Source organism: Schistocerca serialis, chromosome 6 (assembly GCF_023864345.2).
Source record: "Schistocerca serialis cubense isolate TAMUIC-IGC-003099 chromosome 6, iqSchSeri2.2, whole genome shotgun sequence".
Classification (NCBI taxonomy): domain Eukaryota; kingdom Metazoa; phylum Arthropoda; class Insecta; order Orthoptera; family Acrididae; genus Schistocerca; species Schistocerca serialis.
Window position 1 is genome coordinate 329,807,459 of NC_064643.1, and position 72,089 is coordinate 329,879,547.

The following is a 72,089-nucleotide window of genomic DNA, read 5'->3' on the forward strand; positions in this document are numbered from 1 at the left end:
AATTGTAGAAATGATGGAAAGGAGGAAATTGGACATCTTGGGACTTGCTGAGACTAGGTGGAGAGGAGTTGGTGAAAAACCACTAAGTAAAGGGTGTAAACTGTACTGGATAGGGAATGAGAGGGGAAGAAATGGAGTGGCAATAGTGGTCAGAGAGGGTCTGCAGGAGGAGGTGGAAGGTATCAATGATCGAATGATAAAAGCCAGAGTACGAGTGAAAGGAAAAAGCACTGAAATCATCCAAGCATATGCCCCACAGGTGGGGTGTACAAAACAGGAGAAGGAGGAATTTGAAGATGACATGCAAAAGCAGCTAAATGGAGGTAATCAGATTATAATAGGGGACCTCAATGCACATGTTGGCACAGACAGGAAAGGATTCGAGGAGATAATGGGACCAGAGGGCTGGGGGAACCGAAATAGAGAAGGAAAATTGTTGCTGGAATTCTGCAAGAGGAATGGGCTGGCAATCGCAAATTCCTGGTACAAGAAGAGAAGTAGCCACAAAATAACTTGGTACAGTGGAGACTGGTCCCAAACTTCAGTAGTAGACTATGTACTAGTGGATAGGCAGATGATGAGCAGCCTCACAGATGTTAAGGTCATTCCATCTGAGGCCTTAGACAGTGATCATCGGCTGTTGGTAGCCACCCTGAGAGAGAAAAAAGATAGGAGGGCAACAGACATACAGGAGAAAAGGTTGAAGACATGGATGCTGAAAGAGGATGAACGGAGGACCCAGTACCAGACACTGATCAGGAAGAAGCTGCCAAAGGAACAGTGGAAGAAGAATGGGGAGATTTTAAGAGGGCTCTAGTTGAGGCAGCTGAGACTGTGTGCGGAAGAACTAGCACAAAGAGGAGAAGTAAGGAAACCCCATGGTGGAACAACATATGTAAAGAGGCAGTACTTCGAAAGAACAAAGCCTTCAGAGAATGGTTCCAGACCCGAACAGAGGAAGCTAGGGTAAAATATAAGGGAAGCAAGAAAGCGGCACAGACCATAGTAAGGGCGGAGAAGAAGTGGATGGAAAAATGGACAAGAATGTTAGAAGAGGACAGTGAAGGGAACAAAAAAGTACTTTACACCATGGTAAGAAATAAGAGGAACAACAGAAGCGAGTGCCTGAGGATCATGGATAATAATGGAAGAGTTGTGGAGGAAATGCATGAGCTCAAAAAGATTTGGAAGGAGTACTTTGAAGATCTGTTGAATGCCGTCAAGCGGGTAACTAACAGCGATGGAGAACCTAAGGCAGCAGACGATTATAATAGTGGGGAAATTGATGATCTAACTTGGAATGAAGTGGAAGAAGCCATAAAGAGGATGAAAGGGGGCAAGGCACCAGGTTGGGACGAAGTAACAGTGGATATGATACGAGCAGCAGGAGAAGTAGGAACCCAGTGGCTATACAGAGTGCTGAGGGTGGTGTGGAAGGAGAACAGAATTCCTGAGGATTGGAAGAAAGGAATTATAGTCCCGATCTTCAAGAAAGGGGATAAAAGGAGATGTGAGAACTACAGAGGAATCACCCTGCTATGCCACTGTGGAAAAATCTATGAAAAGATCCTGGAGAAGAGAATAAGAAGCAGTATTGAAAGTAGACTGCAAGAGGAGCAGTATGGTTTCAGACCGGGAAGATCAACAACGGACCTCATATTTGCAGTAAGGCAACTGCAGGAAAGGCACTATGAGTACGGGAAGGACTTAATCATGGCCTTTTTAGATATTGAGAAGGCGTATGACAGTATCTATAGGGACAAGCTCTGGGATGTGCTGAACGCAAAAGGGATAGATGAAGAGATAACACGAAAAGTCAGAAAAATGTATGAGGGAAGTGAGAGTTGTGTGAAAGTGGGGAGGGAACGTACTGCATGGTTCAAGCTGGAAAATGGGCTGCGACAGGAAAGTGCACTTTCGCCTTTATTGTTTATTATTGTTATGGATGAAATCCTACAGCAAGTATCAGATGCAATTGGAGATCATAAAATGAAAGCAGTGCTTTTTGCCGATGACCTGATGTTATGGGGAAATTGCGAGAAGGAGGTGCAAGAGCAGTTAGATGTATGGGAGGCAATGGCAGCACAATATGGAATGCATTTCTCTGCAAAGAAAAGTGAAATAATTGTCACAACAAGGAAGAAGAATAGGCCAAATGTGGATATAACTTGTGGAGGGGAAAAACTACAAGTGGTAGAGAACTTCAAGTACCTGGGAAGCATGATTGAAAGTAAGGGGGGAAACGCAATGGAAATAAATGAAAGGTGCAGAAAAGCAGGGCAGTTCTTCAAATGCATTAGGGGGCTTATTTGGAGCAAGGAGGTGCCACAGAAATCCAAGGGAATTATATACCGAACCTACTTTGTCCCCATATTGGCATACGGAAGTGAGACATGGGTAATGCACAAAAGCGACAAAAGTAGAATACAAGGTAGTGAAATGAAGTTCCAGAGGAGCAGGTTGAGTGTAACAAGACGAGACAGATTGCGAAATGTGTATGTGAGGGAAAGACTAAAGGAGGAACCAGTACAGGACAGGATAGAAAAATCAAGACTGCAGTGGTATGGACACATGAAGAGAATGGATGAGGGAAGAATTCCAAAGAGGATGTTTGATCTGCAACTGGAGGGGAAGAGGCCCAGGGGAAGACCAAGAGATAGATGGGTGAAGGGAGTGAAGGAATGTGTGACGAGAAGAGGAGAGAACTGGACGAAGGTGGAAGAGGGGGAATGGTGGAAAGACAGAACACGATGGAGAGGCTTGTGTTCCCGACAGACCCAGCCAGTGGCTGGAAACTGTCCAAGATGATGATGATGATGATGATGATGATGATGATGATGAAGAGGACGTGGATGAAGATGAAATGGGAGATGTGATACTGTGTGAAGAATTTGACAGAGCACTGAAAGACCCAAGTCGAAACAAGGCCCTGGGAGTAGACAACATTCCATTAGAACTACTGATAGCTTTGGCAGAGCCAGCCATTACAAAACTCTTCCATCTGGTGAGCAAGATGTATGAGACAGGTGAAATACATTCAGAATTGAAGAAGAATATAATAATCTCAAAGAACGCAGGTGTTGACAGGTGTGAAAATTACCGAACTGTCAGTTTAATAAGTCATGGTTGCAAGATACTAACATGATTTTTTACAAATAAAAGGAAAAACTGATAGAAGCTGACCTCGTGGAACATCAGCTTGGATTCCGTAGAAATATTGGAACATTCGGGCAATACTGACCTTATGATTTATCTTAGAAGCTAGGATAGGGAAAGGCAATCCTACGCATCCGGAATTTGTAGACTTAGAGAAAGCTTTTGACAATGTCAACTGGAATACTCTCTTTCAAATTCTGAAGGTGGCAGGTGTACAATACAGGGAGCAGAAGGCTATTTAAAATTTGTACAGAAACAAGATGGCGGTTATAAGAGTCGAGGAGCATGAAAGGGGAGCAGTGGTTGAGAATGGAGTGAGACAGGCTTGTAGCCTATCCCTGATCTTATTCAATCTGTATATTGAGCAAGCAATAAAGGAAACAAAAGAAAATTTTGGAGTGGGAATTAAAATCCACGGAAAACAAATAAAAAGTTTGAAGTTTCCTGATGAGTTTGTAATTCTGTCAGAGACAGCAAAGACCTGGAAGAGAGCTGAATGGAATGGACAGTGTCTTGAAAGGAGGGTATAAGATGAACATCAACAAAAGCAAAACGAGGATAATGGAATATAGTCTAATTAAATCAGGAGATGCTGAGGGAATTAGATGAGGAAATGAGACACTGAAAGTAGCAGATGAGTTTTACTATTTGGGGAGCTAAATAACTGATGATGGTCAAGTCGAGAGGATATAAAATGTAGACTGGCTATAGCAAGGAAAGCATTTCTGAAGAAGAGAAATTTGTTAACATTGAGTATAGATTTAAGTGTCAGGAAGACTCTTCTGAAAGTATTTGTATGGAGTGTAGCCATGTATGGATATGAAAACTGGACGATAACTTGTCTAGACAAGAAGAGAATAGAAGCTTTCGAAATGTGGTGCTACAGAAGAATGCTGAAGATTAGATGGGTTGACCATGTAAGTAAAGATGCAGTACTGAATAAAATTGGAGAGAAGAGGATTCTGTTGCACAACTAGACTAGGAGGGAGGATTGGTTGGTAGGACACATTGTGAGGCATCAAGAGACCACCAATTTAGTATTGGAGGGAAGCGTGGAGGGTAAAAATCGTAGAGGCAGACCAAGAGATGAATACACTCAGCAGATTCAGAAGGATGTAGACTGCAGTAGTTCTTCAGAGATGAAGAAGCTTGCACATGATAGAGTAGCATGGAGAGCTGCATCAAACCAGTTTCTGGACTGAAGACCACAACATTATTAAATTAGTAGCAAATTCCAGTAATAGCAAGTCTAGACAACTGCGTCAGAGGAACTATCAATGGAAACTGAAATTTGTTTTACAAGTTACGATAGCTTTGTGCCTCGTTATCTGTTTCCTGATGTACTGTCAACCAAGGATTTGTGCCCACCATGTTGCACATGCACTGTCAGCTACAGCAGGGGTGTGCTTTCTCCAGCTCCCTGATGGGCTGCAAATTTCTACCCTTTTTTTAAAAAAATACTTGCAGTGTATCTTAGCAGCTAGAATTCTGATATTGTATTTCTCTAGATTTATTCTTCCTGTACAAAAATTTTAAGGGCAGGTTTTGACATGCTGGATTCGATAGCTCCCTTGTTACTTTTTCTGAATTTGGTAGGTAGCTGGTACCTCTTTACATCAATGGGCAACAGTTACGTTTTCGCGAGCGCTTCATCCAGGACATGGTGTGGGCTTCTTCCCATAGTGTCCTTTCAGTCTTCTGCAGTGACACATTTCAATAAAATCTTCTCGGTTTACGCGCCACATCACTTTGAAACACATACGAGGTGTGATTGGAAAGTTTGAAGAATGGATCCGCTACTACTTACTGGTTCGGCGGGCAGGTACACGGGTGGTGGGTAGTGAGTCAATGTCTTGTCCTTGAACGCCCTTTGACAGGGAACTGTGTTTACTTTATTCAGTTCGTTGTGGCAGCTGGTTGAGTGCGCGTCTTTTAGGGCTTGTTGCTGGATTCTGTCTGCATGAAAACTGACATAAGAACGGAGCAACAAGTTTGTGTGAAATTTTGTTTTAAAACCAGAAAATCAGCTTCTGAGACTTATGAACTATTAAAAACAGCTATGAAGATAATTGTATGACCCAGTCATATGTTTTTGTCTGGTTCAACAGATTTAAAAATGGCCCCGAATCATTTGAAGATGAACCATAGTCCAGCCGTCCTTCCACGTCAAAAACGAAAGAAAACATTGTGAAAGTTCGTATCTTAGTGTGCTCTTATCATAGACTTAACAATCGGGGAGATGGCTGATGAACTAAATTTAAGCTTCTATGACGTTCAGTCAATTTTAAATGAAGATCTGAACATGCGTCAAGTGTCTGCAAAATTCATTCCAGAAGTGTTGTCAAGTGACCAGAGACAATACTGACTTGAAGTGTGCCAAGAACTGATTAAGCAGACTAAAAATGACCCAGATTTGTTAAATAGGGTAATTAGAGGTGACAAATCATGAGTACATGGATATGATCCTGAAACCAAAGTGCAATCTTCGCAACGGAAGACTCCAGGATCACCATGACTGAAAAAAGCACGGCAAAGTCGGTCGAAGGAGAAGACAATGTTGGTGATTTTGTTCAATTCTATCGTTATTGTACATCATGAATTTACCCCTGGGGGACAAACAATTAACCAAGAATACTACAAATGTGTCCTTGAGCGTTTGTGCTAAAGGGTGTGGAAGAAAAGGCCTGGATTGCGGAAAGACAGGAGTTGTGTGCTACACCATGAAAGTGCTCCAGCTCATCGTGCCTTCTCCATTGTTGAATTTTTGACCAAATTCAAAATTCCTGTGCTTCTACAACTGCCATAATCCCCACATTTGGCCCCTGTGGACTTCTACCAGTTTCCTAAACACAAATTTTCACTGAAAGGGAAACAATTTGACTCAATTGAAGGCATCCAGGCAAATACGGAAAGCGTCCTTAACACACTTCAGGGTGTCCCAAGTTGATTCCATATTTCTAGATATCCAGAAGGCTTTTTATGCTGTTTTTCACAAGCAGCTTCTAAGCAAATTGCTCACCTATGGAGCCTCATCTCAGTTATGCAACTTTATTCGTAATTTCTAGTCTGCAAGGTTTATAGTAACTGACATGAAGTCATCAAACAGAAATGATATCTCTGTTTTCAAAGAAGTGTTACAGGCCCACTACTGTTTATAATCTACACAAATTATGTAGTACATGTATTATACAAAAGTGGCAATTGCTCTTAAGGAATGGGAAGTGTGAGGTCATCCATATGACAAGCACCAAAAGGAATCCCTTAAATTTCAGTTACATGACAAATTAGCAATCTAAAGTCTGTCAATTCAACTAAGTACCTAGGGATAAAATTTATGAGCAATCTAAACTGCAACCATGACATAGATAATGTTGTGGGAAAGGCGAACTCAAGACTGCATTTTGGTTGCAGAACTCTTATAAAATGCAACAAATCCATTAAAGAGACAGCCAACACTATGCTCGACCTTGCTCTGCTAGAGTATTGCAGTGATGTATGGGATATTTGCCAGATAGGCTTGATGGAGGTTACTGAAAAAGTTCAAAGAAGGCCAGCCCATTTTGTATCATCTCGAAATAGGGAAGAGAAGGCTTCATTTCTGTACTGCGGCTCCCAATGTATCACAGAATTGCTGTCACCATGTGCAAGGATTTCACTTTGTTGAGGCACGCTTTTACCTTCAGCTAGCAGAAGTCCCCACTTCTTCCAGAAGTTATTCCTGAAAACTGCTTTCTACAACAAAGAGACAGGTGCTTTACGAACTCCCAAATTAATTGTTGCTCATATCATGATAAGAAAGTTGGGCTTTGTTTTAAAACCAAACGTATAGAGCTCCCTCACTTTACGGTATCCACTCATGTGAAAATTTTTCTGAGTCATCATCTACAGTTTTTACAAATTATTCTATTTTACTCCTATTTTTTCCTATTTCGTAAATGATACGTTGCTGATATCAAAAGCTTTAGAGATGGAAGTTGAAGGTTCAACATGGTCATAGCTTTTAATAAGTTCCTATTTATCAGTAAGAGTTAACGTTTTATGCTTATGTTTAGCATTTCCACTTGTGCTTGTAATCACACAACTCTTTTCAACACAAAAATTAAAACAGGACAATTAAGCCACATAGCAGAATTTAAATTCACTAACATGAAAGGAGCACTCTCAATAGCACATTTGTATTGGTGTGAGGCATGAGGCAGATGGGAGGAGCTGACTGTCGTGATAAATGTGTGCCTGTCTGTGTATGGAGCAAGTGCAGTGCCCAGCTCCAGCGTAGCATTGGACTACCGAGCACGTCAAACTGTCAAATGTCAGATTATTGCAAGCCTACTGTATTTTGTTTTGTCCTGACTTAAAATATCAGTCATTATGTAATTTATAATCAATATATATATGATGATAATTTTAATAATAATAATAATAATAATGCAGCTGGTAGGTACTTCATTGTTTTGCACCATGTGAAAATTTTATTTATCAAATGAAAATGTGTCAAGTGATATAAAACAGAGTTAAAAAGATTGCATGTAATAAATAATTATTACTTTCTACTTGAAAACATTTTGTAAACTAAGATAAGAAGGAAATAACAAACAGTATGTATATAATATGAAAATGATTGCACATTAGTTTTGCAAATAAATTTTGTAAAATAATTATAAGTCAGTGAATTTAATAAACATAATTGAATCTCTAGTCTTATATAATGACTGTAAATTTAAAATTTACAACAGCATACGATTCATTGTCATTAAACTCATATTTAAAGATTATAAATAGGATGGCAGCTGTAACCACACAGCTTATTATCTATGTCTCAGTTTTGACTCAGTCATGATATATTACTATCGCAGGGGGTTCGGTGGCTGTATAGCATAATATATAATATTCAGTTTTCAGTATTTTTACATGACTTTCTAATAAACTCCAGAATTCACGTGAAGCAGGAATGTTTTTATTTGCATCTTTACTCATGTACAAAAAGCCCTACACAAGTGCTCAAGCTTAATATGAAAATTTAATTAGGGCAGAGAATCATTGTATATCTTTTGACTGAGCCAAGTGTAGGATCATAGACATCTGTGTGTGTGTGTGTGTGTGTGTGTGTGTGTGTGTGTGTGTGTGTCTGGGCACGCACGTGCACATATACATATGTATATATTTCTGTAAGATATAATAAAAAATATATTTTAATAGCCTTTAAATATAAGTCTCCTTTGTGTCACCTACAATGGTTTAACTAGAAAATTGCTTCACTAGCATTTGGCATTTTTCTTAGTGTTTCTTATCTCTGTGACGTTTGAATTGATTTCGGACACACACCAAGAATCCTTGTATATCATTTGACTGAGCCAAATGTTCTTGTAATTTCTTTTCTATTGGCAGATGTGTGTTCATAGAAACCACTGTGAACAAAAAAAATACATAACATTTAAAAATCGCAAACTTATGTGTATATATTTACGTAAAGTATAATATAAATTTTATGTATTGCACGAACATATTTTAATAGCATTTAACTATTTAAGTTTCCTTTGTGTTACCTATAATGGTTTAACCACAAAATAAGTTTCACACAACATTTTCCATTTTTACATGTCAAAAGTTAATACAAAGTAGTGAAACTCTGCACCATTAAATTCTGTTGTACGTAAATAATAGTTGCATTACAGGACAACAACCTTCAAGTGTAATCTCCCTCTGTTTTAGTATGACAGTATGATCTTGAGATGGAGTCCATGTTCCAAACCTGAAAGGGTGAGTGCTCATAGGAGCAATTATCCATTTTGGATTTTAACTGGGGCAATAATTACATGCTTATCTGAGTCTGATCTGATTAACATAGCTATCAGAGAAACAAAAGATAACATCTGTCAGAGTTACCAGGAGGAATGTTTTTGGGCCCTATAAATTACCTGCTCAATTTCACTGGAAACCAAGAAATGATAGGTTGGATTTCCATAATCCACAAGCTTTCGAGCTTTATAGCATCTAATATGAGCACTGATGATGTACAAGGGTTGCCCAGACAGTAATGCACCACATTTTTTTTTCCTTCAACAATTCTTTATTGAACATAACGGGAATTACGCACATCAAAGAATGGTGTTTTATCTACAAATAAATCATTTTTCCACATAATCTCAATCCCATTCTACGGCCTTCCTCCAGTGCGAAAAAGGGCCGTGTACGCCCTGTCGGTACCAATCCTTGTCTTGGTGGTGGAGCCAGTGCTTCACTGTGTGAATCGCCTCCTCAGCGTCCTGAAAATATCTTCCATGAATTGCATCCTTTAATGGCCCACACGTGTGGAAGTCCGAGGGGGCTGGGTCAGGTGTGACAGCTGTGGACGGTCTCCCCGACCGCTGCAAATCGGGCAGCTCCGCCGAACCGCCTTCTGATGACCTCACCCTAGATGCCCAGCAACTAACTGTACTTTTGTCAACGGCAGATGCTCCAATAGACTTTGCACAAGGGTTTGTGGAGAGAGAGAGAGAGACAGAGAGAGAGAGAGAGAGAGAGAGAGAGAGAGTGTGTGTGTGTGTGTGTGTGTGTGTGTGTGTGTGTGTGTGCGCGCGCGCGCGCGTAGATCTGTCCAATGGCGAGGTCATTACGAAAAACAAATGTGGAGATGAACTAAAAGATTTGTACATGCATGCACTCGAAATGACCACACAGTCACTCTGTATCACATGCACTAAACCCAATTAGGAGGGAAGAGAGCTAATCAAGAAATTAAAACACAGAGAAAACAAAACACAGAAGAACTAAAAGAAAAGTACAGGGACATGCGACTGGCTGACCACTTACAAAAAAAACGAGGGTGAGCCAGCCACCCTTTGACACATTAAGAACATCTCCCTAAAATCTTGTTTAACACATTGGACATTTCACAAAAGTTAAAAACTCTAACCACATTAGTTTAATCATTACATAAAATAGACGGCAGATCCGCAAGCAAATCCACCGCAGTCCACTTGTCAGTAAATAAAATGCAGTCCAATAAAATGCCATGCATCATGATCTGCACACCATAAGCACCACACATTGGAGTGTCCTCTCGCTGGAGAAAGAATCCACGCGTCATAGGGCTGTAGCCTATGCAAAGACAAGTAAGAAGGACCTTGTCTCACCGGCGTGGCTGGAAGGAAGTACTCCACAGCCGAGTTAAGGGCTTGATGACATGGAGCTTGTTATCTATCACTGTCAGCCACTTGTCTTTCCATCAACACACGACTTTGTTCCTCAACAGCAAGGTGATAGCATGAGGGGGATAGCACACTGAAATACCAGAGGATCGCGACATGCCTTCTTGGCTGCTCGACCCGCCCTTTCATTCCCCGCAATTCTAATGTGCCCAGGTACCCAGCAGAAAGACACCTCCTTCTCCACTCGTCGTAGCTGTAGGAGGACATCCTGTATATTAGGGATTACTGTATCTGATGGGTACAAACGTTGGAGAGTGTACAGTGCGCTCAGAGAATCTGAGCAGACGAGAAATCTAACACTGGGAGAATGTCTCATCTGCTCCAGTGCTCACGAGATCGCATATAATTCTGCTCGAAGACGGTAAATTCTGGAGGCAGTCTGACCTTGAGGACATGATCCGGGAAAACAACAGAGCAACCACTAGGGTCCCCCTGCTTAGACCCACCCGTAAAAAGAGCTACATGGTCGTGGTACTCAGATAAAACATCAGAGAATATCGCATTAAAAACAGAAGCAGGAATGCTATCTCTCCTACACAATACCAAATCTAAAACCACTCTGCATCTCTCCAGCAACCAGGGCAGCAGATAGTTAAAACCCTGGATTTGGGGTTGTACTGGCTCCACAATGAGTGACTTCAGCACACACACTACGCAGATCCCAAATGGCATCGTGGCTCATGGACAGTTGGAAAAAAGGCATTCCAGAGGTTGACGAGCAACAGTACCAGGTGTACTGGTATGAAATGAGTGTTTTTTTTTTTTTTTTTTTTTTTTTTTTTTTTTTTTTTTTTTTTTTTTTTTTTTTGTTTTTTGTGAAAATGAAACACTAATTTTGAATTGAAAAGTAAAAACATTTTATTCAAAGCACTGACCATGGCTTTCTATACATTTTGACCACCTTTCTGGCAATTTGTGGACACCACGCCAATAGAAATGTTCATCTTTTGAAGCAAACCAATCGGACACCCAATTTTCGACTTCTTCATAGGAATCAAAGTGTTCCTCAGCCAATACATGTCCCACTGATGAAAACAAATGGTAGTCGGAAGGGGCCAAGTCTGGTGAATACGGCGGGTGGGGTAGCAGCTTTATTGATGAGACAGACAATCTAACATCTGTGCTCTGCTCATTCTTGTATATTCGAAGAATTTGTATGGTGATCTCTGTAGTTGATGATACAAATATGAAATTCTCCATGAAGATACCTCCCCTCATGAACTTCATGCACAGCGTTCCTATACCATTTCATTTTCGTAAGTAAAGCTAATTTTGCTGTCTTACTCTTGGGCTACAGCATTCTGCAGTTTAAGGACACTGTTTTATAGTAACAGCTGGTCAGCTCTAGTGGCCACATTGTAGCTGGAGATTGTCGCTTGCACACAGGGTTCCCAAGCATATTGCCCAAAGCTGCCACTTGCTGCTAGAGTGTCACTTATCCAGATATCATTCACTGTCAGTTGGTTTTGATGCTTCTGTAGAATGCGGCCTTAAAAAATAAAAGACTCCGATTCCCTCGAACATGTACTACAAACCACAATTTTAATTCACGAGCTGTTCATACAATACATCTTAAATACTGTGAACTGGAGAACACTTTCCAAAATATCACCACAGATGATGAAGATTTGGATGAACAGACATTCATCAGTGCTTCTGGCTTGCTTAGCAGTCTCAATAAAACTCAATTCCTTTTCCTGCTTTGCCTTTACAAAGAAATCTTTACCTATATTAACCATCTCTGTGCACTGCTTCAATACAAAACTGCAAATGTGACATGCGGCAAAGTCTTACACACCCCAGTGTAATGCATGCAGCAACTGGAGTTTCCAAGGATGCAACACTGGATAGATGACCACTCAACAACTTTGCTTGTCTGTGGCAAGCATGAGGACCTCCTGGACAACTAGGAAGCAATCCCCTAGCAGAAAAAAATGTACACCACACACAAGCTGCTACCGAAGGAGTGCACTCGGGCCAACATGTCTGGACAGTGGAAATGGTTTTCTGAAAAAGTGAGTCGGCAGCAGTGGCAGCTACAACCTCCAGCACAATCAAAGGAAAAACCAAGCAATGTTTGCTGAAAGGTACCATCCAAACCAAGAACTAGAGCCCTCTGTCAATTTAACTCCGAATGGGGGCAACCCACAACTGTAGTAGTGCATTTGCATTAGCATGCTGGGCAGTGGACAGGCAACAAATGTCCTAACAGTAATTGCAACCTACCCCTGCGACCAGTGGGCAGTCCAATCCAGTAACCCACAGCGATAGCTGAATAAGGAAACTAGGGTATTGTGGTCGTTGATGAATATCAACTACGCTCCATGCTAGCACCTCCTTTTCCATTTGTGAGTAGTTATGTTGCACCGCAAGAAGTATCTCAAATGCTTGAGTGATGGGCTGCTTGGTGCCACCTGACTTCCGAAGGGACAGAACCACATCAACACCAGACTGTGTTTCATCAACAGTTTACCTGGCATAAAGGAAGCCAAACAGAAAGCAGAACACAAACAGCTTGAGAGAGTGAAATTCCTGTTGCCAATCCAGACCACACGAACTTTGCGGAAGGGCATCAAGCACATGATCCAAACAATGCACCAGCTTGCAACAAAGGCCATTTTCCAGAAGGTATTGGAAAACTGCCTGAAGATTTCGTAAATGCTCCTCTCGTGTATAGACTGATGCTCAGGTGATGTGGTAGTTTACACAACAGGGATTGTCCTGAATCAACTCCTCGAAGTATTGTTGATAAATTCCCAGCACAGATGAGATTCCGAAAGACAAGAATTTGAGTGGTAAAGCTCAAAGCAAGTGTTGTGCACAAAGAAATTCCGAGAAGATGCTTCAAACAGCAGCCACAGATATGCATCGCGCAAGTTGATGTGTGAACAATACTGACCTCCTTACAACTTTGCTAGCAACTCCTCTGGCCACAGAACTTGATATGAATCTGCAACACAATGTGAGCTCGCTGGCTGACTGTTTAAAATCATCGAAAAATTGCACGATGCTGTCTGGTTTCTGGATCACCATTAAACGGGTGGCCCACCAATTCGACAAAACAGGAGAAGCCCACTGACTCGATAAAATAGGAGAAACAACGCTGAGGGCCTGCCAATGTTGAGACTCAGTCTTGACTGTCACACACGGCAAAGGGTATAGGGTAGGGACTACAAAAGTTAGGTATCAACAATTACTTAAAAGTGAGATGTCTGTCTCGAAATTTTCTGCCCGAGCCACGGCATTCACAAATAGCAGGTCTTATGACAATACCATGGAATCCAAATCTGGAAAGGGGACCACGGAGACTTATCAACTACCCTGAAGCCACAATGGAAAAAGAGTCTAACTGAAAAACATTTTGCACAAACTGTGAATTTACTGCTAACAATATAAGTTGCCATTCCACATTTTTATAACAAGCAAGGATGCAGAACCGCTACCTCAAAGGAATTCACTGTTCACTGTAAGACACGACTTGATGTAGTGGCTGTCGCAGCACAGGGCAGCCCAAGAGTGTGTAGGTACCTACGTTAATAAGGCTGACCTTTGCTGCTGTGTTAACCTGCCAAACAGTCGACTATCCTCTACCAATGACAGCATAATATGCTGGAGCGATGCTTAGGGGGATCTGAGACGGCCTCCGAGTCAAGGGGAAACACTGGAGACTTTGACATCTGTCCCACAGCTTGCTGTCACAAAATGACATATTTTGCAGCAGACCTCACAAAAAGTCGGCATTCCTGTCGAAAATGCGCTAAATGACAATCAGGACACAAACACCGGTGTGCCCATTGAGTGGGAATCGGTACAAAAGGAAAGTGGCAAAGAACCTGACAAATGTTCTCAGTGCGGATCATGACATTTTGATTAACAGGTACTCACCAAGCTTGGCATAGGCAACGACAGGCAGTGCTGTGAAACCTCTGCACTCTAATCGTCAATGGCATCAACACACAGCATTCAAGTGGAAGGCAAGGACACTGAGCTCACCAAATGGTGCACTATTAGATCACTACAAAGCACATCTAACTTTGCCATCTGCCAACTGCAAAAAGTATGTCCCACACCACTCCCATAAGTTCATGTGATTCAGCACTCTTAGTGACTTTGGCTATAGAAGGATCGAAAAAGGCAATCTCAGGGGGAGGAGAGGGACTGGTCTGAGATAGCTGAAATCAGCATAAGAACTGCCGGGAAAGACTTATCACCGCCAACAACTAAACACCTAAGTCAGTGCCTCTCCCCATGCCATGCTTCACGTGCTCCCTCTGTAACAGCATTCTGTACTGTTCCGTTTTGATAACTACGCCTGCTGATCTGAATGCATCTCTACATCCACTGACAGACATACTAAAAGAAGCCCAAACGCTACCCTGTGAGGAATCTGTTTGGAAAGTATAAGAATTTTTTGAAGTTCAGATTCATGCAGCTGTTGTATGTTTCAAACTTTTTGAAACACATCGTCATAGTAATCAGTCTTACAAAAAAATGGATCGCTGAACCCCAGGGCATGACTAGAAACAGTACATTCAACTGCACTTGTGGAGCTTCTTTTCAAGATGAAATGCTTCATGATGTCGTTATTCAGAATCTTGTAGACCACAGAATACGTGTTGAGATTCTAAAGTGGCACAATACCTGTCCCAATGATGTAACCAAAGGTAGGAAGTACAATAGGCTGCAGAATTTGTGCCTGTTGGCAAAACACTCACTGCAACTAGTTCTACACAGTCACCCCCCGCATAGCTCATGCTGACGACAGCTGCAAGCCAATTAACCAAGTCTCCTCGCATGCACAAAAAGTGAAAGGCTCTGTCTCTCACACAATAGATTCTTCTGAAAGTCATGAATGACAGCCATATTCACAGAACAAACCATAAACTATTCATATCTTTACAGATCTGCAATCAAACTGTACCATTTCAGTTATATAGTGGTGCTTCAATCACACTGATTAATCACACTGCTTACAGGCAACTGGAACACACTCAGCTCATGTGTGCACCTCACAGCCTACAACAGACACAGTAATTTTTCTTGGAACATGCATTTTGCAAGGAAAACAATGAGATAATACAACTACATCAGTGCCATTCACAGTAGTTCAATCATGCTCGAGTCCCAATATTTCAGGCAGGGATGCAGTTGATTTGTTTGGATTAGATATTCAGTACTACATGCACGCTATTGATGTACACGTTTCCCATGCAAGCATTCATTAATGTGGACATTTGTTCAGTGGCACATTGGGGCATGCAAAGGATAATTTTCAAGCAGACATTGCACTCAAATACTTGACCCAAGTTCTACCAGCACATCTGGTGCCTCCCGCCATTTACAATGAAGCTGCTTCCGAACTCAAAAGGTTGGAACAAATTTGTGTGTTTAAACATATTCCTGCTCGTCAATGGGCACCTCATCTGGTTATCACCAAAACACCTCTGGTGTAAAAATCCCCCTTCTAATCGACAGGAGAATGCAAACAATCATTTCATAAGTTGAAAAATGCATTGCCTAGTCACCCATGGATTATTCGTTTCAACCTGCAACAGCCACTAGTGCTTGCAGTTGATGCAATAGGGGTGGTTTTATCTCAAAAGATTGGAAACAGTGAATGATCCACAAAATTTGCATCTAAGTTGTTGACCATGGCCCAAATCAACTACAGTCAGCTGGAAAAGGAAATCTTAGCATGGCGCGGATGTCTGGTGGAGACATGGGGCTGTTTCACATCACCTCCATGTTAACAAATTAAGCAAATCGCATAGTGATGGCATGGCAGGAATGCACCTCATCATGGTCTGCGCCATGTCTGTTTGTCACCACATGTAGTATACCAAAGGGACATGTGGCGGAGATGTTCAAGTGGTGCACTGCTGTTCTCATTATCCCTCTCATGCACGAATTATCAACCCAACATTGAAAATAATTTCTAATACATTATTTGGTTCCTTAAGATCCACCTTACACAGACTTCATCATAATTTATCTAAAAAAAAAAAAAAAATAATAATAATAATTCCATAGACCAACAGCAAGGCGTCCTCAAATGAGGACAAAGAGCACAAAAACTACAACGTTTTACACAGAACATTTATTAGTAATATCAAAGAATACATGAACAGTGTGCACTATTTTGTATTTTGTCGACAATGAAATTGTTTGATGCTCTCAGGGCACACAGCAACTTTACACTTTTCACAAATGTAATGGGTTTTCCAACGGCAGTCCCGATCGTGACACCTGTTGGTATTGGAACCACCTGACTTCGCTGGCCAGTGTGATCCACCATCGAAGCGTAATTCGTTGGGTACTGCATTACAGGCTCTCTATTTTGATTGTACAGACAGCAATGGGCTTTCATCTGAAGGCCTGCCTCTACTCTTTCTTGTAATCTCTGCTTTCACTTTGTATATTAGCCCAGAGGCAACTACTTTTGAATGCTAACAAATCCATATTTTCTTTTTCACTCATCCTTCACAGTATCCATGCATTTAGTACAGTCACATTTAGCATGTGGTAGAAAATCCTCACGCACCACCTAAGATTTCTGGTGTCATTTCTATAGAGGGCCACCAAAGAATCCATTAGGTCAACTCCTCCAATCCAGTTGGGTCTTTTGATCTCTATAAACTTCTTTTCCTTTCGAGAAAATCGGGTTGAACACCTTCAGGTTCTCTTCCAGCATATGACGATACAACAGTTACAGGTGAATTGTCAATCCATCTCGTGACAGTAACGCCTTCTGTTGATGTCACTACTGAGGAACTGCCACGTCCCTTCTTCTGTAATTCTTTTGCCAACTTCAGTTTTTTATCTGCTCCCTCCAGTCTGTTATCGCGAATGGTACCAACATACCATATGTTTAGCTCTTTTAGTTTTAGCACCAAGGGAATGCTACTGAAAAGAGTGTCAGCATAGACTTTGTGGTTCTTTTCATGAATGTCATGACACATGGAGCACAAAATCTCCTGCTGCCCCAAATTCTGAGATATTACTGCGTCCTCCTCCAGTGCACTGAAACAGTTCGAAGCAATAAACATAACCAGACACACCTGCACGCACCCACATTTTGTAGCCCCATTTCTTCAGCTTTTTGGGAAAGTACTGCTTCAATGATGATGTCCCTATGAACAAAATCACCATCTCAACAACACTGTGAAATTCTTCAGGTTTGAGAGCCCTGTGATAGTTATCATGCAGGGCTTCCAAAATTGATTATAATCAGATAGCTTTGTCAGGATTGTCAGGAGGAATTGTAGAAACATCTTTGAAATGTAGGAAACGGCACAGTTCTTCGTATCTCCAGCGCGGCATAGCATCAGCAATCAAGTTCATGCGTAAGCCAGTTTCCTCAGACCAATACTGTCGTATTCTTGGATATCTCAAGTAAGTCATTACGAGTGTTATTCCAAAATATATCTTCAGTTGCGAAATAGAAATAGAGAAAAATTCTTTTCCTTTCAGATGCACATATAAGTTGGTCTGCTCAACTACTGCAGCTATGAGTTTCTCTGGAAATAGCTCCATAAAGAAATCAAGGGGACTTTCTCCAGTAACGCACACTTTTGCTTTTCCAGTAAATGGAGGCACAATAACTGACTTGTCCAATTCACTGAACCAAATCACATGCCTTTTAGGACATTTTGTTGATATTCCTGGTTCAGAAGGATCTCTTCAAATTTAACTTTCAACCTCAGTACAATTTGTTGCACTTGTTTCATTGTTGGGAAAATTTTCATTGTCAGTGTCACTTGTTTCTGAAGATAAATTACAAGTATCAGTGATGAGGTCCACTTCAAATGATGGGTCGATGTCAGAGTCATCACTACAACCCAAATCATCTTCTGAGTCAGCTTCCAAAACTTGAAGAATTTCCGCATCACTTATAATCTGGCGAAAGTTCTTACTTCGTTCTTTATTTGAACGACTTCTATCGTCCTCAAATATCTTGGCTGATGAATGCAGCCTGTCTGTCATCCTAAAGGAATAATATAGATTTACTCACTTTTTGGAAAATAACTATAAAATCATGTACGCATATCAAACTAATTTTCTGATGTTTGGCTACAGCCACTATCTATGTTAGTATATATCAAAACTGACTACGTGACAGAGAGCTACATACAGTAAAATTAGGTACTACAAAACAGAGGAGAAAAAAGACAATATTCTGTATGTACTGAAGACAGTAGTGTAAAGTCATCCTGGCAGATAAAGTCCTCAAATGCGGACACAAGTAATTTTTATGAAAAACATTTATACGATTCAGATATCTGCAAAAAGTGTCAAATAATTTGTAATAAGTATTGCCAAACTTATTATAACACACAGCTTTCTAGAGAGAGCAGTACTTTTCTCACAGAACAATGTCAAACTTTCACAACACAGCTCCGTGATTATACCAAAAATGGAGTGACAAATCTAAGGTTTCCACGTGCCAACCACCAACACTGCCATCTAGGAGACATTCTTGCAACTATTGTAAGTCCTCATATGAGGTGCCTGTGCTTTTACAATCACCTCAGATGTGAATGATGACAGAAATGACCCGAACTGTAAGTGTCCTCATTTGAGGACACGACGCACAAGATGGTTAATTTGGAGTCATCCTATGTGCCTCAAAAATAAATAAATAAGAAACTATGTACATGAAGCAAAGCTACGTCGACTTGTGTACATTGTTTCTCAGTAAAATTTTTATCACATAAAAATTTAAAAACCACCGTTTTGGAATTTGTTCATGTTCTCTACAATGCAGTCTCCCTCATTCAATTTTGAAGAAACTATTCAAAAAGTTTTTTTGACATCATAGAGTCTGACATCACAACTTGATAGTGCACTGGATTTATTTTCATTATTGTCAGTCATTATTTTGTAACTTCCCGAATATGTAAACTATTGGGCAGATTTGGAAAAGTTTGCAGTGAAGAACATAGTCGCTGGCCAGTTTATGTTTGGTGGGTCTTAGAACATAGCAATTAACATATTAAAATTGTTTTTAAGTGGAGACGAAGAGTGATACCACTATCCAGTTCTGAGTAAAAAAGTGGCTTTTTGACATTTGGCCGCTACATGGTACAACATACAACACTTGATGTTATGACCACACACTATGCGGATTTGTGGCTCGTCTACCTTTCATGTTCAGTTTGTGAAGGCACTTACAATCACATTTCAAGTTAACATTGCATTAAGAGTTATTTTCATTTTAAAACTAGAGGTAGACAATCATAAATCCAGCAGCAGAGCTGGCTATATACTGTATACGCAACTTTTTCTTGCCTATGCTACCAGTTTCATTCACGATACATTCAATAACTATTTTTGCTCACATACTGTCGAAAAAAAGGCATGTGTTCCAGCAAGCAATGAATGAAAAATGGCTTTTGCTACTGATATATCTTATTGACATATCTAAAGCATTCTGTGTTCTACTATTTCATGCATACCTTTTTGGGCCTTCTTAATGCAGGCAGTGCACACGAGATAAAATGCCATTTTACGTATTTTTGTAACAGTTATTGCACAATTACTTATGTTATCTAAAAAAAAAAAAAAAAAGCACTATATTTTATTTTCCCGAACAAATGATGCCGAATCTGTGCAGTTACAATATTGTGCAGCTCAAACACTTAAGTTTTTCTGTGCTACTTATCGCAGATATAGAATCCTTATTTCGAGAAAGTACAACAACACTGGTCAAAATACATAATATTTATTTGAATACACATCTGCACAAACAGCAACAGAAGATAAGGAAAAATTTAAGACTATTCCTGTTGCAGCTGCACTAAATACGTACAGTCAGCATTACTTTTTCTGTCCTCAATCACTGGGTTCCGACAGATGTGCAAATCTACTATTCACTTTTTCCTTGCTCATTAAAAATTCATTTTATCAACTGGGGTAACCTGGCACTTCTCAAGTATGGCTTTCTTCTCACGACTTAACTGGCAGAATAGGGTATTTTGACTGTTTTCTGGAAATTGTCTTAAATGATTAATTATGTCATTTTATACCCCTACCACACTTTTTCCCCCTCTCAAATTTGAATATTCTTCTATAAAAATGGAAATGAAATTCAAATAATTTTAAAGCCCACTAAAACACTCCAATCAACTCGTGTCTGTGATGTCACTGGCAAGCTCACTGCTCCTGCTGCCATAATGCTAATTCAGTGATGTCTTGTTTTGTGATTTGCATTTCAGAAAATGGGTTACAAATGGTGTGTGGTACCATACTGTACAAATACATTTTTAAAAACTTCTAAAAAGTTGTTTTTTGAGTGTTCCAGATAATAAGATGCGTAAAATGTGGTTCCACTGTACCAGCAAATTGCCACCACGATGACACACAAGTCCAGTTAGTGAACTAAAAATATGTTGCACAGTGAAGTTAACATTAACTTGCCTCCGATATATGCTCTCCCACTGTTACAATGAAAGATTGCGTGATTCAACGAAATTAAACACGTAGTGAAAATTGTCATTTTACCCAACTACTTTTAATAACTTTACTTATGCCTTGACCACACTTATTTTTCAACACAAGTTAAGTGTGTTCAAGACATGAGTAAAGTTATTAAAAGTGCATCCAGATGGCCACGTCGTCTCATAGAATTTTCACGCAGATTGCACCTGTTATCCAACGACACATCAGTTGTTCAGTAGTTCAGTTGTTAGAGGAGTAGACCATCAAATTTTATAGGACATTGTCCATAGATTGCAGGAGTGAATCTAACCTGAAAGAATATTCTTAACTTATTTGTGAAACGACGCGACAGTCCTCTGATATGAAAACCAAACCACACTTACAAAACATCACACTGATCAGAAACAGAACAGTGTTGTGTTTTCTTTGCTGTTTACATGCACTTACATTTGCAATTGCCATTAACACACATCACTTTCAAAAAGATATTTTCTAGCTAATGTGATCACACAATCTATGCTTTATTAGAAACAACGTTTTTTATCTTCGAACTGTCCAGTTAGGATCCTTATTGTTTAAGCTTTTGCAGTGTCATCATCTTACACAACGATGAAGTAAGTCTGCTTCAGATGTTAACATCAGTTTACACTCACTAACATCACACCCCTTATGTTTGTGTCATCTGCATGTTGTATACACTTTACATCTCTCATGTTGTAAACACTTTATATCTCTCCGTATAACCTCATCGTTCTACATCTATATGTACTCTGGGAGTGTGGTTATATCTTCAGTATTGGAAATGTTTTCCAAAACCATCAACTGTCTGTCTGCAAAGTAAATGCACATATCTTCTTTTGTCCATTTCTCAGACTGAAACTAATGTCAAATTATATATTTAAAAAATCGCACAATCGAAACAATTGCTACATTTGCTTTTGCTAATGCTATTTTCATATTTCATGTAAAACTTTTAAAAATGTATAGTGCTTCCAGGATTTGATCATATGACCTATTTAGCTGCAGTCTGATGCACAATTCGTTACACCACCGAACACCTGCTATAGGTTGTCTCGCTGCTGAGTTTCTTCAACATAGGAATTCAGCAATATGTTTTGCTAAGAATAATTTTATTGTGCTTTGGGTCATAGATCATGACTGACAGTTGACAATCTAGTTACAATACACCCATTTGCCAAAGTTCTACAATTCTTTTGTTATGAGCAAGTTTAATGATGCAGGGAGCAGAGAACATAATGTCTGTCACTGCACATTTCGCCACTCAAAATGGGTGGGGCATAAATACACAAAGTTTCGCTAGGCTTCCATTATCAGCGTTCATAGAATTCCTTTCCATTGTTACTTAAAAATTATAATTGCACTTTCCATCACTAAACAGTTAAACTGTTCGCAGAAACATTACGTAAAACCATAGCAACTTCGGCTAACACTCGTTAACAAACGTATAGCTTCGTCTTACTCATAGCCTGTGACGCCACCAGAACATCAGGTAATAACAGAGCATTTTCGATCATGTAACCAGATCTTCATATTTAATGATTTTTGAGCTTTAATAACGTAAAAACAACAAGATATTTTGTGAGAATATTGACTATAAATGCTATTTATATGTTATTATCAATTAGAATAACAACAATCAGAACCATATTTTTGACACAGGAAAATAGCCTGTTTTATCACATAAGATATAGAAAACTTAACATTATTTTTGCTGGACATTATGAGTTTCCTATCTCCTTAGTGTAGCAGGTCTATCATATGAAAAGTGTAGCCAGACATATTCTGTTAGTTTGAATGAGGCTGTGTGCCACCCTTGGTCTAGTGCACTAAGATACATGAAATTCTCTGGTCCTATCTTGCATGGGAGGGATTTGTTGTCCTTGACACTGACTGGAATCTAGTTGTCTGGCAAAGGGGACATTTTGTTAATCACTATAAGGGCTAAATCTCTATAATGTGGTAGGAAACTACACCCTGTAACGAAGATTTCTCGTCTACTGCTGTGAGATATTTATGAGCGATCAGATTTTGGGAAAGACTCCTAATACTCTGAATATCTCACAAAATATTCAAGTGAACATTCAAATGAAAATCACACAAAAAAAACATTCTAGTTTCATTACTCTTCTCTGTATGCTGTGATCACTTTTTTCAATACAATACACTTTTGGGACATTCTGATGGAAATGTTCAGAATACACGTTCAGTTTTTCCATTATGTTGAATGTGCCATACTTCTTTTCCTTTCTTGAACCATTATCAATGCACCGAAGATGATCTTCGTTGCTCAACATTTACGAGTTACGGAAGATCTCGTGCATCAATAGCTTTGTGTTATGAAGACTGCATATTCTGATCTACTCTTAGCACAATGGTCCCTTCTGTCTGACAGTGTCTCTTCAATGTTGAGTGCTCACGTCCCGTCTGTGTCACATCCCTGACTTACCACTACCAAGCCTCTGTGCCCCACCATTTCTGTGTGAATTGAGGCTTAGCCATCATCTGCGGCATCAAGAAACTTCGTCAGTATCTGCACGGTAGAAAATTTTTTTCTCGTGATGGGTCACAAGCCACTGGCTGCTCTTTTTCACATGACAAAAGATGTGCCTGACTGTTCAGCACAGAAGCTACATCATATAAATTACCAGTATAAAATTCTGTATCACTCTATGGCACAGATTTCAAATGCAGACAACCTGCCATGCAACAGGCACTGCTGCATCAGGAATTTTTTAATTGGTCTCAAACTAACAGTCCTTGGCAATGCATCCACACCAGTTTTGCTCGTCCCTTCTGGAAGGCATTGTGGCCGATTATCACTGATGCGTGCTGTAGGTACCCATTCATAATTCACTGAATTCGACAACTAGGACTAGCACTATAAAAGCTCTTTCATTTAGAATGTGTTTTGTTTAGAATGTTTGGCACGAACAAGAGTTTCGGGCACTGGTCATCAGTTTTCTTTATAGAAATTTCAACATTTTTGCCAACAAAAACGGATGGAAAACACTTCGTTGTTGCTGTTTCTCAGCATCTAGTGCACTCTGCCATTTCACAATGCTTCACCGGCAGAATTATCACATGTTCGTTATCTCTGCTGCATCTATTTTGCCCTCAACAGCATGCTTCAGATGCCAACTTCGCAACAAAGTTCCACACAAAGGACTAAGTTTTCTATCATGTCATTATCAAACTTCAAAACTGGGAATCCGTCATAGTCACTTCATTATACCACTCGTGGCTAAACAGGCACCCACTGATGGCATCAAAATCAACTATGTTTTTGTGATTACTGTGATCCAGTTGTAGATTTTCATTTTCAGACACGCTCTCTGCAACCCAGCCTGCTGTGCCCAAGCAGCTCTCGCCGGTTCTGACATTTGGGTGCATAGGCCATCAGACGATACTGCCATGGAAGTTAATCACTCCCTGCCTACACAGCCACTACTGCAGTATTGGCAATCACAGTTCACAGCGACGACATCAGTGATGAATATTGAGTCTGTATCAGCAATATAAACTTTGGTGTCCACAACAGTAACCCTACTGCACCCACCTGCACCACTGGTTGGACATCCTACCTTCAGCTTCTTGACAGACGTTCTCGGTGGTTCAGGAAGGTTGAAATATGGGTTGGTTGGCACCATCTGCCATCACACCACAACCAACTCCATCAATAGCACCATTGCACAGCCCTCCTCCACACCTTCACCCATACCCACACTATGGAACAATGGTACATTATTCTGGGAGGGAACCAGGGTAGGGGGTGAGTGGGTGGTAATGATATTTACGATGTCCTTGTCGACTGAAATATGTCTTGATGAGTCTTGATGAAATACACCCCTTTTTTTAAGTTTTTTTGAGTTATTCAGACTTTATCTCACTTCCTAGTCATCAAGACTTTTGATATCTTCCCAAGGGAATAATGAACAATTGTAAAACATAATAAACTGTGTCAGATTTGAGTACCAGCATAATATGGGCCCCATTTTCAATGCACATCCATCTTGTCATTCTTTTTTTAGGGCCCTATAGGCTCGCATTGCAAAACCAAAAATAGTTTTTAGGTGGTTTGGAACATGGTTTTTCTAATGTAAACAGTTTAAAAGAATTTGTAGAAGACTTGTAAAAGTCAGTGAAATAGCCAGTTCTGGTGTTTTTATAATAATCGTCAACTTTTCCCTCAATTACTGGAAAGTAATAAGGAAATAAATTATTGATCATGAAAGCATACCAATGTTCTTTGAAAACATGTGCAATTGTTCATACAAAATTACATCAAAATCCATGATGCCCATGTGGGGACTTCCACAACCTTGTTGTGGTGTAATATGTCACCAGCCAATAAGAAGTCACCAGACAGAAATGGCCGATGTTTCCTTGATTCTGACCGAACATTTTCTTTGAGACTCAGTGTCTGAAATTAAAATGTTGACAGTTGGTATTGTTGCTGAAATACATCAGAAATATATGCAAAAAGATGAGACTGAGTTATAAGTTGGACATGAAAAGGTGGCTTAGTCCAGAAAACTTCGGATTGACTGTCCTATTTTTTCCATTGCTGCCACAACCCAGCTGCAGCTGTATCAAAACTTTGCAGTGAAGCTAAATCTTGCAAGTTTTGTTGGCATCACCGATCGTGGATTACGTCAGTATTTCTCTCACGTCTCCCCTCTCTCCACAATGGCCTAAAATATTCCCTTAATTCTGCCACCACCCTTGATGCAAACTGACTGTCTTTTGTGCCACTTACAACTTGTTCACACACATCAAATGTCAATAGGAAGAAAACGGGCTGAAGTCAAGCGAGATTTCGAGTAAAAATGTAGAATCGAAGTAAACATTAGTAGCAAGAAACAAAAGCTGGGAAACTTTTAGCACCGATTGTATGTGTATCTCACAAGGGGCTACGAATTTACAGTGTAGAATCACAAAAAACGTAAAATCAAAGTTCCTCTGTAATGATATAGGCTTCAGAGAAGTATCTGTCCGAACTCACTTTTCAAAGGGATCACCGCATAAGAGTATCAGTGGATTTTAAATGCGGTATTGATGGGTAACTGTCACTAAGGACAAGCCAATGTATCATAGGTGTGAGAGTAGAACTACAGAGCATTGAGTTGATTGCAGAAAAGATGGCACGAGTAGCACTAAAAGGAAATGGGGATTCATGTATTCCTCAGGTGCTGAAATCTGGGAGAAGTCATTCGAGTCATTGACCTTTAGAATTTGTAATCTTGTGTCCAATAGATGATTGCGAGTGCTGAAAACACTCGGCAATGTAAAGGGGAGGAGTGATAAATGAAATATTTCTCCCATCTCCTGATAAAATATGCCTCTACTGGAGGGAGGTATAAGCTGCAAATCATTACACAGGCATACTGCTGGATTCTAAAGGCAACTTCCTTGAGTACGGTATCGGGTACTACAAGCTCGCTAAAAGTGGACGACTGTACTAACACCTACATCTATATCCATACTCCGCAAGCCACCCAACATTGCGTGGCGGAGACTACCCTGAGTACCTCAATTGGTTCTCCCTTCTATTCCAGTCTTGTATTGTTCGTGGAAAGTGTGGTGTCACCGCCAGACACCACACTTGCTAGGTGGTAGCCTTTAAATCGGCCGCGGTCCGGTAGTATACGTCGGACCCGCGTGTCGCCACTATCAGTGATTGCAGACCGAGCGCCGCCACACGGCAGGTCTAGACAGACGTCCTAGCACTCGCCCCAGTTGGACAGCCGACTCTGCTAGCGATGGTTCACTGACAAAATACGCTCTCATTTGCCGAGACGATAGTTAGCATAGCCTTCAGCTACGTCATTTGCTACAACCTAGCAAGGCGCCATTATCAATTGCTATTTATCTTGTGATGCATGTACCGTCAGACCGATGTTCACCAATTATGGATTAAAGTTAAGTATTTCAGAAGCTACGTACTATTTTTACTACTATAAATTGTTTTTTCTATCCCTCTGTCATCTATTTCAATATCTGCCATTTTGTCACCTGTGCGACAATCTAGAGAAGGAACTCAGTGCAGTTTTCCTCTGTGAAACAGCTTTGGAAAAAGACATTTAGTATTTTGGCCTTTAGTCTGCCATCCTCTGTCTCAGTACCATTTTGGTCACAGAGTGTCTGGACATTTTGTTTTGATCCACCTACCGCTTTGACACAAGACCAAAATTTCTTAGGATTTTCTGCCAAGTCAGTACATAGAACTTTACTTTCGAATTCACTGAACGCCTCTCGCATAGCCCTCCTCACACTACATTTCGCTTCATGTAATTTTTGTTTGTCTGCAAGGCTTTGGCTATGTTTATGTTTGCTGTAAAGTTCCCTTTGCTTCCGTAGCAGTTTTCCAACTCGGTTGTACCATGGTGACTCTTTTCCTTCTATTACAATCTTGCTTGATACATACTCATCTAATGCATATTGTACCCTGGTTTTGAACTTTGTCCACTGATCCTCAACACTATCTGTACTTGAGATAAAACTTTTGTGTTGAGCCATCAAGTACTCTGAAATCTGCTTTTTGTCATTTTTGCCAAACAGAAAAATCTTCCTACCTTTTTTAATATTTCTATTTATGGCCGGAATCATCGATGCTGTAACTGCTTTATGATCACTGATTCCCTGTTCTGCGTTAACTGTTTCAAATAGTTCGGGTCTGTTTGTCACCAGAAGGTCTAATATGTTATCGCCACGAGTCGGTTCTCTGTTCAGCTGTTCAAGATAGTTTTCGGATAATGCACTTAAAAAAAAATTTCACTGGATTCTTTGTCCCTGCCAACCATTATAAATGTTGGAGTCTCCCAGTCTATATCTGTAAATTAAAATCTCCACCCAGAACTATAACATTTGTTGGGAAATCCACTCAACATATTTTCCAAATTTTCCTTCAGGTGTTCTGCCACAACAGCTGCTGAGCCAGGGGGCCTATAGAGACATCCAATTACCATGTTTGAGCCTGCTTTAACCATGACCTTCACCCAAATTATTTCACATTTCGGATCTCAGTTAATTTCCTTTGATACTATTGCACTTTTTATCGCTATAAACACGCGTCCCCCTTCACTGTCCAGCCTGTCTCTGCGGTATACATTCCAATCTGAGTTTAGAATTTCATTACTGTTTCCATCTGGTTTCAGCCAACTTTCCGTCCCTAGTACTATGTGTGGGTATTGTGACGGTTTATTAATGAAAGCAGTTCTGGAACCTATCTATAGACGCTCCTGCAGTTTACTATTACCACAGTAATATTGTCATTCCCTGTTGCGTTTTGCCTACTGCTACCTTGTCGCGTCTCAGGAGGCGTCTTGTCGGGCCTAGGGAGGGAATTCTCTAACCTAAAAAACCCACATGTGCACTCCACACATACTCTGCTACCCTTGTAGCTGCTTCCTGTGTGTAGTGCACACCTGACCTATGCAGGGGGACCCTACATTTCGCCACCCGATAGCAGAGGTTGAGAAATTTGCACCCCAGATATCCACAGAATCGTCTGAGCCTCTGGTTTAAGCCTTCCACTTGGCTCCAAACCAGAGGACCGCAATTGGTTCTGGGAACAACACTACAAATAGTTAGCTGAAATTCCACCCCACGAGCAAGGCTTTCTGCCTTCACCAACTCCGCTAACTGCCTGTATGAACTGGGGATGACCTCTGAACCCAGACGGGAGGAGTCATTGGTGCTGACATGAGCAACAATTTGCAGTCGGGTGCACCCAGTGCTATCGACGCTGGCAGGGCCTCTTCCACATCTCGGATGAGACCCCCGGCAAACATACAGAGTGAACACTGGCCTTCTTCCCCGACCTTTCCACTACTTCCCTAAGGGGCTCCATCACCCGCCTAACATTGGAGCTCCCAATCACTAAAAATTTGTATTCGTGTAAACTTATCACAGACATGCAAAAGTCACAACGTTGGGATCACGGATTTACTTCAAATGCCGTACACCTTTAGTAAGCCATTAAAGCAACATAATGTACAAGTAGTAAGGAACAGTAACCTGGCAATTCCGAGAAAATCACAAGAGAAGTTTTACATGTTTATTATGTAACTGATTTATCTGTACGAAGGTACTGGCCATGAGAAGTCATTGTAGTCAAGTGGTTAGCATTCGCATGTTGCAAGTCGGTCATAGCCGAGGCAGTGGTTCGAGTCCTGCTAACACTTATTTTTAATCTATTTTTTTTTCATCACTGGTTACATTATTTAATTTATATGACATGTAAGATGTAATAAAGTGGAAAAAAACCACGTGCATTTTCATGAAGTTGTAGTGAATTTCATATGTTGTTTGGCTATTTACTCTTTGTAATTAAATTTTCAAGGACAAGGGACAGGCTTGGGTAGCCCAAGTCAAATCTTGATAAATAATTATGCAAATGATGTTATTCACAATCAGTAAGTCACAATGTGAAAGATCACAAGAGTAATGTACAACTACTTATCACATGTGCTTGCGATATCACACGTGGTAGGATGGTATTTGTCATGCAGACATGGGAAACATAAATTGAAACTCCATGCAAATATGCATGGCCTTTTTTTCATCACATTACCTCTCAAACGTTATATAAATTAAATATGACAAGTGATGAAAAAATAGATTAATAATTAAGTTTGAGCAGGAGTTGAAGCGTCGCCTCATACATGTTTGCCTTATAAAGCTCGACCGCTAATTACCTGATCACAATGAGCTCTAACATAAGGCACCTACACACATACATAAGCCACATAACAGACGCGCCCAACTTCTCTTGCAGTTTTCTCGGAACTGCCATAGTGCATCTTACCACTTGCACATTATGTTGTTTTAATGGCCTACTAAAGATGTACAAAATAAATCTGTGATCCCAACATCGTGGCCTCCCCTTGTGAGTAAATTGTTTGGATTCTCATTGCCTAGCCTGTTCATCGTCCAAATGGTGGGTGGCTATGGAAGGTCCAAAGTCGGAAGGGATTATGGGTTTCTACACAGCTGTCATTGCTGCAAGTTTAATTCTCTTTTCATTTGCATGGTGCCTAGTCCATTTGAGAGCTGTCCCCATGGATGCCACAAGGGCAAAGTCTGGCTTGACAGTCACTGCTCAGAATTCTGATGCTCCAAAATGGCATGCGTTTACCCTCTGGCGTATGTGGTAAGGTAGCAGCTCATGTATCAACCATGCAAGCTGTGGGCTGTAAATGGGCAACAGTTGAGAGTGTAGGTGGCGATGACCCCTATCACTTTGATTTTTTGGCAATAGTACTAATTCACATTGTGAGAATGTGCAGATGACCATCGACTGCCATAGTTTGCATGTGATCTGAGGAGTCTTTTCTTATATGCTCCAGACAAGTTAAAATTTCAGAAAAAAGGATAAAAAGACAAGTCACATTTGAAAAGAGGGTCAATAGTTTATTTTGCCAAAAGGGTGAAAGAAGAAAGCAAGCAGAGTAGTCCGAGTCAGAACCAAAGGAACAGCCACACCGGCATTGAGGCAACAGTGTCCAAGGAGAATCTGAGAATGGTGGAATTTCAGCATAGGATGGGGAAAGAAATATGCTGCAATGGCATATAGCCTCAAGCCAACCATGCACACACCCACAAAAAAGCCATGGACCCTACTAACAGTAGGAAGGAGGGGCCTTGGGGTGTAACAATAAAAAAAATCTTATCATCATTTTGCCTGTTCTTTCAGACATACATGTTTACCGATATGAACTCAATGAGAGATGTGTAAACATAGCTGGCATAGGAACAACATTTCACAGGATTTACATCACAGTTGCAGTGGAAATGAAATATGGGTAATAAGTATTTTAACTACACGAGGTCTGTGGGATATTCTGCAGTAAGAGCACATTTATTCAAAGAGTCTTATGAAGGAGTATTTGGGCTGTCTAAAGATCAGTTGGATACAGTTGACATTTCTACATTCCAGCGGCAACATGTTAACCTTGTCTGCTACTGACAAATCTTTTACAATTACTATAGTCTGTAGTAAGTAAGGATAAATAATTTATCGCTTTTCAAAAGTGATTAAGTTGAGACACCTTTGACAAGTCAGGGCTTTTTACAACATAGCTCTAAACATCACTTCTGCCAGAGATAGGAGTAAGTGACTATGCTGGTAACGTCCAATTACCGTAAATAGTCATATCTAAGAAATACAACTAAATACTAACAGAGAATTACTGAAACAAAATATCTAATGACAGAACATAAACTGAGCAGATTCAGGTTGAACCACTACAGCGAAAGAAATCTTATACTTAACTGAACAGCACTAAACTATGTAGGTTTTAGCTGGATAAGAATCAAAAATTGGTAACTATACCAACTAAAGAAGATGCTTTGTTTGACTTGTTTTTGATATGCATTGATTTCTTTTTAATATTTTTGCTTCCCTTTATGGGCAATGCAGATATAGTAAAAGTAGTATGGTCTCGCCCAAGCAAGCACTACAAATACTGGGTTAAGTAGTCAACTGAACAACCCGCAGAGGTCCTTTCAGACATCTTAAATTTTTTACATTTATCTTAGAATACATTTACTCCTAAATAGTATTTGATTGGTAAAAAAGTTTAGCTGAATTGTGATTCACACAATTGGAGTACATTATAGGAAAATAATATCTGCACAGAATTTCCGATAAACAGTAACATAAGCCTCTTAAAGCCTATTGCTTTTACTGTATTTGGCATAGGAACAAATACATTTTACATGGGAGCAACAGACTGCACAGTTTTAGGGTCCATATATAGGCTAGTGGAGTTGGAAATGGAGATGAATGCAACTGTCTGGTTGTCAACTCTGGCAAAAAATGAAGACTAAATAGAACTGAAGTCACTATGCTTTTTCATAGAGGAACAGAGCAAGGATATAGTGCAGGTGTACACTCCATAGGAAAAAAGATTGTGAGTATTGAAGACATCTCAGACAAAACAGTAAGATATGTTTGAAAACTAAATAACATAATATTTCATGGATTCATTCAAGGCCAAGAGTCTGATAAATAACAGCATTACAGAGAAATTTTATAGCCAAAGCAGAACAAAAATCCATCAACAATCCTTCAATAGGAAACTTTGTGTATGATGAGAAATAACAGATCACATATTAGAAGAACTGGCTAAAAGCCAACATGCTCGTGCTAACTATTTTCTAATGGAAAAGAATAGAACAAAATTGATAGAAAGCAAAATCACTTGGCAAGGACCCTTCATCAAAAATAAAATGAACTGTACATGGTATGATAGCCCTAAATCATTAGACTCATGAAGAGCAAAAATATGTTCAAAGCTGGAAAGAAACAGACTTATTTGGCATGATGTCTGACATACAGATTGAGAATTTATGTAAGAGAAGGAAGGTACATCAGATTACATATGACAACAAATTCAGAGACTTAGAAACAATATTGAGAATACACTACAACATGAAACAAGGCACTAGCTGTCAAGGCTGGGGATGTGAGATAAGTGGAATAGATGTGGTTTTACAAATACTAAAAATTTCTATTTCAGTAAGATTTCTTCTGAATTATGCTTTGCTTATCTTTATACTCTCCTTATCGGTACAGAAGATGTGTATACTTACTTTCCCAAAGATCCTCTTTTCGTTGTAATTTAACACTGTACTCACTGCCAGATTCTTTGTCAGTTTTAAAAAAGTATACCGTAAAAATTTTGCTGTCCTCATCATTGATGTCAACATATATGTTCAGATTTTTCTTGTAGCGGTGCATAGCCTGGCAATGTGCTTCCCATACTTCTTTCATCTCACTAACTTTTTTGTCCCTTTCTACAAAAAAAGAAATATGTCAGTGTGGGTGTAAATAGATGTATGCAACAATAGTTTCAAATGTTATATTGTTTCCATTATTTCAGTCAAGTAAGGTTCTTATTCCAGTAAATCATACATGCTATTCAATTCTTGAAGCTCCTATACTGAGAATTCACTTGTAGGAACTATTCTCTTTAAAGTTATAAAGATACTTATAACATTTGAAAATGGGACCGGAATTCTCAAGTCTACTAATGACCTAAACAAATGGTATAATGGTGCTGGAATAAAATTTATTCTATTTTGCAAATCAATAAGAGGCTGGATGTATTTACAAAGTAGTTTATGAAAGAAATAATAAAATTATGAACTTCATTAACATATAACAAAGTTTCATTTACTCCTATCATTGCTACAAGAAACCTGTATATTTGTACAAACCAGCAGATAATAGAATGTCAGTATCTTCTGAATATATATTTGCTTATTCTATGTGAACTGCCCAATTTTAGAAATCACCCTCACTTCATATTATGTTCATACACGGTATCAAGATGCCTATATATGTTACAAGCAATTCCACAAATTCTTAGCTCTATATTTGCAGTACTTGCCTTCAGGAGCCGTCGAAGTCAAGGCTGCTGAAACTTCATGATGAGGATATAAAAGTTTTAAAATGATATCTTTCATTGCAGAGTTAAGCTACACCGATCAGCTGGAACGTTATGTCCACCGACGTACTATCAATATAAACCTGTCCAGACGATAGTAGCCTCATATGGCACATGCACGGTGCATGTAGTATCAGTGAGAATGGGGAAGGCTTGCGATCTGAGTTCCACCAAGGGCAGATTGTGATGGCCCAGAGTCTCGGCACGAGCACTTCGGAAACTGTACAACTTGTCAGGCATTCGGCGAGTGTTGTGGTGAGTGTCTTCAACACATGGTGAAACCAAAGTTAAACTATGTCCAGATGTCATGAGGTTGGGTGGCCACCCCTCATTACAGATGTCAGATATCGTAGGTTAGTCAGACTGGTATAACAGGACAGGCGGCGAACTACGGCAGAATTAACATCAGACTAACACTGGACGGAGTTCACACATGAACACACAGTGTGCCAAACACTATTAACGAAGGGCCCACAGCCGACGACTCACGTGTGTGTCAATGCCAACGTCCTGACATCGGCAACTACGAATGAAATGGGCACATGACCATCAGCACTGGACATTGGTGCACAGGCAGAGCACTGCATAGTATGAGGAATCCCGATATCTTCTTTATCAAGTTGATGGAAGGGTGCGAATCCATCGTCTTCTAGGGGAGCAGCTCTTTTACACCTGTTCTGCAGGACGAGGACAAGCTGGCAGCGGCTCAAACTATGCTCTGGGTAATATTTACATGGGCATCCATGGGTCCAGAGAAGCTCGTGTAAGACATGATGATGGCCAAGGAGCATCAAACACTGGTTGCAGACCATGTACAACTCTTCATGAAAATCATGGTTTTTGACAGCAGTGACATTTTTCAACAAGATAATGCCATGCCACAAAGCCACAAATGTGATGAAGGGGTTCAAGGGACACAGTGGCGAGTTCCAATTGATGTGGCGCCCCCCCCCCCCCCCCCCCCCCAACTCTCTTGATCTGAACCAAATCTAACACATCTGGGATATGATTGCATGTGCAAATATCCAGCTCCCTCTAGCAACCTAACAAGGCCTCATTGCCCCCCCTTCCCTGAATTTACAGGAATTAGGTGACTTGCAAGTGCAAATATCCAACTCCCTCTTGCAACCTAACAAGGCCTCATTGCTACCATGCCACAATGTGTCACCAGTATTATCCGTGCCAAAGGTGGACATATCGGCTATAAGGCAGGTGGTCATACTGTTCTGGTTGATCAGTGTACATACTGTTATTTGGCACACTAGTTCAATAGTTTGGATAGTATTAGACAAACTTCAGGGAGAAGAAATAAAAACTTTGAGGTTTGTTGCTGACATTGTAATTCTGTCAGAGACAACAAATGATTTTGACAAGCAGCAGAATGTCTTGAAAAGAAATTATATGTTGGACAAAAAAGTAAAGCAATGACAATAAAGTTGATAAATTATTTGATTAGGAAATGAGGTATTGAAAGTAGTACACGAGTTTTACTATTTGGCCAGCAAAGTAACGGATGACGGCCGAAGTAGCGAGGATATAAAAAGCAGAGTGGCTATGGTACGAAAAGCATTTCTGAGAAACAGGATTTTTTTTTTAACATCTAACACACATTTAGGTTTTAGAATGTGTTTCCTGAAGATATTTGCAGTGTAGCATTGTACTGAAGCAAAACATGGACGATAATCAGTCCAGACCGAAAGAGAATAGAAGCTTTTGAAATGTGATGTTACAGAAGAATGCTGAAGATTAGGTGTATAATTTTCATACCTAATGAGGCGGGACTGCCTTTAATCAGGGAAACTAGAAATTTATGGCACAATTTGAGTAAAAGTAGAGATCACTTGACAAGATACATCCTGAAGCATGAAGGACCCATTAATTTGGTAATGGAGGGAAAATTGGAATTGAACAGAGAATTTAAAAGTCAAATACAGTAAGCAGGATCAAATGGATGTGGTTGTAGCAGTTATTCATAGACAAACAGGCACTTGCAGCACACAGTAGTGTAAATAGCTGCAATAAATCAGTTGTCAGACTAAAGACAACAACAATAAGGTAGACAAGTTTTAAGAGCTTTGACATAGTATTCATCACACCAGGGGCTCTCAAAATTGTAAATAAATATCATAGCAATTAAAAATGTTCAATGTCTAGCATAATTATTTCATGAAAAAGAGAAACCTGTCATAGAAAGCTCTGCTTTTGGGTGTTTGTTATCGTGAGCCACTCTATGGGATCTGCAAAATTTAGCATATGTAAGTGGATGGTTATTGGGGTAAACAGGTAGCAAAATTTAATCCAAATCAATTCTTCTTTGGTATTTAGGCATTTTTAAATCCATCTTGGAAACAGCACCTCCAATGTAATTTGATCAGTATTCATGTGAAACAGCATTTTTTTTTTTCTCTACAAAACACCTTATTTTAATTTTGATGTTTTTTAGATATGCCCAAAACTATCCTATTATAGCCTGATGAGCAATAGTTGCAAAGCACTCTTTCCATTACTTATCTTAAAAACTTATTAGCTCATTTTGAATTAACATGTAAATTAATCAAAGTCAATTGCAAGCAAGGGTTAGTTGCTTATCCTAGAGATCCTTATCACCAAGAAATCACACCCGATATTCAGGCAAATGTAGTCACAGGTAATGTACTTTCTCCAGGTTCCCAAGCCTGTAAGCGGATTAATTGGAAGAAGTTGTCAAGACTCACAGTGGGGTGTTTAGCTAATATTCTCTAACTTGAGGTGGTTGCCTAACAAATTCCAAAGTGGAATCCTGTCAACAAAATCACCTACACACATGCCCAAAGTCACCTATATGCTGATGTAAGCTAAGGTCCCAGGTATCACACCCTGCAACCATTCACCCTGGTGGACCCTCCTTTCCAAGTAATGGAGGGGAAAAAAAAAAAATCAGAATTTCACATTATGCTCTACAGCAATGGTCTCCACACCACAGCCCGTGGACAGACACCGGCCTGAGAACACCAGCCATCCGGACCACAGTAACGGGTAAGACATGCATGGTGTCTTTGTCTTTTTTTTTTTTTTTTTTTTTTTTTGTTTGTTACAGTCAAACCTTGCTCATCGATCACCTCCCATAACGAGTGATTTGCACTACTAGTAGGTGAAAATGCAAGAAACTGTCTCGCTAAACGAACGATGTTTTGCATAAAGAGTGTGGTCACTGTTATTTTTTCAGTCTTTAATAAACATTTCGAAAACCACCTCCTGGTGTGGATCAGTCTGTTTGACCAATAAAGCACGCATTCTCCTATCAACTACAACTCTGTAAAGTAGAAGCTCCGACAATGCTCTCTTCAGTCAGCTGTACTGGTCGCAATGCACCTCGTGCTGCAATTGTTGTCACCCGTACCACTGCTTGGGGTCCTGCAACAATGTTGCTGATTCTCTGTAACAATGACGCAATATCTTTCCCGGTCCCCTGATCTTTTTATACAGCTTGTGACAAGATTTGGATCCACAACCTTCTGCATCTGAGGACCTTATAGATGGTTTCAAGAGTTCAATGCCACTGCTGGGGACCTCTCCCTGTCCCTGTGGAACACATGTTAAGGTTTCTTTCTGTTCCACTGGCTTTTGGAGTACAGGAAGAATGACTACTGAAGTATCTCTGTGCTGTACTTAATGTAATCTTATCTTTGTGGTCAAGATGGGACCAATAAGTACAGAGCTGAAGTATCTCTAGATTCTTAATACTGGTTCTTGAAACTTTAAAAGTATGTTTTCATTGGATAGTTTGCATCTGCCTTCAAGTGTCTGCCAATTTAGGACTTCCACATTTCTTCAACACTCTCTCATTAGCCAAACAGACCCGCAGCCATTCATTTCAACCTTCTTTGTATACAGTCAAAACTCCCATCAGTCCTATTTGATACGGGTCCCACACACTTAAGCAAATTCTAAGCTAGAACAACCAAGTGATTTGTACGCATATTCCTTTGTACACGTTGCATTTTGCTCAGCATGCTGTCAATGAACTGAAGTCTGCCATCTGTCTTATCCACAACCTTGCGTATGTAATACTTCCACTTCATATTCCCATCAGTTGTTACAATCAGATATCTGAACAAGAGAACCTTTTCCAATGGTGACTCATTGATGATGTAATCATAGGATAACACTTGCACTCAGTTTATGAAGGTCACACTTTTATATTTCTGAACACTTCCAACAAACTACCAATCTTTGCACCAATTTGGAAGCTAATCGAGGTTAGACCGGCTGTTTGTGCAACTTTATTCAGCTATTATTGCAAATGTTAAAAACGGAAAAACTTCCTAATGTTCTGCAAAATTATATTTATTTGGTCACGAATTGGCTTTCGGCTTCTCGGGCCATCTTCAGATGACAACTGAATGTTGCAAACAGAGATAAACATGGTGTGTGATTTGCACAGATATTATTTGTACACAAGACACAAAAATAATCAAGTGTTTAAACAGCAAAATATTACAATGATTACATTAACTAATAAAGATGTAAACAAAATTTTTATTTAGACATACATATAGCAAATGATGAGAAATAAAATGAATTTACAGTTCGGATCTAGTATTCGTAATGAAAACTTTAGTTAGCAAGGGGGAAAATGAAAACAGTCTGATCATTTAATGCCAATCTGGCATTCTGTACCATGTGTTTGTTGATATCCATTATTTGCAGTAGAAAACCATTCATATGATGTAGAATGTGACGTTTTACATTTGGTCAAAAAAAGCAGAAAGGTACCACTACTGGAAGTAGCAGAAATCAAGAAACAAACAGCACAGGATGCCAGCCAATGAGACTCAATTTCCATTTTCCTCCTTCCTAAATTAAGTTCTCATTACAAATACTAGATGCAAACTGTAAATTCATGTTGTTTCTCATCTTTTGCTGTATTTAACTCCACATAAAAACTCTGTTTACCCCTTTATTAGTTAATGTAATTGTAATATTTTCCTGTGTAAACACTGTCATTTTTGTATCTTTTGTACAAATAATATCTGTAAGTTGCACATCACGCTTATCTCTGTTTGAAACATTCAGTTGTCACCTGAAGATGGCCTGAAAAGCCAAAAGCCTGTTCATGACCACATAAATATAATTTTTCATAATACTAGGAAGCGTTTTCCTTTTTATTATTATTATCATGTTCTGCCAAGCATCAACGGAAAATTCAGTTAATGTTTAGTCTATTATTTCATTACAGGTAACTGCACCTTCTACACAAAGTCTGGTTATTATTGTCAATGCATTACCATACAATCAATAGGTGACCCAACACACTTCCCTGGGGTATGCCTGAAATTACTTTCACTTCACCTGACAAATCTCCATCCACGACAAAATGCTGTGATCTACCTAGCAAGAAATTCTAAATTTAATCACAAATTTCACTTGATATCCCAAGGAATTGTACTTCTGTTAATAGTTGTTGGTGTCTTACTAAGTTAAATGCTTTTTGGGAGTCAAGAAACATTGCATCTATTTGAGTGCCTTGATCCATGGCTTTCAGGACATCATGTAACGAAAATGCAATTGGGTTTCACAGGACCAAGGTTTTTTTGGACTTCGTATTGGTTGACCTGGCAAAGGCCTTGGTTCACGACAGCTCATAATGTGTGAGCTGGGAAAATGTTTTAGGATTCCACAACAGATGGCGTCAGTGAGATCAGGTGGTAGTCTGGCTGATCACTTCTGCTACCCATCTTGTAGACGAGTGGACCCATGCTTTTTCCTGTCAACAGACATAGTTCTTTGTTCATGGAATCTACGGTTATTATGTTTAAAGATCTACCTCAGTTGACAATTCTGTGTATAGTCTGACAAATTCCTCTGTGTCTTTGAGCCTTGTTTAATTTTACTGATTTTAACTATTTCTCAGTCCCAGAAAGTCATATTACTATATACAAAACTAGGTCTACTTGAGTTCTTAGGATCTATTCCAGAATGCCAAGTCTTGTAGGCGATGATATATCAATCGGCGAAGGATTCAAGTCCAGGAAGGGAAGCATTTTCACAGTGGACTACAGCAAGTGAAAACCACCCACTGCCAGCTGCTCCCGTGGCGACGTCCAGTGAGAAATTTATTCGACAACCACGAAAGAACATAGGTCCATTCAGAATAACAGACTGTGCAGTGCCATTGGTGCCAAGTTTATTTTCTAGACTAATTATGTGTTTGTAGACAGGCATGCGATGGCAGCGTTGACGATACACACGTTGACGAGGCATAGTGCTTCAATGCTGTTGCAGATAGAGCTCACAGTGGAATGGTTCCACTGGTGTGCACTGCCCGCTTGTAAAGAGAATGCGTGACCTTGGTTACATAACGTGACTGATAACGGACTTAGACTCTGCACGCACCAGCGAGAGAGCGTTATAGCGTATGCGCGCTGTAGTCTCACTGACAGCGCGCGACTGCTGGTGCGCAGGCCTGGCGCCGAGCCAGACGGGTTGCATCACCGGCTGGCTAGGCGCTCAGCGGGCAGTGCGGCACTATGTTTTAGACTTTTTTCAAACTTTTGCATCCTTGAGCCCCCGATTACCAGATGTACATGTAGCGGTTCTCGGCTGACGCCCCCAGTTTCTCAGTCCCACTTTACAGCATTCACTTGTGAAGTGGAGCGAGACGTAAAAGGCTAGTACAGGGTGAGGCAGTGAAACGGCACGATTTTGTAAAACCACCAAAGATTTATTTACAAGTAAAATCATAATAGTTGAACATGGATCTCAAGTACAAGAGTGGAAATTAAAGATTTAACTTAAAAACAATCATTTTTTAAATATGGTGTCAGTGAGGTGTCGTCCTTGGTTTTGCACACATTGTCTAAGCCTGAGATGAAATTGTCCCATGACGTTTTGTAGCATCTGTACTGGAATGTTGTTAATTTCCTGTCGAATTCGCTCCTTCAGGTCTTCTTTTGTTCTTGGTGGATTTTCCTGGAAGACTTTGCACTTGAGGTAGCCCCAAAGAAAAAAGTCTGGTGCCGTCAGATCTGGTGAACGGGCAGGCAGGGGAAATCGCCATTCCTGCTGATTAGATGTCGTGGAAATGCAAGTCTGAGCAATTCCATTGAGACATTAGCAGTATGGCTTGTTGCACCATCTTGCTGGAAGAGTGTTTCAGCATCTGGATCATGTCTGTCAATTCCAGGCAGACCAAAAATGGTCAACATGTCAGCATAACGTCCAGAGTTTACCGTCACTGTGTTGCCATCTTCATCTTCAAAAAAATAGGGCCCCACGATTCCACGAGATGACATTGCGCACCAGACTGTTACTTTTTCAGAATGGAGAGGTTTTTCATGAAGTTCGTGCGGGTTATCTGAGGACCAATATCTGAAGTTTTGCTTATTTACGTACCCACTAAGATGAAAGTGGGCTTCATCACTCATCCATAAGTTATGCACTCTTTCTTCATTTCGTTCAATAACGTTAAGCATTGACTGGCAAAAGCGTATACGGTTATTGTAGTCATTAGGTTTAAGGGCTTGCACTACCTGCATTTTGTATGGATGATAGTGAAGGTCACTCTTCAAAATCCGTCTTACTGATCGATTGCTGAGACCAAGTTCTGCGCTGTGCCGTCTCGCGGATTTTCGCGGACTTCGTCCCAACGCTTCGCGCACACGATTAATGTTCTCGGGTGTCCGGATTGTTTTTGTGCTGCCGCCTCTTTTCTTTGTTGTGCTAGCAGTAGCTTCAAAGGTTTTAACCCAAAGGAGAATGGCTTTCCTTGATGGCACGGGAGCCCGTGGCGGCAGGTTGAATTCACGACGAAAGGCGCGTTGAGCACCAACCACACTATCCGCGTTTTTGTAATATGCCTTTACGGCATATGCACGTTGCGCACTCGACCAACGCTCCATGGCTACTGAAACTTCCACCACTCTAGACGCCCAAGGTCACTTCCCCCACTCTCGCAACCCCCCCTCCGCGCCCGACAACCACTATCGAAATCGTGCCGTTTCACTGCCTCACCCTGTACTTCTCTACCTTCCTTAGGAAAGGAACAGTTGCTAATGAAGTTCAGCATTTGCGTTTTGCTTTGCTACCCTATATTTCAGCATGTGTGTCATCCAGGAGTGTTTGGAAACTAACCTTTATGCCAGTGACAAGCTTTACAGATGATCACAATTTCTTTGGGTTTCGTGAGAGGTAATTTGGTAAGAGTGGTAAACTGGTAAGAGTCTGCTGTGGTAGTTACTGAAGGCTTCATGCAATGCTCTCTTGACAGCCAAACACATTTCATTCAGCAGTCTTAGGCTTTCTTTCCTATCTATTATGCAGTAGTCTGTTTCTTCAGAAGTACCTTTACATTGACTATATACCACACAGCATAATTTCCCTTGATGAACTGTCCTACTAGATATGTGCATCCAGTGAACAAGTTCACGGTCACTGACATCAATTTATCAAATCAAATCAAATTTTTATTGTCATTAAACAACTTAGTGTTGTAATAGACAGTGTCAAAAAATACAAGGAAAGGTATCAAAACACAATACAATACATACAGTTTTCTTTTAAGGTACCAATTAGTTTTTAAAAAATATACAGAAAAGAAAAGTATTTACAGTTATACATTTCCTTGGATCAAATTTGTCACAGAATATGATACCACCTTTATTTTCACTACATGCTATAACCATCATTCATTCTGCAGGCGTCTCAAGTTTTCTTCGAATTCCAGAATGCTGTAGGTTGTATTCAGAATCAGCCAATTTTTTAGTTTCTTCCCTAGTTGCTGTACAGGCATTTCCCTCAGTGTTATAGGCAGTTTGTTGAATAGCTTAATCCCCATGTAGTTATGGCAGTCTTGGGTTTTCTTTGGCCTTTGGTCTTACCTGGGGCGTGTCAATGTAATGTTTTATTTCTTGTGTTGTGTGAATGTAACTCCCGCTTACTGTGAAGTTACTCTGGTTTTCTTTGATGTGTATCAGACAGTGGTATATGAATATTGCAGAGAGAGTCATTATTTCCAGCTCCCTGAATACTGGTCTGCACGATTCATTGTCGGGTAAGCGCTTTATACCCCTAACTGCCCTCTTCTGCCACTTAAAAACTTCCTGAGCCCCTGAAGAGTTCCCCCCAACGTATTACGCCACACACCAGGTGTAAGTGGAAAAAGGCATAGTATGCCTCTAACATTTGGCTCTTACTGACACAAGTCCTAAGTTTGCGCAATTAAAAAACTACTCTGGACTGTTTCTTGCATAGTTGTTGCGTATGTTCGCCCCAGTTCAAATTCGGGTCTAAATAAATTCCTAGCAGTTTGACAGATGTGTTTACCGACCATTCTGGTTTCAACTTACTCAAATGAAAATATATTGTCTCTGTTTTATTGCCATTTAAACCAATTTATTGCTTTGAAACCATGTGGTGGAGTTTTCTACCATGTCTGTATTTTTGTCCTGTAAAGTTTCCAGATTTCTGTCTGATGTTATTAAGGTGATGTTGTCAGCATATAGAGTCTGGCAAGTTATGTGGGAGGTCATTGACATACACTAGAAAGAGAAATGGGCCAATTACTGATCCTTGAATAACTCCGGTTTCAATTTTGAGTATGTCTGATTGTTGGTTCTCAATTACGACCATTTGTTGTCTGTTATCAAGGTATGATTCTATTAGCGATAACTGTGAGCCCTTTATTCCACATATTTTCTAAGTTAAAACTAAGATCTCATGGGAAATAGTGTCGAAAGCCTTACTGAGGTCTAAGAGTGTAATACAAGTAATTAAATGTGGCTCGAAATTGGTAACAATCTCGTTGATGATATTGTCTACGGCTTTAATGGTTGATTTACCTGTCCTAAATCCAAACTGAGCATTGTTAAATAAATTGTTCGTTTCAAAGTACTTCAATAGTTGTGTTTTCATGCAATATTCAATGACTTTTGATAAAATAGGGACAATCGAAACTGGTCTGTAGTTATTTGGACAGTCTCTGCCCCTTTCTTGTGGACTGGAACCATGATAGTCATTTTTAAACAATCTGGAAAGATTCCCTCCTCAAGGATGCAATTTATGAGATAAATTAACGTTAACAATATTGTGTCAGATTTGTTTCAATATTGCATTAGAGAAACAGTAATAATCCTCAGCTTTGGAGTTACTCGATTTTGCAATTATTTCAGACACTTCCCTAGGGGTGAATTGTTTCCAACTAAAATTTAATGGTCTTGTTCTATCTGCAGTATAGTTGCTCACTCTATGTTTACATGTTAACTCGTGACTGTCAGTGGGAGTAATATTTTTAACGCTATTTACAAAGAACTCATTAAGTATGTTAGGTGCAATAGGCACTGATTCCTTTCTTACTTTTCTTCCTAATTCTTTATTTATAACTGTCCAGGCAGCTTTACACTTATTTTTAGAATTATTGATAAAATTTTCATTGGCTCTTATCTTGGCTGCTTTTATTTCCCTTCTATAGACTTGTTTTGCCCTGGTATACCTACCTTTATCTGTCTGGTGTCCCTGTTTGGCTTTTTTATGAAGGATGATTGTAACCTTCCCAAGGGCTGCAAGTTCTGGAGTGAATCATTTGCACCTCTGTTTCCTTTTCAAGTTATTTTGGTTATTTAGTACCTTTGTTATCTTTGGACAGTATTTATTAATATTAAAGCTAAGTGTTGACAAAAAGTTTGTAAAGGCCTCATTTACATTCTCACAGTTTAAAACTTTATTCTCCCAGTCCATCTCCCTTAAAATGAATCTCAGTTTTTCTATGTTCCTTTCCCCTAAAATTTTAAACGTATTCTGTTCCCTTTTATACTGCTCGGTTCTTGTCATTGGAAATCCAGATCACACTGTGGTCAGAGATGAGTGGATCTTCAACTCTGTAAGAAAATGAATTTCTATCCATGTTGGTGAGAACATTATCTAGGTAAGACTTCTTTCTTGTTGGATGGTCATTAATCAGATAGAAGTTGTATGATCTTAAAATATTACATAATTGGGTCCTAGCATTTGACTGGGTTAAGACATCAATATTAATGTCCCCTAGATAAATTCTATTGAAATTCTTGTATTTCTGTAGATGCTGTGACAGTTGTTGCCAGTGGGTTATAAATATATTTATGTCTGCGTCTGGGGTTCGGTGGAGTGAGATCAGTATCAGCTTAATTCCTGAGAAAAGGACACCTGCTACTTCAAATGACTGTTCTAAGCAGAAAGTTCCTAGATTCAATAGCTGATGATCTAGATGATTATTACTTCTTAGAAAAATTGAGACACCTCCATGACCAAGTCTCTGTCTGTAAAAACCTGTTTTTAATCCAAACCCTGATGGAACATAGAGTGTTCCTTCAACCCCTGAGAGCCAGCGCTCATTAATACATAGAATATCACATGTATTTTGTTTCTCAGACACTGTACATTGATATGAAAAACACGTAAAATATCCTTCTCAATAGAAAAGTTCCCTAATTTTTGCTTGTATTCCTGAGTATTATGTGCTAGGTGCCTTGCTTTACAATTACTTTGTAAGGCATTCTCATTCTCAGCGCAGTTGTTATGGGTACACATTTCTAACCTAAAAAAGTGTTACTTTCCTGACTGGCTGAGCTTGAATAATATTCTAATGGAAACATATTACTAATACAATAGATAGTACAATTTTACAAATTTCATCACTCAATAATCTTTTTCCTGGCTGATTTAAATGAAGTCCATGTCTGGTGTGCATTCCCCTTTCAAGATTAGAAATATCTACAACTTGAACATTTTTGAAGTGCTTAATGACTTTTAATATATTGGAGTTTGTTGTTTTCACTGCTGAATTTACGAAAGAATTTTCCATCAAGTCGTGGCGATGTGGTATATTTACGACAATTACATTAGTGTGAGTGAGTGAGTGATGACAATGAATCTTTCAATGAGTTTTTCACTTTTTCCACTTCGTTTCTATAAACGTCATTTGCACCACCGATAATAAACACAAAATCGTTTGATGATAGTTGTGCACATTCACGTTTCAAGTCCTTTGTAACTTCAGCTATATGGGCGCCTGGCTTGACCACCGACGAAACTTCTATTTTCGAGTTTCTGCTGTGAATCTCCGCCGCTACCCCTCGTCCAGGACTGTCTGCATAAATAAGCGCTTTCCCTAGTTTGATCTTCTTTCTCCTTTTTTCACTAACTTCCTTCTGTTGCATGGGTGTATAGTAGTCTGTAGTTTCTACGTTTTCCTCAAGAACTTTGAAGGAATTTGGAAGCGGAATTTCCGCTGTTATGTTTCTCAATGCTACTTTAGGCCTAGTATTTCGCTTACTGGAATCTTTCACAACACTTGCCCCAAGATATTTCTTCTCCTAAGTATCAGCATCAAAGAAGTCAGGTCTATTAGCTGCCATTAAGTCATATTCGTACTATAGTCAATGTAACCATCACTGAACAGAAATTTAAGATAATTCTCATTTATTGTTCCATCTCAGTTGCACATTTTTAATTAGATTAAATGTTTTGATCACTCTCGATCATCTTCATATCTAAAACAAAGTAAAACTAAATATCTACCAGCTAATGTTCTGCAATAAGTAGAAAAGAAATGAGTTATACATTAAGCGGCATTTTACCTAAGTAGTTTTGCCAACAGCCTGTCTTGTCTACTCAGAACCGCATACCAGAATTCTTTGTTTTGCAACTGTGGTCAATATTTTAAATCTAGCAGAGATGCTGATTCACATGTAGGTGCAACAAAAATACTGTCAGAAAATGAGGTTTCGGCCAACCAGGCCTTCATTGGAGATACAATACATACATACATATACACGGAACTTACATACACGACTGCAGTTTCTGGCTGCCTATCCCACACTGCAAGCAGCTGCACATGATAGGAGACGCAACCAGGTGGTAGGGATAAGGATGAGGCTGCGGCAGCGAGGGGAAGGGATAGCAGGGTATGGGTGGGCGACAGTAAAATGCTGCTTGCAAGAGCATACAGGGATGAGGCTGAGAGAGGGTAGGGCACCTAGGTGTAATCGGGAGGATAGACAGAGGCTGGGGGAGGAGAGGGATTGGCAGAAAAGGAGAGGTAAAAAGATTGTGGGTCAGTTGGTGGAATGAGAACTGTGTAGCACTGGAATGAAAACAGGGAAGAGACAAAAACTAATGAAGGTTGAGGCCAGGAGGGTTATGGAAACGTAGGATACACTGCTGCGAGAGTTCCCTCCTGCGCATTTCAGAAAAGCTGGAATTGGTGGGAAGGATCCAGATGGAACAGGCTGTGAAGCGGTCACTGAAGTGACTGGTCCTACTCAACCCAAGTCACATCCCCCGATGTTGACCTCCATCTCAAAGATGGCTAAATCACTACGTCTGTCCATATCAAACCCACCAAATAACAGCAATACTCCACTACTCAACCCAACACGTCACATCCCTCGATGTTGACCTCCATCTCAAAGATGGCTAAATCACTACCCCTGTCCATATCAAACCCACCAAATAAAAGCAATAATCCACTTTGACAGTTACCACCAATTCCATCCCAGGAAGACACTTCCATACAACCTAGCCACCTGTGGCCATCCCATCACAGTGAGAAACAGTTCCTCTCAAAATACACCGAGGGTCCCACTGAGGCCTTCACAGACTATAATTACTCGTCAAACCTTGTACAAAAACATATCTGCTAGGCCTTATCTCCCCACCCACCACCTCCGAAGTCCCACCGTCCAGCTACAGAGGAGCATTCCCCTCGTGACTCAGTATCACCAAGGACTGGAACAACTGAATCACATTCTCTGACAGGGTTATGACTAGCTTTAGCTATGTCCTGAAATGAGGAATTACCTACCCATTATCCTTCCCACCCTTCCCACAGTAGTATTACGCAGCCCATCAAACCTACACAGCATCCTCGTCCATCCCTACACAACTCCTGTTCCCAACCCCTTGCCTCATACCCTGTAATAGACCTAGACGCAAGACCTGTCCCATACATCCCACCACCACCACCACCACCACCACCACCACCACCACCACCAATCCCATTGAAGGCAGCCTGCCTATGAAACCTGTGATGTGATTTACAATCTTAGCTGCAGCCACTGTGCTGTATTGTACATGGGCATGACAACCAACATGCTGTCTGTCCGCATGAATGGCCACTGACAAACTATGGCCAAAAAACAACTGGACCACCCTGATACTGAGCACACCACCCAACATGACATTCTTCATTTCAAAGACTGCTTGACAGCTTGTGCCACATGGAACCTTCACACTAACACCAGCTTTTCTAAATTGTGCAGGTGTGAACTCTCCCTGCAGTATCCAAAGTCCCCGTAACGCTCCTGGCCTCAACCTTCATTAGTCATTGTCCTTACCCAGCTAGCCCTTTCTCTGTTCCCATTCCAGTACTACACAGCCCTCTATTCCACCAAATCACACAGAGTCTTTCTACCTCTCTCCTTTCCTGCTACCTACTCAGCCTCCCCCCCCCCCCCCCACCTCCACCTAACCTCCCGACTGCACCTAGCTGCCCTACCCTCTCTCCACCTCATTCCCATATGCTCCTGCAAGCAGCACTTTAGCGTCCCCACACCTACCCTGCTACCCCTCCCTGCCCCAGCCTTCTTACCCCCATCACCCAGTTGTACCTCCCATCACGTGCGGCTCCCGCAGTGTAGCCTCAGCAGCCAGCGACTGCAGTCATGCACATATGAGTTGTGTTTGCGCGTGTGTGTTCAATCTCCAATGAAGGCCTGGTTGGCCGAAAGCTCATTTCTTTTTGTTGTGCCTATCCGCGACTCAGCATCTACGCAATACGTTCAGTCGCAACTATCCTTTTCATAATACTGTTACATTCCATCCTGTATTTCCCATTGTTCACTATTTTAAATAAGTGTACACTGTAGGTATGGCGACAGCAGTGGTGGTGGTGGTGGTGGTGGTGGTGGTTGTGGGGTGGGTGGAGGGAAGGTGAGAGAGTGAGGCTGATTTACATATTGTAAATAACTAGATGATACATACTTAGTTTTATTTTGTTTCAGACCTGAAGATGATCCAGAGTGATCTAAACATGTCATCTAATTTAAAATTTGCAACAGAGACGAAACAATAAATGAGAATTGTGTCTAATATCTATATGTATCATAAGTTGCCTTCTGAACACTCTGGTTTAGGTAGTTCTCACAGAAGTCATTTAGTAATGTTTGGAAGGATGTTTTGTAATGCCCACCACATTGAAACCTAATGTTTTCAATTGGTTGTAGGATGATTAAGTCTCATCCAAAGATGACAAATTGATAGGGGATCATTCATACTAACAAATTAAGTTTTCCTCTAAGGTTACATCAGAGACATGTCTGGTGGTCAACAGAAAGGTTAAATTTCACGTTGACAACTACCTCTGACATTGAGTTATGCCCAAAAAATTTCACAAGCAGCTTCAATTTCCATCTCAATGGAGCTGACTTGTGCACGGCGATGAATACACCACCTCTATTTTCCATTAATCTACGATTTTAATATTAACTCTGATAATTTCATTGGTCTCAATTTCAAGTTTCGGCTACCTTTCTTCATACTCTGGAATCTTGTTGCAAATGCTTTGGAAATTTATCACTGGGATGTCGACCATTTCGTGTGGGGATGCAAACTAGAGCTAAGTATTCCTTCATCAGAAGATGCTAAATCTTAATCAAATGCCAAATTATTAATCAATTCAATTTGACATGACCTGTATACTTTTTGAGCAAGTAAAAAAAGCACCTCTCAGTTTACTTCTTACAAGCTGCACTGTCAGGTGCAAACTCTTCCAATCATCATGATCATTTCTTAAAAAAAGAAAAGGTAGTTTTCCAGCTATTGGCTCCAAAAATCACACCCACAGACATTTACAACAGATCCTTCCCCAACATATTGTCATCTATTTTGTGGTAAGGCACATAAACTTACAGCAACATACAATAGCTGTCGATTGGACAAATTTCTTATATCTCTAAATAAACAGGATAGTACTACAGGATTTCCCTACAATAATAATTCATACATAACAACAGAAAGCTTAATTTTGGTGGGTAAAAAAAATTAGTAACATACAACAAATTTACATCAGTGTGCCCGTTAGGACAAAGTTAATTCTAAATTCATTTACACGTACCTCTAATGGAGGAGTATTTAAGTACCATGACAGCTTTCCACACAGATAGCTAAAGCTGTACTGAATAAATAGCTAATTAAACATAAAAGTAGATTGTAAGAGTGCTATAGCAATTCATGAAAACTGGCATGAATATATCTTTGAAAATTTTGGGCGTATCTGATAACATACCAAAACAAATACAAGGTAATTTGTATAAGACAAACCAAATTTCATTTGGGAGGCTTCCTGAGACCCAATAATGCCCAAATATCAGTAAAGAACTTTCTGGATCAAATTTTGCTACCAGTTACCTCAAGAACCATCCAGTCCTGAAAATTAAATTTTACAGATCCCACAGAGTAGCTAAGGGGAACAAACTTCCACCAGCAGAACTTTCTTTGAAACTACTTTTTGGGATAATTATACCACAACATTGAACATTTTTCATGACAATGAAATTTCCTTGACAACCTCAGAGAAACAAGTTGCAGGGAATGGGCCTAATAAACAAAATTTGTAAACATACTACCCACACTATGTGACATTGACAATTACAATTACTAATCTTACAAACTGTACTCCAAAAGTTCGGGCAGTTTCATCTAAATCTCAACCTGTATGTGTTTCCATGGAAATTCATGCTCTTACTACAATCACTATTACCACATTGTTTTAAATAAGCTTTTTCGTGTATGCAATGATGTCAGCTGTAAAATAATTGAATGCTGGTCACCACACAGCCCTGTAGTATGTTGAACACGCAAATAAAAGAAAAAAATCTTTTCATGACAGCAGTTTGACAATACTGTAGCCAAGCAATAAGCAACACCATGCCCCACATAAGTCTTCGCTAAGTTAACGAAACTGGCCTGTAGCAAAGTGCGAGGTCTACGTCTAAGAGAAAGAGTAAACTGCAGTTTAGAACCTGTTATCGAGGCGAGATATATTACGAGACGATCTCACTCCGATGACATAATAAAAATGGAAATTCCTTACCTTCTTGCCACAATTGGTGTTCTGTTGTTAAATCGGCCACTTCACTTTCAAGTTTTTCGATGGCTTCTTTGAGTACGGATATTGTTTTCGTAAAAGCGGCTTTCTGCTTTTGAACAACATTGTTTTTCTTAGATTTTATCTCAAGTAGTGCACTTTCTGCGTCTCTTGCAACACTATCAAACAGCAGTTCCTGAGCACGTAGCTTGTCTAAAATAATAACACACCTTTACACAAAAATAGTCATGCATATAAGAAAACTACTATTTACACACACGAAACTTGTACCTTGAAGTTTCTTCACACCATTTTCCCACTTATTAAAAGCGGAGCATATGTCGTATAAAGCTAAATTCTTGACATTATGTAGTTCATCGAAGATACCCCGAGAAGGGGTAATCGATCTCATAATTGAAAGTTCCTCTTCCCGTTAATATACACAGGGAATCTGCTGTCATTATAAACAGTTGAAAATTAAAATTGGCGGGAAGATTTTTCAGAGACATTACGTTCATTCGTTCGCATCACACGCTAGTATAGTGTAGGAAGATCTGTGGAGTGAGCATTAAGCCCGGTCCACACACAACGATCTGTCTGCGCAGACATCGGCACAGATGTCTGTACATGCAAAAGATCGCTGCAAATGTGGTGTGTTCACACGACACAAACCCCAATCTACTACTCGCCCGCCATCTGTCGGTGTAGAAAAGAAATATCAGTGGCAAGCGACTACGCTCTCCGTAAACGTCAAAAATTTAATTCAGTTATTTTGAAATATAGAAATGGAGGAAGTTTTGTTGTGGTCTGTGTTCGCAACTTGTGTTGCAAAAAACATTCAGACCAACCGCAGGAAACAGAGAAAGCGGTAAAAATGGTGTAGACAGTGGCTGCTAAAGCGAAAGGAGTTTTCTCACGTAAATTTACTGCGAGAGTTGCAGGGCGAACCTAACGACTGTCGAAATTATTTGCGAATGAATGTCGAAACTTATAATTATCTCTTAAAGCTTGTAACACCTCATATTATGAGAAAAAATACTTCATGAGAATGGCAATTTCTCCTCATGAACGGCTGGCAGTAACGTTAAGATTTCTAGCAACAGGAAGGAGCTACAAGGATTTGGAATTTTCAGCTGCAATATCGAAACAAGCGTTTAGTGAAATAATACCCAACACATGTGAAGCTATTTACGCTGTCCTGTAGGATGAGTTCATGAAGGCAAGTCAAGTAAATTAAGTCTGCCAAGTTACAGATAATATTTTTGATGTTGTAGACGTGTTTGAAACACAGTAGGCCTATATTACTAGAGATTATATACCTACATGACCAATGAGCTATGGTTTACTTTGTTTCTGAGTAGGTATTTTCAGTTCGCTACAGTGTAGAAGCAACCTGTTACAAACTTTTGTTACAGGATGCAAAACTTCACTCTGAATTCTAGACAGAGTTCGCAACGAATTTTTTTATTTTTTTATTACTGTTTCTCTGTTTGCTGAGGCGTCAACTGCCGGCAATTTTTCAATTACAGAATTGTATGCTGCTGTCTTTTTGTCTCCGTCACTATATTCTTTACTTTTAATCTTCCACAAACATGGGTGGTTTATATATATTTCAATGAATTCACTTACAAACTCTCGAGAACACTGGCGAGTATCAGCTATTTTAATGCCCTGTGCGCACAAATACAAACACTAGACTGAGCAAACAGCTGTTTCGCGCCAGATTTGCGGCGATCTGCTGTCCACACACTCCAACTTGTCTGCGCAGATGTGGTTTGAACCCACAGATTTGAGAGGTTTCGCTCAAACCTCCAATTCCAACTTCCAGGTTTGCACACACCTCAGGTTGGTGCAAAACTCCTGTCCACACGCAACGATCTGTCTGCGCAAATGTGATGTGCGCAGACATTTGCGCAGACATATCGTTGCGTGTGGACGGGCCCTTAGGATGCGCAGGACATGATCAAGCGATGCCGTAGATTTGCACTACAAGCGCCTTGGACGTTTAGAATGCATTACATCACTAGGACCAACAGATTCTCTTCGTAGGTACCGTGGATTAGATATAGACACTTCATAAATATCGTAACAATTTGCACTGAATACCTGGAATAAACTGGTCTCTATGTCTTTCAAAATGAAAATAAAGAGGCATTGCTTGTTTGAGAGAAGTTCAGAGCCCAGATGCAACTAATTTCTTGATATCCTGGACAGCAGCCACTATATTTGGGCTATATATGGAACTTATCGTATTGCCGAATCTGTTGTAAAGTTTTGCTATGATAGCGTTCCAAACAGCTTAATAACAGCAAACCAGTGCCCTTGAAAGTGTCGCCGCATCGGGTGATCGCGTGGTTTAAGGCGCCATGCCAAGTATTGCGCGGCCCCTCCCACAGGAGGTTCGAGACCTCCCTCGGGTATGGTCGTGTGTGTTGTTCTTAGCATAAGTTAGTTTAAATTAGTTTAAGTAGTGTAGTAGTCTAGTAAGGTCATCCGGAGACCAGTATCAGTTGCAAAGCGATTTAGAAAAGATTGCTGTATGGTGTGGCAGGTGGCAGTTGACGCTAAATAACGAAAAGTGTGAGGTGCTCCACATGAGTTCCAAAAGAAATCCGTTGGGATTCGATTACTCGGTTGGTTGGTTGGTTTGGGGAAGGAGACCAGACTGCGTGGTCATCGGTCTCATCGGATTAGGGAAGGATGGGGAAGGAAGTCGGCCGTGCCCTTTCAGAGGAACCATCCCGGCATTTGCCTGGACTGATTTAGGGAAATCACGGAAAACCTAAATCAGGATGGCCGGACGCGGGATTGAACCGTCGTCCTCCCGAATGCGAGTCCAGTGTCTAACCACTGCGCCACCTCGCTCGGTCGATTACTCGATAAATAGTACAATTCTCAAGGCTGTCAATTCAACTAAGTACCTGGGTGTTAAAATTACGAACAACTTCAGTTGGAAAGACCACATAGATAATATTGTGGGGAAGGCGAGCCAAAGGTTGCGTTTCATTGGCAGGACACTTAGAAGATGCTACAAGTCCACTAAAGAGACAGCTTACACTACACTCGTTCGTCCTCTGTTAGAATATTGCTGCGCGGTGTGGGATCCTTACCAGTTGGGATTTTCGGAGGACATCGAAAAGATGCAAAAAAGGGCAGCGCGTTTTGTATTATCATGTAATAGGGGAGAGAGTGTGGCAGATATGATACGCGAGTTGGGATGGAAGTCATTAAAGCAAAGACGTTTTTCGCCGTGGCGAGATCTATTTACGAAATTTCAGTCACCAACTTTCTCTGCCGAATGCGAAAATATTTTGTTGAGCCCAGCCTACTTAGGTAGGAATGATCATCAAAATAAAATAAGAGAAATCAGAGCTCGAACAGAAAGGTTTAGGTGTTCGTTTTTCCCGTGTGCTGTTCGGGATTGGAATGGTAGAGAGATAGTATGATTGTGGTTCGATGAACCCTCTGCCAAGCACTTAAATGTGAATTGCAGAGTAATCATGTAAATGTAAATGTAAGTCTAGAGATCGATGACCTCAGTAGTTTGGTCCATTAGGAATTCACACACACTTGAACATGTAAAAGTGTCACAAAAAGTACTGAATTTGCCGCACATTAGCGATTATATTGCCTGCATGTTCGTCGTTTTTCTCCAGTTTTCGTGTATTTATTTTCCTCCACAACACAATTTTGCTTAGTGATGCATTGCGTTTGATGCATTTATTTAGCGCATTTAATGTACATTCTCGGAACACATTACAAATTAGAAGTGAAAAAAAACCGATCGCTGGCTAAGTGTACTACGAAGCCAAATGTATCCCAAATAGTAAAAATATGTATGGCACAGTTCACTCTACTCTCGCTGCCCCCCACCGCCGCCACCACCACCTCGATAACACACTGAAGAGGTGTAGACCATGTAACACCCTGAAGGGAAGATGTATAAAAAGGAAAAAAGCCTAACTTTTACCAGTCTTTTTTCAGATTCACCACTGTCTAAAGGAAATACCATTTCTTACACTGGGGTTTCTTACCATTTGTGTGTGCGAATACAAACAAATGACTGCTGCAGATGACTGAAGGCTTTGTTCAACAATCCTATACATGTTGCACATATAATAATAAATTGAAGACATTTATTCGAAATGCAACCAAAAAGCACACTAAGGTGTCGGTAAGTCAAAGTATTCATACTACACCAAGTTTTTCTCCTTTCACATATTTTTCTTTGTAACTGTAGCAAGTACATTAATTCTCTATTGCTATTATGAATAAACAAACGGCGATATAATATTAGATGTTCCAGAAATCAGATGCAAGTCCAAACAAATTGCGTCGTCCCTAGATCACGTAACACTCGTCGTTTTGTGTTGACAATATGTGCAGAATGCAATACTCACTCCAGAGATATTTCTACTCTATGCATAACAGTCGCGACAGTGAGCTCAATACGAAACTGGAGAGACTACTCCACGAAGCAAACCCATGAAGAGGCCCACGGAAAAGTCTGGCAGCGGCATGTACGTCACAGCGATTTGACACGAGGCCCACGAGAAAGACAGGTCTCGGCGCGTACGTCACGAAGGTAGTCCTGAACTCGCTCGCTCGCTCAGCTCAGCATACAGAATGCGTTTCTAAACCTGTTAACTCACAGCTGGGTGTGTAAGTACTGACGAGAATTGCATCTTCTACTGGAATCTGCTATTATGAGGCCTACTGATTAACAGTACTACAACAAAATTTAATTTAAGAGCAATACACGATATAAATGGTATAACGACTTGTTTATAGCATTTAGTCTTTTTTACTTAACAGTACTCATTACACGCTGGAGGTGGTGCCTTATGCAACTGATAATCATTTTAGGATGATTTTATTTTATTGTACGCCAGTACTGCCGTAACAAATCATAAGTTGACCCATGGACTTCCCATCATTATAGGACTAATGACAATAAGATTCCATAATAGTGGATTCCAGTAGAAGATTTAGTTTTCATTTGTACGGACACACCTAGTTACGAGTTAGCAGGTGTAGAAACGTTGTCTGTCTGCTGATTTGAGCGAGCAAGCAAGCGCAGGACTACCTTCGTGACGAACGCGCCTCGGCCTGTCTTTCTCGTAGATCTTGGCTTGACACTGCAGATCTTACGAGTGCCAGCAGCCATCTCTGGAGTGGAGCAAGTAACTACTTCAGTCGAGTTTAAAAATTCTCGATTGCCTATTTAACGGCATGCAAGTTGTCGATATCACATGACAAAACTAAGACCTCCAGTGGATACGGTTTCAATTAAATATTTATCTCCTGTAGGGCTTGCATGAAGGCAAGCATTCATGAAGTGCGGCGGACAGGCCGGCTAGTGTGACGTCACAAGGTCGTTACACGAGGCCTATGAGAAAGACAGGCCGCGGTGCGTACGTCACGAAGGTGGGGCTGCACTCGCTCACTCAGCTCAGCAGAGAAACTATGTTTATACACCTGTTGACTCGAAGCTAGGTGTGTATGTGCAAATGAGAATTGCATCTTCTACTGGAATCCGCTATTATGGAGTCTTACTGTTATTAGTCTTACAATGAGCAGAACTCCGTGGGCCTATTTATAATTTCTTATGGCTGTACTGGGGTACAATAAAATTAAAATCATGCCAAAACGATTATCAGTTGCATAAGGCACCACTTCTTGTATGAAAGGAGGACTGTTAAGCAGAAGAAACTAAATGATATAGACAAGCCGTTATACCATTTATATCGAGTATTGACCTTAAATTAAATTTTGTTGTGGTACTGTTAATCAGCAAGACTTCATAATAGCAGATACCAGTAGAAGATGCCGTTCTCGTTAGTATGTACACGCACAGCTGCGAGTTAACAGGTTTAGAAACGCATTTTGTCTGCTTAGCTGAGCGAGCAAGAGAGTTCAGGCCTACCTCATGACGTACCTGCCGCGGCCTGTCTTCTCATGGGCCTCAGTCGTTTCAGGTCCCGTATATCTCGTTGTCACCGAGCGACGCTTGACGTCGCAGTCGTCATGTTGAATTTGAGTAAGGTGTGAAATTATTCTGCTACATAGAAAAAATATAACTACCATTTATGTACGCTATATGACGCTGTGTGTGGTTAGTTTCTAGTTCTCTGTTAGCTGTTGCCTTGTACCTTCTAAATCTTCCCTGCAAGATCAGTTTCACAGTTATTCTGCTGTGTTTACATACGTAATTTCCATATAGCTGCTAAGGCTGCTCACAAATTATGCTTCTCAAAAATCTTACCCCTGTGCAACAAATTTTTCTCTTTCACTTTTCGCAATTCATTTCCTGAATAACGAAACGATATAGCGATACAAAATGATCAAAACTTTGACATGAAAAATGTATTAATATAGTTACCTCAACAGATATGTGGCAAAATTACACACTGTAACATATTTGATGCAAAGTGCATCTCTCTCTACACCTAACGAGAATAGTTCTATAAACATTGTTAGGCAATAAAACTGCTGAAGACGTGCTCTGTTCCTAATTTCTGCTGCTAAAAGGAGAAAAATCTTTAATGTTAATATGAATCACTTTACAGGATGCCCTGTTAACAGTTTACAGGTAAGAATTATGGGAAAGGAAGGAGATGGTTAAATTATTAACACATAAACATCCAATTTTTATCTGCTATTTTGCTCCATTCAATATGTATTCACATGTCATACATTGGCAAATTTAAATAGCTTCCCCAACTTTTCCCTCACGACATAATAGTTACCCTATTCAGCAACTGTTGCTTTTTTGTGTGTGCTTTTAATCTAATCTGAAGGTACACAGTAGCAATAAGTAGTATTACTTTGACTCATGCATGTCTTTACAGTCAATGGCAGAGACTAGCATATGCACTTTGTCAAACATATTGGCTGGTCACCAAAGAAACAACAAATAGAATTAATATGCCTGTCATAAAAATGGTTTGAGTTTAAACTAAATCTTACTAGAGCAAAACTAAAGCATTTTTCTGTACGCTGCACTATAGATATGTGAAACAAACAAGCTCTGTCAACCTTCAAACTATACCGAGCGAGGTGGCACAGTGGTTAGCACACTGGTCTCACATTTTGGAGGATGACGGTTCAAACCAAATCCTTATTTCAGGTTTCAATGATTTCCCTAAATCGCTTCAGGCAAATGCTGGGATGGTTCCTTTGAAAGGGCATGGCTGATTTCCTTCCCTAATCTGATGGGACCAATGGCCTTGCTGTTTGTTCCCTCCCCCAAATCAACAAACCAGCGAATCTTCATAGTAAAGGCAGTTGGATTTGCCACAGGGGCCATGCTGCGAAGCAGCCCTCACACTTTCAATAATATTGTCAAACTATCAATAGGACACATATTGTCAATACTAGAAATACTGACGAGCAGTATTGATGGATATCGTAATATTCTCAGTATAGTCAATACGTAATGAATGTGTGAGGTCAAGTATTGACAGTTTCACAACATTCTCTGTTCAGATGTTGGCAAAGCTTCAGGAACAAGCCATATGGCGTTAGTGTATACTGCTCTATTTTTCAATACGCTGTCATGTCTTTCAGACCTCAGATTCAATTTTTAAGGAGTATTTTAACCTAAAACAATTTTAATAGGACAATACAAGGATAATCATTGTACATACAACTTTAGTGTGGTTAACAGAGAATTCCCTAGGATCCTGCTTACTTCATTAATTTGAAAATATAGTATAGATTGGAGTATTATATAGCAGTCTAGAAAAACGCTCCCATTTCGGGAAAAGTGTGTCATATATCCACAGTGACTAGTAAGAGATCTGTAGAATATACGCCAGTTTCACCAAATTATCGCAAAGCTTAAAAAACCGTTTTGCGTTAGTTGTCTAACCAGGTCCTTGCCAGGCAGATATAATTGCTGCAAAGGTTTCCACAAAATTTTACTAATTGTGCTAGCTGATATTACAGAACTAAACTTCGAGCATTAGATTGACCTGCAGGTCGCCAGAAATCTCTTTAAGTTACTTTTAATCTCTTGCCGACTGTGAATGCCTTCTAACGTATTCTGATTCTCTATTTTATCTCTTATCAATACTGATAATTTCGTATATGATGCAGGGCTCATGAGAAAATCTTTCAAGTTAACGTGTGGCCAGCCGCTCATCGTTTTCAACCATTCTTGGACCCATTTTGTCTTTTCTGCTTTTTTCCATTGCTTGCAAGCTGCAGCTAATACATCTTCAGCACACGCTTTCTTTTGGGTATCTGAAATCTTAACCTTGTAAAATCACATTGTGAACTTACAATTTTATCAATGTTATTGTCAGTGTGAGGTCGCTTCAACATATTGAAGGTTTGAAAAACTAGAATTGTCATTAAATATTGAACGTGTCTCGGCCTCTTATGTATGATCATTTGGGCACATGTAGAGAACAGTAATGAGTTCTTTGCTCTCAGCACATTTTAACATTTTCATGACCTATCTCACAACATATCACAATATTCCTGATATATAGTGAATAATATTCTCCTGGTTTTAACTGAGTAACGTTGAATCAAGAGCCTCAAAGTAATTAGTATCTTCACTGTCATCAGTAGCCTTATCACTTTGCTTCTTATGACACACGAATTCACAAGCACTGAAAGAGCTCATGTACTCAATGTCATCTACATTACTCTTGTCACTTGCAGTAACATTATTCTTGAGCAACATTGTTCTCAGAGTAGATTGAAGCTGTAATGTGGTGGGATTATTGTTCCAACCAAACCCTGACCTGATGCAATAAAAAGAAAAGAGTTCTAGATGATCTTGTGAGAGTTTGTATATTAAAAATACTCTATAGGATCAGCAACCCAAAACAGAAACTCCTGGGAGAGGCCTGTAACACCATTTATGCACATCAAAAATTCCACTACAAATGCTTTTCATGGATGAACTAATGCACACACACCATCTATCCTTAATGTCTGAAGGATGTTCTCTGCATGACAAAGAAATTCAGATCAATAATTTACATTTTCAATTTTGCCATTATTTCCACCTTTTTTTCATGCCACTTCAGTTTCATCTGCAATTGTCTCACTTTTTTGCTAAGGGCCACAATTCTGAGAGACACATCAGTCTGAACACTTGCATCACTTGCTATCAGATTCACCCAACGCACTTGTCGTTTGGATCTCATTCATTTCTTGAAACAAAATTAAAACAATCCATCAGCAACTGTTACTAGCTACTAGAAATTCAGAAATATACATTTACAGCAAAGTGTATTATTGTTGCTAGTTAAATAGAAGGTTTTACCTCGTAAACGTACGGTTTATTCTGAACAAGTTGCCTTCTCCAATTCATTTTCACTCGCAAGTGGCTGGGAAAACTGAAGAAACTTGGTATAGCATCAACCTTCAGCAGCTGTCTATGAGAGCCTAGTCGAAATAAGTAGCAGTCCTTTATAAAATGAGAGCTACAAATGATGCTATATTTCAATAGAGTCCAGTATTCCCTTTGTACTGCATGCAGCCATTTCTTTAAACGTTCTGGGCACAAATGAGGAAAACTGAAAGAATTTTAGGTATCTTTTTACAGTATCTGAATTTCTTGAACACTATTTCCTATACTATATATCAAAGCATATGTAACTTACAGGTGGAATTGAATACCATAGTTGTCCATGGATTAATACATCCGCTTGCAACACAACTCTTGACCATGTTTGTTAAAGAAAGAAACAGAATCTCTTTAAAGTCAAAAGCAGTAGAACGACAAGTAGTACTACCAGGAGATCACTGAGTACTACCGAGCCATTACAATTTGGCGAATCCACCAAAGAGTGTCATGGTTTTATAGGCAGAGACACCTTTGAGTAGTCTCTCCAAATTTAGTACTGAGCTCGCTGGTCCCACCACTCAGTGTCGTTTTTGTTACCATAGAAATGGCAGCGCCCCAAGCAGCCAGCAAGCGACACTAATGACTACGATATGAGATGAGTGAGACCACTAAAGTTTACAATGATTTGTAACGTCGTTTCTACAATGAGGAGTGTATGTAGCGCCATAAAAATAGGCAATAACTAAAAATTACACCACATTTGTGATTGTTTAGTTCCCTAACGATCCTGGGAGATATGAATAGTACATAACATGACAGATTATTTACGATTTTCTTGTAACGTACATACGTATACTGAAAAATGTCGTTTCCCTCTAATGACAAAAAATTGCTACCTAACACCAGCAGACCTGACCTTTTATAAAAGACGTCGTATATCTATCCAAGAAAGTGGAGTTTTGTTGGCTACACTTTCAGGTAAATAAGTGAATGTGGAACGTAGGAAACCCATACGGAACGTAATACCTACATTATTTAACGTATCAAATAAGCCATCACAACCGTAGCTTAACGAAAAACCACACAGATGTGATAATAAATCGTCAATAGCAATAAAACTGGTTCCCTACACAGGAAAGCCAATTCCACAATTGGGGCTAAATCCGAGTCACAAGCGGCAAGAATCTTCAACACATTCGCTTTTGAAGCAGAAGTTATTACATTTATAGAAATATACATGTATTAGTAAGTCGGGTGATGTGTAAGAAATGGCGAATCAATGGTCTTTTGAAGCAGAAGTTATTACATTTATAGAAATATACATGTATTAGTAAGTCGGGTGATGTGTAAGAAATGGCGAATCAATGGTCTTCATAAAATTGTGTAAGTGTCAAGGAAAGTGTGTATGATGATAATAACAACAGACACCAGAAACATATGCTTGTCATGCAAATGCTTTAAGCAGAATAAGCTGCAAATACAGTAATATTTGAAACTATTTCTGCATGAATGAGTTGCAGCTTATGTCATTGAATCAGTACGATAATTTATGTCTCTTGGTAACTTACTACCGCAAGGAAAGCGAAAATATAATTATTTAGATAATTAAGTAGAAAATAATTAAAACCAAACATTGTCCTTACAACGCATGTGACTGACTGCTTTCTCAGCACGTGGAGCGCTAGTGTCTCTCCATCTGTCTAACAACTTTTGCACGAGGGGGTGTCAAGACTGTATTTACGTAATTTGTCTTTGCTGTATTTCGAATACCCAAGAAATGGAGGATGTGATGTGAAAAGGATGCTTTCGTAATGAATTTATTCCACGTTAAGTATATTTGTGTCGATAGAAAATGAAGTTGGAACTGCGAAACCAATACTTATTTGGTTACTGGCACTACTTTTGTTCGTCACATTTTCAGTTTTCGACTCATTGCACAATATTTTCAGTGTTCAGATTTGCAAAAAACTTACCTACGTGTTCTTCGTTAGCTCATAAACCTGTGCAATGAGGAAGAAGCAAGGCATGCTATCGTATCTTGTGTAAGTCAACAAAGTGATCGAGTATTGGAGTATTGGAATATCGAAGCATTAGAACTGCATAGAGGGTATACCTCCGAGTGGTATACGGTTGTTGTTTTATTATGCATTAGACTCACAACAGTTTACATATCTTCTCACTTTAAAATCTTACCTATGATGTGTCATTCATTGTTTGGACAATAATAGCAGTTTACAGGATAAAAAACATAATTTTTCTAATATCTTCAACATTGTAGATTGTCATAAATGTGATCAAAGAAATGGTCTCAAATGCTTAGATTGTAGATAAACGCTATATACTGACTAGCAATCTTTCCTTTTCATTATATTTTCTTTATTATCTGAAGTTTCAAGTGCTTTTATGTCATATGTTATCTGTCCACTTTTTAATGAAATAATAAAAAAATATATAAAATTAAAATGTGAATTGATTTGAAAATGTTGGGGGAATTGGAAATGTTGCTTTATATACTGTTTTTGTTATTTGCTCTTTCAGTACGAACTTTGTTGTAGAACCCTTTATTTACGTGTGGTAATAAAAATTCATTTAGACAGAATTAAGCACATTTAAAATTACGTGAACTTAGTTAACCCTCTCATGCTGATAAATTCATATTAACTGATTAAGAACATTTAGTTGAAAATTGTATAAATTAAATTTTTTACGTATTTCGGCCTTGGCACACATTTTCTAAATGCAGTGGATTTTTTAAATAGTTACTGAATTCTTTCCCAGCATTAGCTATGGAACACAAGACTGTCTCTGTTAGCAGAAAATGGTTAAATATTGCCAAGCCGACCTGAACGTTTAATTATCATTGATAAAACACACTTCACTATACATTTAAGTTATTTGCTTTAGAAATTGAAAGAACCAACAGATTGTTAAACTTCAATGTTAATTATCCGCCTATGAATGCACAAATGTGAAACCAGCAATAAATTCCGTCAGTCTCAGGATTGCTGTAAAAGAAAAATATTTTCTAAATTCACTGCTAATTTTATCTGCTCCCGATTTACGGGTTTGGTTAATTTTTCTTAGCGGAACAATTTTTCAAATGTGCCGCCGCTGCAAATCGTTCGGTCGCGGCACAGCCCAGCAACACCAGCGATAATTGCTAAAAATGCTGAAAATTCTTTAAAAAAATATTATAGATGACATGGGCAAGCTAATTTACATTAGTAATACACAATTTTGATAAATTATAATGTATTTAGACCACAACAATAATTCAACTTACATTAGTTTGTAATTTCTCCTCTAATGGCGGCTAAATATAGATATAGACAAAAGAAGTCTACTCATTCATAAAATGCTACGTCACAGGTTCCTCTCTCTCTCAGCTCTCGAGGAAGACGACAAAGAATGCACATTATGTATTCCTATTTATACTACTGCCGATTGTCAATGTCTCTCTGCAATCTTACAACACTACTTTCCTCTGTGGCTGTATTTTACATTTTTTTATCGCAGACACCAACATATTTCGCAATTACATTATGAGTATTGAAATATTACAATCATAAATACATCGAGAATATTATTACAGAAAATATTACAATAATAACGAATGTCCTTTATACAAAATTAAATAATTTTTTTTTGTTAAACAATTACAGTACATACGAATTGCTTCATAGTGGCGTACATAGCACAATTAAATGTCATTTCATTTTATTAATACTGTGTGTGTTGCCAGGGAACGTTACAACTTCTAGAATCAAGAGCAGGCACACTAACTTCCTGAGTACTGTTATTCACATTCATTCCCATTCACTTCATCTCCGACATGTATATATCATCCTCTATCACAACCACATCAGCATCACTTTAATCCTCATTTTCACAAAATTGATTTGCTATCATTATCACTCTTAATATATATCTGCTGAAGCCTGCTCATATATCACCATCCATTGTGAATGAATTATAATAGCATGTGTTACTCCAAGAAAACACAATGTGTAACTCTGAATTTGTTGCGACAATGCATATCAATGTATTTTCCACAAATCGGTTATGACAGAATGTGTATTGTTACGGAGTCTTAATTTTACTAATGAATTTGAAATACAGTGTATATGAAAAATGATCATCAGATAAAAAAAAATACGAGGCTTGTTCTATAAATAATGCCCAGATTTATTTTCTCAGAATATATTTACTGTTAAGAGTCACAATTTGGTGACAGTATACATCAACATGTCATGTCCGTGTCATAAATTTGTACGTAGTCTCCATCACGTTCAATGGTTGTATGCAAATGTTGTGAGAGAGAATGTATTCCCTGCTGGTAAGAGCTCTTGTCCTGTAGGCGTAGCCATGTTTTCACTGCATTACTGGCACTCTCGTCATCTTCAAAGTGTGTTCCCCATAGAGAATCTTTAAGTGATCCAAAGAGATGGAAGCCCGAGTGTGCCAGGTCTGAATTGTAGGGTTGATGGGGCAATGATGTCCAACCCAATTTGGCAATGTCGTCCCAGGTTCCCAGACTTGTGTGTGGCCGTGCATTATCGTGTTAGAGCAACATTTCTTCTGGATTCTTGTCCGATCGAACACGTCGGAAAGGGTTCTTGAGTTTGTTCAGAGTCTTCAAGTTTGCCTCTGAATTGATGGCTGACCCTCTTGGCATCACATCCAAGAGAATGGCGCCATCACAGTTCCAAGAGACTGTCACCACGACTTTTCTGGCAGGGGATTTGTCTTTAATTTATTCTTTTGTAGTGAATGATGATGATACCAGTCCATGGACTGCCCTTTTGCTGTGGGCGCAAAGTGGTGCACCCGGCTTTCGTCCCCCATAATGATCCGTGACTGAAAATTCAGATGAAATGGCCTTTCTTTAAATCTTGTGGTCTGCTGTGAGCTTTCGTGGAACCCATCATGAGCACCTCTTTGAATATCCGAGAATCTCGATAGTTGCAGATGCACTTCCAATGCTGACCGACAGCTGTAGAGGCAATTGTCGAGTTGTGATGCGCCGGTCGGCAGAAATAATGGTATCCGCCCGATTCAGCATTTATTTATTTATTTATACGTCAAGTTCCGCAGAACCAAATTAAGAAGCAAATTTCCAAGGCCGTGGAACATGTCAGTACATGAAATTACAACATAAAAGTAATAACAAATAAAAATAAAATGTTTATGAACCCGAAAAAAGTCAATCCACTTGTTTAAGTAAACGCAGTCAACAATACCACAGCTTAGTTTTTCAAGGAACTCCTCGACAGAGTAGAAGGAGTGACCTATAGGGAAACTCTTGAGTTTCGATTTGAAAGCGCGTGGATTACTGCTACGATTTTTAATTCGAGAGGTAGCTCACTGAAAATGAATCCAGCAGCATACTGCACACCTTTCTGCACAAGATTTAAGGAAGTCCGATCCAAATGCATGTGTGATTTCGGTTGAGTATTAACTGGATGAATACTGCTTATTCTTGGGAATAAGCAAATATTGTTAAAAAGAAATGACTGTAAGGAATATATATATTGAGAGGTCAATGGCAAAATACCGAAACTCGTAAGCAGGGGTCGACAAGAGGTTCGTGAACTTACATCACTTGTTGCCCGAACCGCCCGTTTCTGAGTCAAAAGTAACCTTTTGGAATGGGGAGAGCTACCCCAAAATATAATACCATACGACATACCGTTAAGCGAATGAGAATAAGCAAAGTAGACTAATTTTCGTGTTGAATGATCACTGACATCAAATACTGTTCGAATAGTAAAAATGGCAGCATTAAGTTCTTCAACAAGATCCTGAACATGGGCTTTCCACGACAGCTTACTATCTATCTGAACACCTAGAAATTCGAACTGTTCAGTTTCACTAATTATATGATCACTCTGTGAAATTAAAACGTCAGGTTTGGTTGAACTGTGTTTAGAAACTGTAAAAATTGAGTCTTACAAAGATTTAGATTAGATTAATTATTCATTCCATAGTCCCATAAAAGAGGGAATCCTCCTGGGTGTGGAACATGTCAGATAAACACATTACAAAAATGTAATTAGAAAAACTTGAGTTTCATTAATTTTAATGATCCTCAGTCAATAAACAGTAGAATTATGTAAATGAATTAAATTTAAACTTCTAATATTTACAGGTTTAATACTTACATCTGCTTTCATTAAATCCATCATTCAGGCATTTGCTAGTTTCTTGGCTATTACAACCAGGTATTATCAAAAATTAAAGTAAATTATTCATTTCAGTGATCCTCAGTTAAGAACAGTCAGATTATGTACAAGATTTAAAATTAAACTTCCACTATTTACAGACTTAAGACTTACATCTGCTTTCCATACATCCATCATTCACACAGTAGGTAGTTACTTGGCTGTTACAACCAAGTATTGTCAAAAATTAAAGTATAATAAATTTTCATTAAAATGGTCTGCTGGACTTGTTGAGAAACTCACGGATGGAATAGAATGAGTTGGCCACCAAAAAATTCTTTTAAATTATGTTTAAGTTGTGCGTTGTCTGAAACTAAACTCTTAATGGTTGCTGGTAACTTATTGAAAATATGTGTCGCTGAATACTGGACTCCTTTCTGGGCAAGAGTAAGTGATGTTAAATCTTTATGTATATTGTTCTTATTCCTAGTATTGATACTATGTACTAAGCAGTTGGAAAAAGAGATGTATTATTTACAACAAACTTCATTAAGGAATAAATGTACTGAGAAGTGGTGGTTAATATGCCCAATTCTTCGAATAGGTTTCGACATGATGTTCTTGGATTTACACTACTCATCACTCTTATTATACGCTTCTGTACTCTAAAAAGTTTTTCTCTGTTTGTGGAGTTACCTCAAAATATGGTACCATATGACATAATGGAGTGAAAGTAAGCAAAATATGCCAGTTTTTTTATATTTATATCTCCTATGTCTGACATCATTCGCATTGCAAACACAGACTTGTTTAGGCGCTTTAGCAGTTCGTTAGTATGTTGCTCCCAACTGAATTTATCACCAAGTTGTAATCCCAAGAATTTTACACTCTCAACTTCTCCTATTTCCATGTCATCATATTTTATACGCACACCAGAAGGAAATCTCTTGGAAGTTCTGAACTGCATATAGTGGGTCTTTCCAAAGTTTAATGACAGAGAACTGGCGATGAACTACTTATTAATGTCAGTAAAAATTTGATTAGCTGCCCTTTCTAAATTTATGTTTAATTTACTATTTATTGCAATGTTTGTATCATCTGCAAATAAGACAAACTTGGCATCTGGTAATGTAACAGATGATAGGTCATTAATATATACAAGAAACAGTAGTGGACCTAGTATGGAACCTTGAGGAACACCACATGTAATTTCTTCCCAGTCAAATGATGTCTGATTGCCTACTGCTGAAGTGTTACATAATAAACTTAACAACTCAGCACATAATGTGCTCAAAACGTTAAAATCTGTTAATAATGTAATACATAGAGACTGTGAAAAGAAAGAAGATCGTATAATGGACTGCAAAACTTCGGAAGACTTGAGCACAACAAATAATGTTTTTACTGTATATATACTTGCCGACAGTCTCGGAAAAAGACTAGCAGAAACCCTATATAACTCAGGATGCAGTGTTGCTAGCGTAATAAAACCTGATGCTCCACTGAAAGAGATCGTCAACAACTGCGAAAATCTGAGTATCAAGATAAAGAAAAATGATTGTGTTCTAATCCTAGGGGGCGGAGTAGACGTCCGCTGCAATGATGTATTATCAGCACAACGAGCGCTAGGAGAGACGCTCGAAAAGCTCAAAAATGTACATGTGATGGTAACCAGCATTCCATACGATTTTTTTAAGAAATCTCGTGTTAAGGAAGAAATAAAAAAAACTAACAGACTGCTTCACAAAATAACAAAGTGCTACCCAAATTTTCAACATTTGTCCAGCTAGATTTCAGAAAACAACATTTCATAAACAGTGGACATCTCCTAAATAGAGCAGGACAACTGTATGTCTGTGCTCAGATTATGAAAACAATAAATAATCTCAATGATCAACACCTTACTACCTGGTATCCTCACGATAGCAGTAACTGAGCAAATGGAAATTTGCAAGGTAACGTCTAAGATGAGAGAGATACCTAACATACCTGTACCAGTATCTGAGGGAGTGGTAGAATATGGGGTACCAGCAGAAATGTCAGGAACTTCCAGAAGAGTTGAAGAGGAAACAATTTCTTCAGATGAGAAAGCCTACAAACCTAGTGAAACTCATGTGCACCTGAAACATCCAAGGATGAAGCTGTCAGCACATTCTACACACTTAATGCTTCATGCTCACTTGTAACTAGGACTTCAACCACACCAACAGCCAAGAACCATTCAATTAGATCCAGAAACTCATCAGCTGATCTGCAGACATCTCAAAGGAAGAGCCGCAGGATAAGAAGAGCTGCTGTGCGTAGTAACTATTTTTTATGGGATCTTCGCAATTTGAAGAAGAAGAAAAGGCAGAATCTTTACAGTGTCAGCAACAAGAAAGTACAAAGGTAAATAGTCCAGCAAATACACTACATGAAACTTTAACAGTTGTATACCAAAATGTGTAGGGACTAGAAAGTAAATTAGCTGAAATAGAAGTTCTATTAACTGACTATCTAAAAGACATTAACATACTATGCATAAGTGAGCACTGGGTAAAAGAAATGCAAGTGTCTAGCATAATTATTCCAAATTTTGAAATGATTAGCAAATTTTGTAGAATCAACCATAAAGGGGGTGGTACATGTATTTATGTTAGGACAGGGGTAGAATCAAAAGAAATTAAATGTAAACTAAAATGCATAGAAAAAGATTTTGAATATAGTATATGTGAGCTAACCAAATTAAAAATTACTATTGTGTGTTTGTACCGACCACCATTGGGCAACTTTGCCATTTTTATGGAAAACCTTGAGGGACTACCAAATGAACTTAACCATAATGTAATTGTTCTTGGTGATTTTAATTTTAACTTTAAGAATGATTGTAGTAAACAACAGCAACTGTGCAATCTGTTTTTGTGTCATAATATGATGGCAAGCCACTGCCTTCATCTAGATAGGAGAAACAAGCATAAGACCCAAAAAAGTTTCTTGTATCAGGGTGTAAAATTGTATAACAAGCTGCCACAGGAAATCAAAGAAATTAACAGCATGTACTGTTTCAGAAAAACTCTTAAACTGTATTTTCAGGTACACTGTTTTTACACAGTAAGTGAATATTTAAATGTTTGAATGTAATTTAAGTGACATAATGACATTGTATTGTATATTCTGTAAATGTATAACAAGCTGCACAGGACATCAAAGAAATTAACAACATGTACTGTTACAGAAAACCCTTAAACTATATTTTCAGGAACGCTGTTTCTAAACAATAAGTGAATATTTAATTGTTTGAATGTAATTTAAGTGATAAATGTCATTGTATTTGTATACTCTGTAAATGCATATAAAAGTGTCAATGTATCTGCAAAAATCACTGTATCCAAACTGACAACATCCATACATTGCAAAATGTCTACGGATGGCTAATCAAATAAATAAATAAATAACTGTAAATGAAGTTACCAGATGCGGAAATATGACTGAAACTATAATAGATCAAGTATTTATAAACAAGGACAAGTGTGAATATAATACTGAAGTAATTGACACTGGTTTCTCAGATCACAAGGGTATCAAATTGAGTTTAAATGTCACATCTTACAAGGACCCTGCTATCAATAACAATTATAGAGAAAGGAGATTTATAAATGATGACAGCATAAGAATTTTTAATTACATTCTGGAAAATAACAACTGGGGTAGTGAATCAAGTGGTGATGTCAACACAAAGTTCAACTCATTCCTTGAAAGCTACAAACACTGCTTCGATGTTGCCCTTCCTATAAAAAGAGTCAAAACTAAACATAACACCAAAACATGGGTTACACAGGGGATTATAAAGTCATCAGACACTCTCAGAAAGTTAAATAAATCAGCCAGGAAGAATGTAGCACTGAAAGAACATGTGAAATGTTATAGAAGACTGTACAAGAAAGTAATAATTGAGAAAGGTAACAACAAAATGAAGTCAACTTGGGAGTTAATAAATAAAAATATAGGTAGACACAAAAGAAAAGATAACAGCTTTGTCATTAAAAGTGGGGGTAAAACTGTTAAGGACCCACTTCAGATTGCCAACATATTTAACGACCATTTCATAAATATAGCCATAAATTTAATTAAAACTAAATGCAATTCCAATAGCAAGATAAAAATCCCCATGAATGACATGACAATGTTCATTTATCCAGTAACTGAATCAGAGGTACTAAATGCTATAAATAAGTTAAAAAATAAAATGTCACGTGGGTGTGATGGGATTCCTGACAAAGTCATTAAGCAAAGTGCAAGAAACATAGCCTCACATTTCACTGAAATTATAAATGACTCTTTTAAGACAGGGGTGTTTCCATCAAAACTTAAAATGTCAACTATAAAGCCACTTTACAAGAATGGTGATAAATGTGATGTTAGTAACTTTAGGCCTTTATCAATGTTGTCACGTTTCTCAAAAATAATAAAAAGGATAATGTATCAGAGGCTATACAAATTTCTTATTAAGAATAGAATATTGGTTAATGCGCAAAATGGTTTCCGTAAAAATAAATCAGCTGAAACAGCTATCTTCAATTTTTTGAAACTTGTTCTAAATTCCATAAATAGAAAGGAATTAAATTGTGGATTGTTTTTACACTTATCAAGGGCCTTTGATGTCATCGTCCATAAGTTACTGCTTAGGAAGTTATATGCCTATGGGATACGTGGAGTTGCCCACAAATGATTTGAATCATATCTGTCGGACAGGTATCAGAAGGTGGAGATAAGCTATGCAGATAGGACATAGTCATCAAGATTTGACACAGTTTAGCGTGGAGTACCCCAGGGATCTGTATTAGGGCCATTACTGTTTTTAATATTTATCAATGACCTACCAAGTCAACTATCTGAAGCAGATGCAGTACTGTTTGCTGATGATACAAGTTTGTTTGTTAAAGCAAATAGTGAAGCTGACTTACAGGAAAAGTCACATTAGCAACAGGCGAAGCAGACAGATGGTTTAATGAAAACAGACTCATTGTGAATGCCAAAAAAACAACGTGGATCAACTTCAGACATATTGCAAATAAAATAAAAACTAACCTTACAGTAGAACTGGGTAAGTGTAAGATTGAACCAGCATCATACACTAAATTCTTGGGAGTATGGTTTGATGAACACCTAAGATGGGAAAAGCATGTAATATCATTGAACAAAAAATTAAGTCAAACATGTTATATACTTAGAATGCTTAAAAGCTCATGTAATATTAAAACAGTGTTATATGTTTATTTCTCATTCATGCACAGTTTATTAAGATACGGTGTACAGTTTTGGGGGAACATCAGCCTAACAAAACACTCATTTAGACTACAAAAGAAGGCAGTCAGAATAATAAAAGGTATAGGATATAGAGACTCTTGTAGGCATGCTTTCAAAGAATTAAAAAACATGACACTACCATCCTTATACATATATGAAACCATATGTTTCTTAAAAGAACACGAGGAATTTTCTACATTAAACAGAGAATTTCACAACTACGAAACAAGGAATAGGAATGATTTCCACAGAGAAATTCATAAAACAGCTATGTATCACAAAAGTGTACCATACCAACCCAAAATCCTCTACAGTGCTCTCCCCAAAGAACTAAAAATAATACCAAAACTGCACATATTTAAAAGAGAATTAAAAAACATGTTATTGAGCAATAGTTTTTACAGTATTGAAGAGTTTATGAGTAGTTGGCAATAAAAGCACAGTTAATATTTCCCTGACATAATAAATATGTGTAATTGCTCACATTTAAATACTTGCTGTTTCTAGGAAAGTGTGAAACAGTGTTACTGTAAGAATGTAAATAATCTTTGATGTGAGAATCACTAACTTTTTTTTTTTTTGTACGTTGTTATCCTACTTGTATATTTTTATGTTAATGTTGTTACAGTTCTATTAAAATTGTAATGTCTAAGTGACAAGTAAATTCAATTATAAATTTTCATGTACATGTATTTTAAATTGTAATGTTTATTGACAAGTCTTATGTCATTTTGATGATGTACTACAAGGACGCTAATAAATTGAATTGAATTGAATTTTGTTTTCTATTAGTAAGATATGACTGAAACCACTTTGCAGCACTACCAGTACGCCATAATATTTTAATTTACTTAAAAGAATGCTGTGATTCACACAGACAAACGCCCCTGACAGGTCACAGAATATGCCAGTTGCCTCTAATTTGTTGTCCAATGAATTAAGGACATTTCCACTGTAAGTATA

The 72,089-nt window shown here is 39.1% G+C and overlaps 1 protein-coding gene across 1 annotated transcript; it reads right to left on the reverse strand.

The window, feature by feature from the left end:
• Window positions 1-8,236: 8,236 nt before the first annotated feature.
• Window positions 8,237-50,898, reverse strand: LOC126484553 (uncharacterized). The gene is made up of 4 exons (XM_050108110.1): window positions 50,664-50,898; window positions 50,379-50,585; window positions 32,418-32,621; window positions 8,237-8,561 (listed from the first exon to the last, which is right to left on the reverse strand). Exons 1-4 carry the CDS (start codon window positions 50,782-50,784, stop codon window positions 8,431-8,433), a joined length of 663 nt encoding a protein of 220 aa, XP_049964067.1. The 5' UTR covers window positions 50,785-50,898; the 3' UTR covers window positions 8,237-8,430.
• Between the last annotated feature and the right edge of the window lie 21,191 nt (window positions 50,899-72,089).

Bases quoted from the DNA above. Each gene is read 5' to 3' on its own strand.
- LOC126484553 (XM_050108110.1), bottom strand. From the start codon at position 50,784: ATGAGATCGATTACCCCTTCTCGGGGTATCTTCGATGAACTACATAAT. The intron at 50,586-50,663 runs GTACAAGTTTCG...TTATTATTTTAG, and splicing joins TGGTGTGAAGAAACTTCAAG to ACAAGCTACGTGCTCAGGAA. The intron at 32,622-50,378 runs GTAAGGAATTTC...CTTTTTTTGTAG, and splicing joins ACACCAATTGTGGCAAGAAG to AAAGGGACAAAAAAGTTAGT.